Source organism: Hemitrygon akajei, chromosome 4, assembly GCF_048418815.1.
Source record: "Hemitrygon akajei chromosome 4, sHemAka1.3, whole genome shotgun sequence".
NCBI classification, from domain to species: domain Eukaryota; kingdom Metazoa; phylum Chordata; class Chondrichthyes; order Myliobatiformes; family Dasyatidae; genus Hemitrygon; species Hemitrygon akajei.
In genome coordinates, this window is record NC_133127.1 from 11,590,676 (window position 1) to 11,660,394 (window position 69,719).

A 69,719-nucleotide genomic window follows, 5' to 3' on the forward strand; every position below is an offset into this window, starting at 1 on the left:
TAGCAGGTAGGTCATTGTAAATTGTCCTATGATTAGGTTAGGGTTAATCAGGGTTGTGGGGTTGAAGGGCCTTCTCTGCACTGTACTGTCTAATGTTGCCAGGTTAGACTTTATAAAGCATAAGAGCAGAATTAGACTGTTTGGCCAATCGAGTCTTCTCTGTCATGGCTGATTTACTATCCCTTTCAACTTCAGTCTCCTGCCTTCTCTCAATAACCTTTAATGCCCTGACTATCAACCCCCACTTTAAATACACCCAGTGACTTGGCTTCCACAGCCATCTGTGGCAATGAATTCCACAGGTCAAATTCCTCTGGTTAAAGAAGTTTCTCATCTCTGTTCTTTATTCCATGGAGCATGGGAAATTGAGGGGAGATTTGATAGAGGTGAACAAAATTATGAGAAGTATATAGGGTAAACGCAAGCAGGCTCTTCCCCCTCAGATTGGGTGAGACTAGAACTGGAGATCATCAGTTTAGGGTGAACGGTGAAATATTTAAGTGGAACTTGGCAGGAAGCTTCTTCACTCAAAGGGTGGTGAGAATGTGGAACGAGGTGCCAGTGGAAGTGGTGAAACAGTCAAGAGAAGTTTGGATGTACACATGGGTGGGAGGGGTACGGAGGGCTATGGTTCAGGTGCAGGTTGGTGAGATTAGACAGAAAACCAGGCTGGCACAGACTAGATGGGCTGAAGTGCCTGTTTCTGTGGTGGAGTGTTCTAAGACACAATGAACCTACGACACAGAACTTTGAACAATACTACACAGAAACGGGCCCTTTTGTCCTCTTTGCAACAACACACACACGAGAGATTCTGCAGATGCGGGAAATCCAAAGAGAGAGAGAGAGAGAGAGAGAGAGAGAGAGACACACACACACACACACACACACACACACACACACACACACACACACACACACACACACACACACACACACACACACACACACACACACACACACACACACACACACACAAAGCTGGAGGAAATCAGCAGGTTAGGCAGCATCCATGGAAATAAATAAACAGTCAATGTTTCAGGCCAAGACTCTTCATCAGGACTGGAGAAGAAGGGGGCAGAAGTTAAGATAAGGAGGAGGGGGGAGAGGAAGGAGTACAAGCTGGCAGGCGATAGGTGAAACCGGGTGAGTGGGTGCGGGAGAAAGATGAAGTAAAAAGGTTGGATCTGATAGGTGGGAGAGATAGAGGTGGTTTGGAAAGATAAAGGGTTGGAAAGGATCTGATAAAGGGATCTGATAGGAGAGGAGAGTGGACCATGGGAGCGAGGGAAGGAGGAGAGGACCCAGAAAGAAGTGATAGGCTGGTGAGGAGAAGGAGTAAGAGGGGAGCCAGAAAGTGGAATGGAAAAAGAAAGGATGTGGGGATAAATTACTGGAAGTCAGAGGAATCAGCGTTCATGCCATCAACTTGGAGACTATCCAGGTGGAATACCAGGTGTTGTACCTCCAACCTGAGAGTTGGAATTGGAAGGAGACTGGAATTAAAATGGTTGGACACCGGTATTCAACAACAATTAAGGTTTCTCAAACACCAGCAATCCCACTGACCTCCCCAACCTCCTAAGTCAATAATATTCATAACATCACTAATTGGATCCAGTTCTTGAAAGGAGATGCTTTGGAGACAGAGTTATTACCTTCTGATTGTTCCAATAACAAGAATCACTTCCTCTCACTACATGAAGATTGTCTTCTAAAAATGGTTTTGTCAATTTTACCATGAGTATGACTGTTTATAAATGAGTGCATGCGTATACAGGTGTGTGTGTGTGTGTGTGTGTGCACGTGTGCGTGTGTATGCAGATATGTGGAGATGAACAGCAATGTTACATTGTATTAAATGAGAAATATAATTAATTATGATGTCACTCCCCTCCACTCCTGTGACATCATTGCACCTTCCCCAGTTGATGATTCCTCCCCTCTCTCAGGACAAGAAAGCTCACCAGCACCTCCTTGTCCTCAAGAGGCAAAAGAAATTTAGCCTCATTTTTTTTTTTGATCACACAGTGCCCCCTGTCTGGATGCTTTCAGTAAATTGAAGGCAGAGAGTCAGAAAAAGCTGCAGAGAGTTGTAAACTCAGCCAGCTTCATCATGGGCATTAGCCTCCCCAGCATCCAGAACATCTTCAAAAGACAAACACAAAGTACACTGCAGATGCTGTGGTCAGATCAACACGTACAAACAAGCTGGATGAACTCAGCAGGTCGGGCAGCATCCGTTGAAACGTTGACTGCTCATTTCAGCTTGTTCGTACGTGTTGATCTTGAAAAGGCGATGCCTCAAAAAGACAGCATCCATCATTAAGGACAACTATTACCCAGATGGGTGGCAGGAAGGAGATGCGTCTCTACCAAAGGAAGTGTAAGGCACTTGGACAAGGGGTAGTACCTGCTTAGTCCCTCGATCAGTCATGTGAAGCCATGGGAGCAGGTGGTGGATGGTCGTATGAGCAGCTGGTGCATACCACAAGCCCTGGTTATGGACCACTGACACCAGGCAGACAATCTCTCAAGCTGGGGTCACCCACCTTGTAGGGACACCGTATAGAAGACAATGGCAATACACTTCTGCAGAAAAATCTGCCACTAACTGGCAGATGGAGTTCAACCCAGATAAGTGTGAGGTGGTTCATTTTGGTAGGTCAAATATGACAACAGAATATAGCATCGATGGTAAGACTCTTGGCAGTGTGGAGGATCAGAGGGATCTTGGGGTCCGAGTCCATAGGACACTCAAAGCTGCTGCGCAGGTTGACTCTGTGGTTAAGAAGGTATACAGTACATTGGCCTTCATAAATTGTGGGAATGAGTTTAGGAGCAGAGAGGTAATGTTACAGTTATATAGGACCCTGGTCAGACCCCACTGGGAGTACTGTGTTCAGTTCTGGTCACCTCACTACAGGAAAGATGTGGAAACCATAGAAAGGGTGCACAGGAGATTTACAAGGATGTTGCCTGGATTGGGGAGCATGCCTTATGAGACTAGGTTGAGTGAACTCAACCTTTTTCCTTGGAGCGACGGAGGATGAGAGGTGACCTGATAGAAGTGTATAAGATGATGAGAGGCATTGATCATGTGGATAGTCAGAGGCTTTTTCCCAGGGCTGAAATGGCTCACACAAGAGGGCACAGTTTTAAGGTGCTTGGAAGTAGGTACAGAGGAGATGTCAGGGGTAAGTTTTTTTACTCAGAGTGGTGAATGCGTGGAATGGGCTGCCAGCGATGGTGGTGGAGGCAGGTACAATAGGATCTTTTAAGAGACTCCTGGACAGGTACGTGGAGCTCAGAAAATAGAGGGCTATGGGTAAGCCTAGGTAATTTCTAAGGTAAGGACATGTTCAGCACAGCTTTGTGGGCTGAAGGGCCTGTATTGTGCTGTAGGTTTTCTATGTTTCTAACTCATGGTCATGGAAGGACTGTGATCACCCACATCTTATGACAAGGCACACGATGAACAAACATGTCCTCTTCTCATTGTTACCATCAAGGAGGAAGTATAGGAGCCTGTAGACACACTCAACACTTTAGGAACAGTTTCTTCCCCTCTGCCATCAAATTTCTCTTTGGACAATGAACTGAAAAGAGGATGCTGTCCAAGTTGCATGCCATCTTGGACAATGACTCCCACCCACTCCATAATGTACTGGTTAGGCACAGGAGTACATTCAGCCAGAGACTCATTCCACCGAGATGTAACACTGAGCGTCATAGGAAGTCATTCCTGCCTGAGGCCATCAAACTTTACAACTCCTCCCTTGGAGTGTCAGACACTCTGAGCCAATAGGCTGGTCCTGGACTTATTTCCACTTGGCATAATTTACTTATTATCATTTAATTATTTTTGGTTTTATTTTGCTATATTTCTACACTATTCTTGGTTGGTGCAACTGTAATGAAACCCAATTTCCCTCGGGATCAATAAAGTATGTCTGTCTGAACCCATGTACACTTCTTTTTGCTCCCTATTTGCATTACTTACTTTATTTTATATAATAGTATTTCTTATTGTAATTTATAGTTTTATCTGTGTTGCACTGTACTGCTGCTACAAAACAAATTTCATGACATATGCCAGTGATTTAAAACCTGATTCTGATTGTGACTACAAGGTTAGTGGACAGATTCTTAACAGTGTGGAAGAACACTGGGACCCTTGAGATCCCTCAAAGTTGCTGCACAGGTTGATGGTTAAGGGTGGTTAAGAAGGCATATCGTGCATTGACCTTCTTTGGTCGGGGGACTGAGCTCAAAAACCACACGGTAATGTTGAAGCTCAATAAAATTCTGGTTAGACCACACTTGGAATATTGTATTCAGTTCTGGTCACCTCATTATAGGAAGGGTGTGCAGAGGAGATTTACCAGGATGATGTCAGTATCAGGGAGCACATCTTATCAGGAAAGGCTGAGTGAACAAACACATTTTTCTTTGGCATAAAGAAGGATGAGACGTGATTTGAAAGAGGTGTACAAGATGATAATAGGCATAGAATGAGTTGATAGCCAGAGACCTTTTCCCCAGGGCATAAATGGTTAAGATCAGGGGCATAACTTTAAGGTGATTTGAAGAAGGTATGGGCAGGGGATGTCGGAGGAAAGTTTTTTATTTACACAGGAAGTGGTGGGTTTGTGGAATGCCCTGCCAGGAGTGGTGTCAGATGCAGGTACATTAGGGAATTTATGAGACTCTTACATAAGCACACAGATGACAGAAAAATTGAATTATTTCTTATATCCTTCACATACATGAGAAGTAAAATTCTTTGTTATGTCTCCATCTGAAAGTGCAATTTATAGTAATTTATAATAGATATTATGTACAACAGGACAGTCAATATAGCTTACAATTAGCCCCCATAATCAGTCAATATAGCTGATACGATTGTATCAGCGTGAATTATTCAGTCTGATGGCCTGGTGAAAGAAGCTGTCCCGGAGCCTGTTGGTCCTGGCTTTTATGCTGTGGCACCGTTTCCCAGATGGTAGCAACTGAAACAGTTTGTGGTTGGGGTGGCTCAGGTCCCCAATGATCCTTCAGGCCCTTTTTACGCACCTGTCTCTGTAAATGTCCTGTATAGTGGGAAGTTCAACTACAGATGCGTTGGGCTGTCCACAGCACTCTCTGCAGAGTCCTGTGATTGAGGGAAGTTCAGTTCCCATACCAGGCAGTGATGCAGCCAGTCAGGTCCTCTCAATGGAGAAAATTGGACGGCTATGTAAGAGGGAAGGGGTAGATTGGTCATGGAGTAGGTTTGAAGAGTTGGTATAACTTTGTGGGCTGAAGGGCCTGTATTGTGCTGTACTGTTCTATGTTCTGCAAGGGATGAGACTCAGAATATTCCATTCCATTTCAGCTAGCAGGACCTTAAAAAAACTTAGAAGAGGCACATTTGTAAGCGTGTTCAGGAAAGTTTCCTTAATCAATTAGAGGTTCCAATTAGAGAGTGCGATACTGGATGCAGTTTGGGAGTGTTGGCCAAAAACTCTACAAGTTAGTGGATATGAATGAATCAAGGACAGGGAAAGCAGACAAACCAGTTGTCTTTGTCACCTTACCCCCACCATTTTGTGGACCCTGAACTGATACTGAGCAATTCAATGTGGACACAAGGAGCTTCAGGTAAACCTGAGACCCTTCTCAGATGAGCTGCTATTTATTATGTAAAGTGACAGATTTCAGATTTACTGGACAAGCAATCTGTAATCACATTAGAATCAGTATCTGGGTCACATAGTTTAACTGGTCTGAACTAGTCAGAGTTGAAAGGAACAAAGGCTTGGGGCAGAAACCATAGAACAATCTTGGTTCTAGCCCTACACTCAAGCCAGTAAGAAGGTGACCAAGATGAGTCAGGTGACCTTGAGCCAATGGGATGGAGAGCCATCAGTTCAACTGATGAGGAACACTTTAAGAATCAGGAGCTCTATATATGTAACAGTAATGACCCTTCAGCAACTAGAGAACAGCCATTGTGAATGAGGAAGATCCCACAGACACCTGGGGATTGGGACCACGAGGAATGCCTGGCCAGCAGAGACTCCTTTCCTGGGTAATAACTTTTCTCTTCATTGACTTTTCATGGAGGGTTAGGGAATTCTAGTGCACGTGCACACAGGTAGTTAGTTCGTAACTCACATGCTCTTTAGTTGAGACAATAAATACCGATTCTTTCTGTGCCTGTCCGATCATTATTTATCAAACAAATAAATAGAGGGTTACCTCAAGCGGAGCGGCCAGTGAGTGAGTGAGCCAGTGAAGGAGTGGAGATTTGAGGCTTTGGTTCGAGAGATTCTGGCAGCTTTGGCAGTTGGACTGTGCAATCAAGTCAATCAAGATTTGAATAGCTCAGCAGAAAGCCGTTGATTAGACAATCAAGATTTGAATAGCTCAGACTCAGCAGAAAGCAGCTGATTGGGCAATCGAGGCTTCGACGACAAGAGGCTGAGGACGAGCTTCACTCCAAGTGAGGTAAGGCCGGGTAAGTTCCTTTCAAAGGAGAAAGTTTCAAAAGTTGAGGCAAGTATTGGGTAGGTCATGGCAGCTGAGATCGGCCCCGTGGTTTGTTCATCCTGCAGCATGTGGGAAATCAGGGGTACTTCCAGTGTCCCTGACGACTATGTGTGCAGGAAGTGTGTCCAACTGCAGCTTCTGGCAGACCGCATTGAGCGTCTGGAGCTGCGACTGGATTCATACTGGAGCATCCGCAATGCTGAGAAAGTCGTGAATAGCACGTTCAGTGAGTTGGCCACACCGCAGGTAAAGGCTACGCAGGCAGAAAGGGAAGGGGTGGCCACTAGACAGCATAGCAGCAGGCAGGTAATGCAGGTGTCCCCTGAGGTCATCTCCCTCCTAAACAGATATACTGTTTTGGATACTGTTGGGGGAGATGTCTCATCAGGGGAAGGCAGCAGCAGCTGAGTTCATTGCACCATGGGTGGCTCTGCGGCACAGGAGGGAAGGAAAAGGAGTGGGAGAGCTATAGTGATAGGGGATTTGATTGTAAGGGGAATAGATAGGCGTTTCTGCGGCCGCAAACAAGACTCCAGGATGGTATGTTGCCTTCCTGGTGCAAGGGTCAAGGATGTCTCTGAGCGGCTGCAGGACATTCTGGAATGGGAGGGTGAACAGCCAGTGTTTGTGGTACACATAGGTACCAACGATATAGGTAAAAAACGGGATGAGGTCCTACAAGGTGAATTTAGGGAGTAAGGAGATAAACTAAAAAGTAGGACCACAAAGGTAATAATCTCTGGATTACTACCAGTGCCACGTGCTAGTCAGAGTAGAAATAGGAGGATATTTCAGATGAATACATGGCTTGAAAAATGGTGCAAGGGGGAGGGATTCAAATTTCTGGGGCATTGGAACCAGTTCTGGGGGAGGTGGGACCAGTATAAACAGGACGGTTTGGGCTGGACTGGAACCAATGTCCTAGGGGAAGCGTTTGCTACTGCTGTTCAGGAGGCTTTAAACTAATGTGGCAGGGGGATGGGAACAAGTGCAGAGAGACAGAGGGGTGTAAAATGAGGGTAGAAGCAAAAAGTAGTAAGGTGAAAAGTAAAAATGGCAGGCAGGCAAATCCAGGGCAAAAAGCAAAAACAGCCACTTTTCAACATAATTGTATAGGGGCTAAGAGTGCTGTAAAAACAAGCCTGAAGGCTTTGTGTGTCAATGCGAGGAGCATTCGTAACAAGGTGGATGAATTGAATGTGCAGATAGTTATTAATGAATATAATATAGTTGGCATCACAGAGACATGGCTCCAGGGTGACCAAGGATGGGAGCTCAACATCCAGGGATATTCAATATTCAGGAGGGAAAAGGAGGTGGGGTAGCATTGCTGGTTAGAGAGGAGATTAACGCAATATAAAGGAAGGACATTAGCCTGGAGGATGTGGAATCGATATGGGTAGAGCTGCATAACAGTAAGGGGCAGAAAACGCTGGTAGGAGTTGTGTACAGGCCACCTAACAGTAGAGTGAGGTTGGGGATGGCATTAAACAGGAAATTAGAAATGCGTGCAATAAAGGAACAGTAGTTATAATGGGTGACTTCAATCTACATATAGATTGGGTGAACCAAATTGGTAAGGGTGCTGAGGAAGAGGATTTCTTGGAATGTATGCGGGATGGTTTTTTGAACCAACATGTCGAGGAACCAACTAGAGAGCAGGCCATTCTAGATTGGGTATTGAACAATGAGGAGGGGTTAGTTAGTAATCTTGTTGTGTGAGGCCTTACTTGGTTAGCACTCTTACTTGGGTAAGAGTGACCATAATATGGTGGAATTCTTCATTAAGATGGAGAGTGACATAGTTAACTCAGAAACAAAGGTTCTGAACTTAAAGAAGGGTAACTTTGAAGGTATGAGACGTGAATTAGCTAAGATAGACTGGCAAATGATACTTAAAGGGTTGACGGTGGACATGCAATGGCAAGCATTTAAAGATCGCATGGATGAACTACAACAATTGTTCATCCCAGTTTGGCAAAAGAATAAACCAGGGAAGGTAGTGCACCCGTGGCTGACAAGGGAAATTAGGGATAGTATCAAGTCCAAAGAAGAAACATATAAATTAGCAAAAAAAAGCAGCACACCTGAGGACTGGGAGAAATTCAGAGACCAGCAGAGGAGGACAAAGGGCTTAATTAGGAAAGGGGAAAAAGATTATGAGAGAAAGCTGGCAGGGAACATAAAAACTGACTGTAAAAGCTTTTATAGATATGTGAAAAGAAAAAGATTGGTCAAGACAAATGTAGGTCCCTTACAGTCAGAAACAGGTGAATTGATCATGGGGAACAAAGACATGGCAGACCAATTGAATAACTACTTTGGTTCTGTCTTCACTAAGGAGGACATAAATAATCTTCCGGAAATAGTAAGGGACCGAGGGTCTAGTGAGATGGGGGAACTGAGGGAAATACATGTTAGTAAGGAAGTGGTGTTAGGTAAATTGAAGGGATTAAAGGCAGATAAATCCCCAGGGCCAGATGGTCTGCATCCCAGAGTGCTTAAGGAAGTAGCCCAAGAAATAGTGGATGCATTAGTGATAATTTTTCAAAATTCCTTAGATTCTGGATTAGGTCCTGGGGATGGAGGGTGGCTAATGTAACCCCACTTTTTAAAAAAGGAGGGAGAGAGAAACCAGGGAATTATAGACCGGTTAGTTTGACATCGGTGGTGGGGAAAATGCTAGAGTCGGTTATCAAAGATGTGATAACAGCACATTTGGAAAGAGGTGACATCATCGGACAAAGTCAGCATGGATTTGTGAAAGAAAAATCATGTCTGACAAATCTTATAGAATTTTTTGAAGATGTAACTAGTAGAGTGGATAGGGGAGAGCCAGTGGATGTGGTATATTTAGATTTTCAAAAGGCTTTTGACAAGGTCCCACACAGGAGATTAGTGTGCGAACTTAAAGCACACGGTATTAAGGGTATGGTATTGATGTGGATAGAGAATTGGTTGGCAAACAGGAAGCAAAGAGTGGGAGTAAACGGGACCTTTCAAGAATGGCAGGCAGTGACTAGTGGGGTACCGCAAGGCTCAGTGCTGGGACCCCAGTTGTTTACAATATATATTAATGATTTAGACGAGGGAATTAAATGCAGCATCTCCAAGTTTGCGGATGACACGAAGCTGGGTGGCGGTGTTAGCTGTGAGGAGGATGCTAAGAGGATGCAGGGTGACTTGGTTAGGTTAGGTGAGTGGGCAAATTCATGGCAGATGTAATTTAATGTGGATAAATGTGAGGTTATCCACTTTGGTTGCAAGAACAGGAAAACAGATTATTATCTGAACAGTGGCTGATTAGGAAAAGGGGAGATGCAACAAGACCTGGGTGTCATTGTACACCAGTCATTGAAGGTGGGCATGCAGGTACAGCAGGTGGTGAAAAAGGCAAATGGTATGTTGGCATTCATAGCAAGAGGATTCGAGTACAGGAACAGGGAGGTTCTACTGCAGTTGTACAAAGCCTTGGTGAGACCACAGCTGGAGTATTGTGTGCAGTTTTGGTCCCCTAATCTGAGGAGAGACATTCTTGCCATAGAGGGAGTACAAAGAAGGTTCACCAGATTGATTGCTGGGATGGCAGGACTTTCATATGAAGAAAGACTGGATCGACTAGGCTTATACTCACTGGAATTTAGAAGATTGAGGGGGATCTTATTGAAACGTATAAAATTCTAAAGGGATTGAACAGGCTAGATGCAGGAAGATTGTTTCCGATGTTGGGGAAGTCCAGAACGAGGGGTCACAGTTTAAGGATAAAGGGGAAGCCTTTTAGGACCGAGATGAGGAAAAACTTCTTCACACAGAGAGTGGTGAATCTGTGGAATTCTCTGCCACAGGAAACAGTTGAGGCCGGTTCATTGGCTATATTTAAGAGGAAGTTAGATATGGCCCTTGTGGCTAAAGGGATCGGGGGTATGGAGAGAAAGCAGGTACAGGGTTCTGAGTTGGATGATCAGTCATGATCAGACTGAATGGCGGTGCAGGCTTGAAGGGCCGAATGGCCTACTCCTGCACCTATTTTCTATGTTTCTATGCTTCTACTAAGGATTAAATCCTTATAACAAGAGGGAGAAGATAAAATCAGATGTAACAGTATTACAATGGAGTAGAGGCATGAGAGCCAAAGTTGATTGGAAGGGGACACCAGCAGGGGTGATGGCAGACTGGCTGGAGTTTCGGAAAGCACAGGAAAGATACACGCCAAAGCTGAAGAAGTATTCTAAAGGGGACTGTGAATGACAAAGGAAGTTAAAGACACAATAAAAGCAACAAAAAAAAAACAATAGGGGATATAATATAGCAAAAAATTGTGGGAAGTTGGAGGATTGGGAAGCTTTTAAAAACCAACAGAAGATATCTAAAAAATGAGGGGAAAGATTTAATAGAAGGTAAGTTAGCCAAAAATATCAAAGAGGGTTTCAGGCTGAAATGTTGACTGTACTTTTTTCAATAGATGCTGTCTGACCTGCTGAGTTCCTCCAGCATTTTGTGTGTTGTAAGGAGGCTAACAAAAATTGTTTCAGATATATAGAGTAAAAGAAGGATGAGAGTGGATATTGAACCAGTGGAAAATGACGCTGTAGAGGTAATAATAGGGAAGAAAAATGGTGGTAAGTTTATTAAGCATTTGCATCAGTCTTCATTGTGGAAGACACTAGCAGTTTGCTGGGAATTCAAGAGTATCAGGGGGCAGAAGTGAGTGTAGTTACTATTAGTGAGGAAAAGGTGCTTGGGAAGCTGAAAGGTCTGAAGGCGGATAAGTCACCTGGACCAGATGGACTACATCCTAGAGTCCTGAAAGAGGTGGCTGAAGAAACTGTGGAGGCATTAGTAATGGTCTTTCAAGAATCACTCAATGTTGGAATGGTTCAAGGGGAATGGAAAATTGCAAATGTCACTTCATTCTTTAAGAAGTATTGCAAGGCCCAGAGCATTGAATGCCTCGATAGAGTAGATGAAGAGACGGTGTTTCCTATAGTGAGAGAGTCTAGGACTAGAGGGCACAGACTCAGAATAGGGAGACGTTCATTTAGAATAGAGATAAGGAGGAATTTCTTTGGCCAGTGAGTGGTGAATCTGTGGAATTCTTTGCCACAGGCAGCTGTGGAGGCCAAGGTTGATATATTATTGATTGGTCAGGGCATGAAGGGATACAGGGAGAAAGCAGGAGATTGGGACTGAGTGGAAATTTGGATCAGCCATGATGAAATAGCGGAGCAGACTCAATGGGCCAGATGGTCTAATTCTGCTTCTGTATCTTATGGTCTTAAAGAATAGAAGTCCAGTTCTCTCACAATAGCTGTGCTGATGCCCGCCTTGTTCAGACCAGTGACACAGTACCATGGACTTTGTGCAATCCTTTTACAGTGTCAGCTTTAAGATTGAGTTACAATTCATGCCACTTCCTCCCAGTGGCTGCTTGTTTTCCTCCCGGTGCTCCAGTTTCCTTCCACATTCCAAAGACATACATGTTAAGACCATAAGACATAGGAGCAGATGTAGGCCATTCAGCCCATCAATCATGGGCTGATCCAATTCTTCCAGTCATCCCCACTCCCCTGCCTTCTCCCCATATCTTAAGATGCCCTGGCTAATCAAGAACCTATCTATCTCTGCCTTAAATGCACCCAATGACTTGGCCTCCACAGCCGCTCATGGCAACAAATTCCACAGATTTACCACCCTCCGACCAAGGTCATTGATCCGCATCTCTGTTCTAAATGGACGTCCTTCAATCCTGAATTCGTGCCCTCTTTACCTGGACTCCCCTACCATGGGAAATAACTTTGCCATATCTAATCTGTTCAGGCCTTTTAACATTCAGAATGTTTCTGAGATTCCTCCTTCATTCTCCTGAACTCCAGGGAATACAGCCAAGAGCTGCCTCACACTGTAACCCTTTCATTCCTGGAATCATTCTCGTGAATCTTCTCTGAACCCTCTCTGACGTCAGTATATCTTTTCTAAAATAAGGAGCCCAAAACTGCGCACAATACTTCAAGTGTGGTCTCACGAGTGCCTTATAGAGCCTCAGCATCACATCCCTGCTCTAATGTTCTATACCTCTAGAAATGAATGCCAACATTGCATTCGCCTTCTTCACCACCGGCTCAGCCTGGAGGTTAACCTTTAGGGTGCATTATCTTGCACAATGACTCCCAAGTCCCTTTGCATCTCTGCATTTTGAATTCTCTCCCCATCTAAATAATAGTCTGCCTGTTTATTTCTTCCACCAAAGTGCATGACCATACACTTTCTAACATTGTATTTCATTTGCCACTTCTTTGCCCCTCAACTATCTAAGTCTCTCTGCAGGCTCTCTGTTTCCTCAATACCACCCACTTCTCCACCTATCTTTGTATCATCGGCAAATTTAGCCACAAATCCATTAACCCCATAGTCCAAATCATTGACATACATTGTAAAAAGCAGCGGTCCCAACACCGATCCCTGTGGAATTCCGCTGCTAACCAGCAGCCAGCCTTTATTCCCACTCTGTTTTCTAGCAACTAGCCAATGGTCCACCCATGCTTGCAACTTCCCTGTAATTCCATGGGCTCTTATCTTGCTAAGCAGTCTCATGTGCAGCACCTTGTCAAAGGCCTTCTGAAAATTCAAGTACACCATGTCTATTGCATATCCTTTGTCTACCCTGCTTGTAAATTCCTCAAAGAATTGCAGTAGGTTTGTCAGGCAGGATTCTCCTTTCAGGAAACTATGTTGGCTTTGTCCTATCTTGTCATGTACCTCCCAGTACTCCATAATTTCATCCCTAACAATCAATTCCAACAACTTCCCAGCCACTGATGTCAGGCTAACAGGTTTATATAGTTTCCTTTCTGCCGCCTCCCACCTTTCTTAAATAGCAGAGTAACATTTGCAATTTTCCGGTCATCTGGTACAATGCCAGAATCTATCGATTCTTGAAAGATCATTGTTTATGCCTCTGCAATCTCTCCAGCTACTTCCTTCAGAACCCAAGAGTGCATTCCATCAGGTCTAGGAGATTTATCCACCCTCAGACCATTAAGCTTCCTGAGCACCTTCTCAGTCGTAATTTTCACTGTACATACTTCACTTCCCTGACACTCTTGAATGTCCGGTATACTGCAGATGTCTTCCAATGTGAAGATTGATGCAAAATGTGCATTCAGTTCCTCTGCCATCTCTGCGTCTCTCATTACAATATCTCCAGCATCATTTTCTATTGGTCCTATATCTATCCTCAACTCTCTTTTATCCTTTATATACTCAAAAAAGCTTTTAGTATCCTCTTTGATATTAGTCACCAGATTCCTTTCATAATTCATCTTTTCCTTCCTAATGACCTTCTTAGTTTCCTTCTGTAAGTTTTAAAAAGCTTCCCAATCCTCTATCTTCCCACTAGCTTTGGCTTCCTTGTATGCCCTCTCTTTTGCTTTTACTTTGGCTCTGATTTCACTTGTCAGTCACAGTAGTGTCCTTCTTCCCTTCGAAAATTTTTTCTTATTTGGAACATATCTGTCTTGCATTTACCTCATTTTTCGCAGAAATTCTGCTGTCTTTCCTGCCTGTGTCCCTTTCCAGTCAACTTTGGCCAGTTCCCCTCTCATGTCATTGTAGTTTCCTTTATTCCACTGAAATACCAACACATTGGAATTTAGCTTCTCCCTCTCAAATTTCAAAGTGAACTCGATCATATTGTGATCACTGTTCCCCAAGGGTTCCTTAACACCTCTGGATCATTGCACAACAGCCAATCTAGCACAGCCAATCCTCTAGTGGGCTCAAGCTGTTCTTAAAAGCCACCCCCTTAGACATTCTATACATTCTCTCTCTTGAGGTCCAGTACTGGCCTAGTTTTCCCAATCCACTTTCATGTTAAAATCCCCAACGATTATCATGACATTGCCCTTCTGACACACCTTTTCTATCTCCTGCTGTAATTTGTAATCCACAATCCGGCTGCCATTGGGGTCCTTTTACCCTTGCCATTTCTTAACTCACCCCATAGAGACGCTACACCTTACAATCCTATGTCATCCCTTTCTAAAGATTTTATATTATTTCTTATACACAGGAGCACTCCACCCCCTCTGCCTACTAACCTATCTTTCCGATACACCATATATCCTTGGACATTCAACTCCCAATGGCAGCCATCCTTTAGTCAAGTTTTAGAGATGGCCACGTTATATATGCCAATCTGTAGCTGAATTTCAAGATCGTCCATTTTATTTCTTACGCTGTGTGCATTCAAATATAACATTTTCAGTCCAGTATTTGTTGCTTTCTGCTTTAACTGCACCACGCTTCTATTGCCCTGTAAATTTTCCCACTGGCTGTGACTATGCCTCATCTCCTGCCTGTCCTTTCTATCATCTCTGTTACACACTATCTTTGATTTATTTCTGTAGTCCCCTTCCTCAGCCCTATCACTCCTGTTCCCACCCCCCTCCCAAATTAGTTTAAACCCTCCCTAACAGCTCTTTTAAACCTGCCTGCTAGGATATTGGACTCCCTTGGGTTCAAGTGTAACCCGTCCTTTTTGTACAGGTCGTACCTCCCTCAGAAGAGGCCCCAGTGATCCTGGAACCCAAAACCCTGCCTGCTACAGCAGTTTCTCAGCCACGCATTAATATGTCTGATCATACTATTTTTGCGCTCGTTAGCATGTGGCACAGTCAGCAATTCTGAGATTACTACCCTGGAGGTCCTGCTTTTCATCTTCCTACCCAACTCTCTGAATTTTCTCTTCAGGACCTCACTCCTTTTTCTACCTATGTCATTGGTACCGATGTGTACCATGACTTCTGGCTGTTCACCCTCTCCCTTCAGAATACTCTGCACCCAATCTGAGACATCCCGTACCCTGGCACCTGGGAAGCAACACACCATGTGGGTACCTCTTATCAAGCTTATCCAAGATGGCGGCGCAACACAGCTTGCAGCGGCCACTCCAGAGCTGATTATCTGTTATTTGTGAAGCGGGGTGCCATGCGCAATCATAATTGGATGAAAAACGGATGTGGGAGCACAAAGGAACATCCGAAAATCTCCAGGAAGACCTTCTTGGCTGCTGCTGCGAGGTCCGGGTCTCTGCTGGGAAGAACAGGACCCCAGTCCTTGGGGTCGCGTTGCCGATTGCCGTTGGCAGGGCCGTCTTAATACGCTCGGCAGAGGATGGTGCTCGGAGAAGCTGTGCCGGAGGGATGGTCAGAGGCTCGGAGGTTCGACGGATTCGGGAGTCCGCTGCAGTCAGGTCGCTTTCACTGTGTGCTGTGTCTGCGAGGCTGAGTCAGGTGGCGCCGTGTAAGTCCAAGGCGGAGGTATTCCCTTCTGCCGCCTGCCTGGGATGACGAGTCAATCGGGGACCCTGAGGACTTGTGGGAACTGTGTGGTGGTTTCTTTCAAACTTATAGTCTTTTAACATCTTTGGACTATTTTTACTGTGCCCATGGTCTGTTTTTTTAAAAAATCAATTATACTATTGTTTGCACTGTTGTAACTATATGTTGTAAATATATGGTTTTGTGCAGGTCTTGTAGCTTTAATTTTTGGTCTTGTTTGTCTGGTGGGTTTGGAGCTCCTTTCCAGGGAACGCACTAAGATGGTAGCGCGATATTAATACGCAGCAGCCTCTCCGGACTCTGGATTGGGGATTGCCAAACATTATGTGGATTTTCTGGTGGTCTGTTTTGTCATGTGTTTTTGTGATATCATTCTGGAGGAACGTTGTCTCATTTTTTAACTGCATTGCATTTGTGGTTTCTGAATGACAATAAACTGAATCTGAAGCTGACAGAACCTCCTACCTGTTCCCCTCACTATGGAATCCCCAATGACCACTGCATTCCTCATCTTCTGCTCTCCCTTCTTTACCACAAAAGCAGGCTCAGCGCCAGAGACCCGATTGTCATGGTCGTCCTCTGTCGGGTCACCCCCCTCAACAGCATCCAAAATGAGATAACGATTACTGAGGGGGGTGGCCACAGGGATGCTCTCTGCTGTCTGAGCTCTTCCCTTCCCTGACAACCACCCACTTGTCTCTTGTCACTCACACTAATCTGAAGTCTGAACAGAAAACTGCTGTTTTTATACAGAATTGGCTTATTGGTTTATGTATATTGATGGTTGTAAATTCGGTATGTTCGAATTCCTTACTCACAAGATCAATCACCATTCACAATTGAGGTATTAAAGTCGGTTGAAAGCTTGAGAGGACAGCTGATGATATTTTGAAGTGAGTAAAGAAAATAGAGCCTTAGTTGTTGGATACGTTTCACATCCTTATCTCATCTGTCTCCAGCACCCCTTATTGTGTAAAGGGACACGATGTTTTGAGTCCTGGTGAAGGGTCTCGGCTGAAATTTCGCCTGTTTATTTTCCGTGGATGCTGCCTGACCCGCTGAATTCCTCCAGCATTTTGTGTGTGGTCCTTTGTTTTAGGAAGACCTTTCTGGAAAAGTCTCAGTACAGAGGCCTCACTGCTCTGGCTTGAGTACACACTGCTGTGCTCAATCCAGACTATCCTATCTGTAGAAAGCAGACATGTCTCCAGCAGTCTGACCTCAAAGGTCTCAACTGGCCTGGACTATCCTTGCCTTGCCATGACTTCTGCACATCACCACTGTAACCAGAGCAGACAGTAACTGATGCCTGGGATCTCCATTCTTTAGGATGTCTGTGGACTTTGCTGTTACTTTGCTTAACTGCGGAAGTGGTCCTCTCATCTGCCATCAAGTCCTTCAACCACCTGTGATCATTCCTCACTCTCCTAGCATCTCTCAACATTTATCTTTATTCGAAATCGGTGTCACAGGTAGATATGGTGGTGAGAAAAGATGCTACCATCCATGTAAGCTTGCATTCAAGACTTGCGCTGGCAGCTCATTCCACTCTCACAACCTGCTGTGTGAATAAGTTTCCTCATGTTCCCATTAAATTTTTCACCTTTCACCCCTAATTCATGGCCTTTGGTTGTCATCCCATCCAACCTCAGTGGAAAAAACCTGCTTGCATTAATCCTATCTCTACCCCTCATCGTTTTGTATACCTCTATTAAATTTCCTCTCAATCTTCTACATTCTAAGGAATAAAGTTCTAATCTAATCGATCCTTCTTTAAAAAAATCAGGTCATCCAGAACTGGCAACGTGCTTGTAAATTTTCTTCGTAATCTTTCAACATTCAATCATCCTTTAGTTCCATTTAATATCAGAGAAATTATACAATATGCAATCTGAAATTCTTGTTCTTCACAGACATCCACGAAAACAGAAGTGTGCCCCCAAGAGTTAAAACGTTGGAACACCAAAGCCCCCCTACTCCCCCATGCAAAAGCAGCAGCAAAGCAACGATCCCCCCACCCGCTTCAGCAAAAAAAGCATCAGCACCCTCCACCTACCGAGTAACAATAGCAAAGCCCCCAATAAAGACCATGATCTGCAGTACAACAAAAATCAACCATTCACCTGACAATTCGACATACCACAGGCTCTCTCTCCCTAATAAAGGGAAAAAGAGGTGTTCCCTTTCACAGCGAGAGGGGAGACATAATACTCACTGATTTACAATGACAGAAGTTATTTACATCTTTCCTGTAGATAGGTGACAGGATATTGAATTAGTTTGATGAGGGATCTTGGCCTGTAACATCGACTCTTTATTCCTTTCCATAGATGCTGCCCGACCTGCTGAGTTCCTCCAGCATTTTGTGTGTGTGTTGCTCTGAATTTCCAGTATCTACAGAATTCCTTGCGCTGTTGAGTTTAGGAGTTAGTTTGCAAGTTGTCCAAGTTATTGGTGAGGCTGCCCTTGGAGTACTGAGAGTACGGTCACCCTGTTACCGTAAAGATGTGGTATGGCAGCGTAGCAGTTATCACCTGTGATCACTGCCTGGAGTTCAATTCCCGCCGCCGTCTTTAAGGTGTTTGTGACCACGTGGGTTTCCTCTGGGTGCTCTGGTTTCCTCCCACATGTAAAGCCGTCCAGGTTAGGATTAGTGAGTTGTGGGCATGTTATCATGGTGATGCTTGCAGGCTGCCCCAGCATATCTTCAGAGAGTGTTGGTTGTTGACACAAAATGATGCATTTCACTGTTTTCATGCACACGGGACAAATAAAACTAATCTTCATCTTTTAAAACTTGAAAGAGTGCAAAAAAGCTTTACAAAGAGATTACTAGGACTAGAGCATCTGAGAGCTTAGGTTTTTTATTCCTTGGAACATAGGAAGCTGGGAGGTAACCTTAAAGAAACATTTAAGAAAGGCATAGATAAGGATGGTAACAGACTTTTCCCCAGGGTAGGGGAGTCCAAATCTAGGGGACACAGCTTTAGGGTGAGATAGGAAAGATTTAAAAGGGGCCTGAAGGGCAACTTTTTCATTCCGAGTCTGGTGAGAACGTGGAACGAGCTGCCAGAGGAAGTGGTTGAAACAGGTACAATATTTGGAAATGTTCATGGAGGTATGAGGCTTAGAGGGATATGTGTAGGAAATTGGGACTAGCTGGGTGGGCACAGTGGTCGACATGACCTGGCTAAGCTGAAGAGACTGTATCTATGCTGCATTGCTCTATGACATATCATATGTCTTCTCCACGGGTCGTTACCTTGTCATGATGGAGGGGCTTGTCCGTTCCTGAGATCCTGAGAGTGATGCCGTCTGGAGCTTAGCTCCTGGTAGGGTCACCCATGGTGGTAAGGTCGAGGGGGAGATTCCAGAGAAAGAGCGATCCAACCAAGACCTCAGTGGTGGAGCTGGCAGAAGACAATGACATATCACAACGGCAGTGAAGGTGGAGGAAGGCTGCAGCAGTGAATTCCATGCCACTGGACCCTGACTGACCCTGATCTGTCAAGGACCATGTGGTGGCTGCCTGTGCATCAGACTCCCCTCGTTAAACAAAGCCATGCACAGGCATTCTCCATTAAGAGAACAACATACTCGACGTGAGTGATCCACTACAATACGATTATAATGACTTATCTTTGGTCACTGAAACCAGTTCAATGGGTCAATTTAATATCAAGAGAACATACACAGTATACAACTGGCAATCCTTACTCTTTGCGGATATCCTCGAAACAGAGGGAAAAAACCCAAAGAATGAACATTAGAACCTCAAAGCCCTCCTCCCACACACAAGCATGAGCAAAGCGTCAACCCTCCCCCCCACCCCCGTTGTTCCAACAGAAAGCAACGGGAACCCACCACCCACCCCAGAGACCACGTTCTGTAGACCATCAAAAACTAGTGTCCCTCCTAACCCTTCGACAGCTCAACAGGCCCTCCCTCTCACTAACGGTCACCTTCCATCCTTCTGCCTAGTTGCAGATCGAACAAATGAACAGTGAGTTAAAGAAAACACAGACAACCATTTTCATGTTTCACAACATTATCCATCATGGAAGTGCAAATATATTCTGACAATCACCAATAAAACACAGTTCTCTTCAGGAATGTTATAAGGGTGCACGTCACTATTTTGTTTTCGCTGACCCATTCTGTAGACCCATGAGCCGACTGGGTCAGTCAGTAATTGTTACATGTCCCTCAGACACCCTCCATCAGGGGGTGGTGCTGCTGCCCCACAGCTCCAGGTTCGATTCCGACATCAGGTGCTGTCAACGTTCTCTCGGAGACCATATGAGTTTCCCCTGGGTGTTCCGCTTCCCTCCCACCTCGCAATTGTGGGAGTCGAGGAGCGGGGCAGGGGGTGTTGGCAGACTAATCACCTGCTGTAAAATACACTTTGCGTGTTAGGGGATAGCAGGAAGATCAATGGAGACAGACAGAAAATAAGGGGAAGAATGAGACTGAGCTGACATGGGCTTGAAGGACCAAATGGCCTCTTTCTACCAATCAGAAAACACAGACAAAGTGCAAAAGATGGAAAACGCTCCACAAACACATCTCCCACCACTTGCCACACCTTCATACAGACCAAGACAGTACATGGGTTGTGGGTGTGAATGGTGGCCCATTCACCTCCCCTTCCCACACCTGGTTCGGCACTTAATAGTAACCCCGCGCAGCCAGTGCCTAATGGTGACCTCACCCCCCCACATGCCTGTCACCTAAAGGTGATCCCCCCACACCTCTCATCTGATGCTGACCCCCTCGCCTGGTACCTGAAGATCAGATCGCAGTTGTGCAGGACTGAAACTTGTGCGCATTAATTCCCACCCCTGTTTAAGTGTTGCCCTGAGAGTGGGGCAGAAAGTGAATGATATTGTTTTCCAGGACTGTGTAACTGATAAGGACGTGATTGATCAGTTTGCAATTAAATTTTTGGTTGGTAAACATCCAAAGTACGGGCATGGAAAGGAATCACTGAGTGTCCGTAATTACGTCATATTTACATCTCTGATTAAGCAGGCTCCCTGGTCAAGGCCACATGACCCCTGTGCCCCCACGACGGCAGGTTCACTGGGGTTGGTAGCAGTGCGTGTAGAAGACTGTCACATTATTGGTGTACCGCACTGGTAAATCGTAACCAGTTTGCTTGGCGCCAAGACTGGCCGCTCCAACCGCCGATGGCTGCTTCAGCTTCATCAGGGAGAACTTGGACAGCAGTCTCCCCTCCGGCTTCTGCCTCGCTTCCGCCAGCACCTCGAGAAACCCTGAGGAGAAAACAGAAAGGACTTCGGTTCTGCAGCAACGGATGCAAGGAAGCAGAGCTAAAGATGGAAAGATAAATATTTGCTTTATCTTGTCACATGTACAGCGAAGCATACAGTGAAAGGTGTCACTTTGCACCAACAACCAACACCGTTCGAGATGGTCAGTTGAGTGTGCCAGTGTTTGGAGCGGATTTGACTCACCAGGCTTAGGTGAGGTAAAGTATCTGGTGAGTTTCTCTCTCTGTTCTTACTTGTTCAACCCTCATCCTTTAGGGCAGAGTAGCGTAGTGAGAATAGTGTTTTGTACTCTGTGTGGGATGTGGGAAGTTGGGAGATCTCCGGTCTCCCGGATGAACACATCCGCATTGGGTGCACCAAGCTGCAGCTCCTGGGAGAACGCGTTAAGGAAATGGAGATGTAGCTTGGTGACCTTCGACTCATTCGGGAGAATGAGGAGGTAACAGATAGGAGCTACAGGGAGGTAGTTACCCTTAGGTTGCAGGAGACAAGTAAACTGGGTGACTATCAGGGGAAGGAAGGGAATTTATATAACTTTACACACAGTTGCGGGGGAATGACCTACCAGGGGAGCCACAGTGACCAGGTCTCTGGCATTGAGTTTAGTGCTGAGGCTCAGAAGAGCAGAGAGGTGAAGAGGACTGCAGAGTTGATAGGAGATTCCACAGTCAGAGAAACAGATGAGATTCTGTGGGCACAATAGAGACACCCAGGTGGTATCTTGCCTCCCAGATGCCAGGATCAGGGATGTCTCAGACTGGGTCCATGGTGTTCTCAAGGTCAAAGGTGAGCTGCCAGAAGTCTTGGTACATATTTGCACCAATGACATCGGTAGAAAACATAGGGAGAGAGATTTTAGAAAGCTGAGAAACAGAACCCCCAGGATATTAATCACTGGATTGCTGCCTGTGCCATGAGCCAGTGAGGGTAAAGAAGTTGAAGAAGAATGCCCCTAACTCTGACTGGAGTCATTGGGACTTTCTTATTTTTACGAGGCCGAGTTGCTAGCTCGATGCTCAACCCAGCATGGATGGAAAGTGGGCAAGGGAGCCGGCTGGATTCGAACTCGGGAGCCTTTGCTCTGAAGTCCGGCGCTGATGCCACTATGCCACCAGCCGGCTAGTGAGGGTAAGAATAGGATGGCTTGGCAGGTGAATGTGTGGCTGACTAACTGGTGTAGAGGGCAAGGGTTCAAATTTAGGGATCATTGGGATCTGTTCTGGGGAAGATACAACTTGTACAAAAGGGACGGGCTACACCTGAACCCAAGGGGAACCAATATCCTTTCGGTCGGGGCTGCCAGAGTTGCTTGAGAGGGTTTAAACTAATTTGGCAGAGTGATAGTGCTGAAGATGAGGTAGCTGGTTTACAAACAGAAGCAATGTGTAATGGGGAGAGGCTGTTGTTAGGGCAAAACTGCAGTCAACAGGATAAGCTGCAATGTAAAAGACGGACAAAATCAAAAAGGGTGAATACAGGACTGAAGACGTTATATTTGAATGTGTGCAGTGTGCAGAATAAGGTAGATGAACCAGAAGCACGGTTACAGATTGGCATGTATGGCATTGTGGGCATCACTGAATCAATCCTGAAAGATTATAGTGGGAGCTTAATGTCCAAAAGGACAGGCAGGTAGGCAGAGGGGGTGGTGTGGTTCTGTTGGTAAGAAAATGAAATCAAATCATTAGAAAGAGGTGTTGAATCATTGTGGGTAGAGATAAGGGTAAGAAGACCCTGATGGGAGTTATATACAGACCCCTGAACAGTGTTAAGGATGCAGTCTGCAAATTACAACGGGAGACAGAAAATGCATGCCAAAAGGGAATGTTACAATAGTCATTGGGGATTTCAATACGCAGGTAGATTGGGAATATCAGGTTGGTGCTGGATACCAGGAAAGGGAATTTCTAGAATGCCTACAAGACTGTTTTTTAGAACGGCTCACGGTTGAGCCCACTAGGGGATCAGCTGTTCTGGATTGGATGTTGCACAATGAATCAGAATTGATCAGAGAGTTTAAGGTAAAAGAACCCTTAGGAGTAAGAGGTCATAATATGATCAAATTCATCCTGAAATTTGAGAAGGAGAGGCTAAAGTCAGATGTATCAGTATTACACTGGAGTAAAGGGAATTACAGAGGCATGAGAAGAGAGTAGGCCAAAATTGATTGCAAAAGAACACTGGCAGGGATGATGGCAGAACAACAACGGCTGGAATTTCTGGAAGCAATTTGAAAGGAAGAGGAAGATGTTTTCTCAAGGCAAAATGACATAACCATGGCTAACAAGAGAAGACAAAGCCAATATAAAAGTCAAAGAGCGGGCATATAATAGAGCAAAAATTAGTGTGAAGTTAGAGGATTCGGAAGCTTTTAAAAACCAACTGAAGGCAACTAAAAATTTCAGAAAGAAAAAAATGGAATACTAAAGTAAGCTAGAAGTAATATTAAAGAGGATACCAAAAGTTTCTTCAGATACATTAAGTGTAAAAGAGAGGTGAGAGTGGATATTGGCCCACTGGAAAATGATGCTGGAAACGTACAGTAGTAAAGGAGCATGGAAATGGCTGATGAACTGAAGAAGTATTTTGCATCAGTCTTCACTGTGTAAGACACTAGCAGTGTGGTGGAAATTCCAGGTGTCAGGGAACATGAAGTTACCATCACCAGGGAGAAGGTTCTTGGGAATCTGAAAGGTCTGAAGATAGGTCACCTGCACTAGATTGTCTACACCCCAGGGTTCTGAAAGAGCTGGCTGAGGAGATTGTGGAGGCATTAGTAGTGATCTTTCAAGAATCACTGGATTCTGAAATGGTTCAGGAAGACTGGAAAATTGCAAATGTCACACCACTCTTCAATAAGAGAGAGAGGCAGAAGAAAGGAACCCAGAGGCCAGTTAGTCTGACCTCAGTGGCTGAGAAGATGAAGAGTGTTTGGGAAGATGAAAGAGTCGATTCTTAAGGATGTGATTTCGGGGTACTTGGAGGCACGTCATAAAGTAGGCCATAGTTAGCATGGTTTCCTTAAGGAAAATCTTGCCTAACAAATCTGTTGGAATTCTTTGAAGAAATAACAAGTAGACAAAGGAGAATTAATTGATGTTGTGTACTTGGATTTACAGAAGGCCTTTGACAAGGTGCCACACATGAGGCTGCTTAACAAGTTAAGAGTCCATGGTATTACAGGAAGGAGACCAGCATAGATAAAGCAGTGGCTGAATGGCAGGAGGAGAAGAGAGGGAATAAAGGGAACCTTTTCTTATTGGCTGCTGGAGACTTGTAGCGTTCCACAGGAGTCTGTGTTGGGACTGATTCTTTCTATGTTGTACATCAGTGATTTGGATGATGGAATTGATGGTTTTGTTGCAAAGTTTACAACCGATATGAAGATAGGTGGAGGACAGGTAGTTTTGAGGAAGTAGAGAAGTAGAGATTAAGTGAAAGGGCAAAGAAATGGCAGTTGAAATATAGTGTTGGGAAGTGTTTGGTCATGCACTTTGGTAAAAGAAGGGTTGACTATTTTCTAAATGGAGAGAAAATTCAAAAATCTGAGGTGCAAAGGGACTTGGGAGTCCTTGTACAGGATTCCCTAAAGGTTAATTTGCAGGTTGAGTCAGTGGTAAAGAAGGCATTTATTCCTACAGAATTTTAACATTCATTCTAAAGGACTAGAATATAAAAGCAAGGATGTAATATTGAGTCCTTAAAAAGCACTGGTAAGGCCTCACTTGGAGTATTATGAGCAGATTTAAGATCCTTATGTGCTGATACTGGAGAGGGTTCCAAGGAGGATTATGAAAATGATTCCAGTATTAAACAGCTTGTCATATGAAGTGTTTGATGGCTCTGGGCCTGTATTCACTGGAATTCAGAAGAATGAGGGGTGACCTCATTGAAACCTAGGGGTGAAAGGCCTTGATAGAGTGGAGGTGGAGAGGATGTTTCCTATGGTGGGAAAATCCAGGACCAGAGGATACAGCCTCAGAATAGAAGGGCATCCTTTTAGAACAGAGATGAGGAGGATTTTCTTTAGCCAGAGAGTGGGGAGTCTGTGAAATACTTGGCCACAGGCACTTGAGGAGGCCAAGTCTTTATGTATACTTACAGCAGAGCCTGACAGATTCTAGATTGGTCAGGGCATGAAGGGACACAGGGAGATTGGAGCTGGGAGATAAAATGGACCAGACGTGTTGAAAAGGTGGAGCAGACTCAATGGACTGGATCTGTTGCCAGAGCAGCTTGTAAGTATGTCCACAATGTAATTACCCTAACCTGTGCGTTTTTGGAATGTGGGAGTAAACTGGAGCGCCAGAGGAAACCCACGTGTTTACGGGGAGAATATGCACCTCACAGACTGCGGCGGAATTGAATCCAGATCTCACAACGGGCACTGTAAAGCATTACACTAACCACTACGCCTAAAATGGCCATCCATCAGGAGACCACTGCTACTGAGACCCCGACCCCTTCCCATTCCCACAGCGACAGGTCTGTCCATAACCACCTCTACTGCCAAGGAGCAGCACTTCATATACAGCCTTGGTACGGTAGCATCAGACTTTACAGCGTCAGTGATTCGAGTTCAATTTCCGCTACTGTCCATATTGTACGTTCTCCCCATGACCCCCGTTTGGAATTGGTCTTACTAACCCATATGTCTTTGGAATATTCCAAAAGGTACATGGGTTAGTAAGTCCAATTCCAAAGAGGGATTGATTCCCAAGGCAGTGTTCTGAGAGCGCTCTTCATAACTCTCCTCTCCCTCCCCATCCCAAGAACTTACCATCTTTGAGCAGGTCCCAGCTGTTCCAAACAGATCCCACGCAGACTATCGGTAGACCAAGCTCCCCCTCAAAAAGTATCTGGAACAGGGAAAAACCTCAATTAAGCCTAAACCCTGTAAGTCCATAACACAAAGGAGCAGAACCAGGCCATTCAGCCCATCATGTCTGCTGCACCATTCAATCTTGGCTGACTTATTTTCCCTCTCAACCTCATTTTCCTGGCTTCTACCCAAAAGCTCCGCTTTAAATATATCCAATGGTTTGGCCTCCACAGCCTTCTGTGGCAATGAATTCCACAGATTGACTAACCTCTGGTTAAGAAATTCCTTCTCATCTCTGTTCAAAGGCGATGTCCTTCTCTCCTGGGTCCTAAACATCCTCTCTATGTCCACTCCATCTAGGCCTCTAATCTTGCCTGTAATCTGGAGTCGGCACTAACACTTGTCACCCAGCTCAGGCAGTGAAGCATCAGTAACAACCGGTCCCTCCAGTTACCACCCAACTCACTCACAGAGTTAAACAGCACAGAAACAGGCCCTTTGGCCCATCTGACCAGTTAATTCTCTGTGTCTAGCCCATACCCCTTCTGATCCATCTACTTGTCCAACCGTGTTTTGAATGTTGTCACCACTGTTCCCGCTCAGCTGTGCGGGTGCACGGCCGCGCAGTGACTGAAATGCTCCCGCGCACACAGCCTTTTTTGCTACTCAGCTGGAATAAAGACATATGAGAAGAAGTTTACAAAATGTGGAAGTTTTCCATTGTACTATATTTCAATTTACCCTTCAATTAATAAATAAAATCTAAAATATGTTGAAAAATCACATGGATCTCAGTGCATTTATTCCTCTGCATAGACACTACCTGACCTGATTAGTTCCTCCAGCATTTTGTGTACGTCCCTCAAGAATACCCATCTACTTTATTTTGTTCTTGACAATAAAAACGTCTGATTTCAGGAGTTATCCGAGCACAAATCCATGCAATGTTCGATTTTATTTTACCTTGTCTGCAGCCGGTATCACAGCCACGACGTGCTGAGCTAATTCCTGTCCTGCTCTTCTGAACACACTGCAGCTCAACGCATCTCCATCTTTTGCCACTGAAATCAATGTTTAAAAAACAACAGTTTTAATTGTTGTCCTCTTCTCTCCCACCACCATCAGGATCAAATCTCCTGAAGGATCTCCAGCTACTAAGATGGCCTAAAACTGGGGTTCACCCACAGACCCTTTGGTTCAAGCCATAAAAAAGGTTCAGAGCCCCTGGTTTAAACAGTTGATGTCAAGTTCATCGTGAGATGCCCAAGTACATTCACAGATGCAATGAATACTTGTAGCAGCAGCAGAGACACAACTTTCACAAGAAGAATAAAATTATACAAGAAAGAACACATATGGTCATAGTGCTGTTGTACTGAGGTAGTGATCAGGGTTGTCCCGACTGGTTCAAGAACCAAACGGTGGAAGGGAAGTAGCTGTTCCTGAACCTGGTGGTGTGGGACTTCAGGCTTCTGCACCTCCTGCCCAGTGGCAGCTGTGAGAAGATGGCCTGGCCTGGATGGTGGGGATCTTTGACGACAGATGCTGCATGAGACCACCCTCAAGGTGGAGGAGGTACATCTTATATTCCAACTGGGTAGCCTCCAACCTGATGACATGAATATCGATATCTCCTTCCAGTAATATTTTTTCCCTCCCCCTCCCCTCTTCTTCTATTCCCCACTCTGCCTTTTACCTCTTTTCACCTGCCTATCATTTCCCCGAGTCCCCTCCTCCTTCCCTTTCTCCTATGGTCTACGCTCCTTTCCTATCAGATTCCTTCGTCTCCAGCCCTTTAACCTTTCCTACTCACATGGCTTCACCTATCACCTTCCAGCTATCCTCCTTCCTCTCCCCCCACCATTTTATTCTGCTGTCTTCCCCCTTCCTTTCCAGCCATGAAGAAGGGTCTCAAACCAAAAAGTTGACTGTTTATTCATTCCCATCGATTCTGCCTGACCTGCTGAGCTCCTCCAGCATTTTGTACGTGTTACTCTGGATTTCTAGCATCTGCAGAATCTCTTGTACATGGACAGGAATTGTTCAGAAAGCTGTGGACCCAACACTGACAAATGGGACAACCTTGCTCACCACAGACCAGTTGGTTGGAAGGATCTGTTTCTGTGCTATCCAGCTCAATGTGACATTCTTGAGGCAGCGTCTCAGAGATGCTGTCAAAAGTTGGGAGGGAGGTGCCCAAGTCCACTGCTCTCTGCAGCTTATGTTCCTACACAATCTAATCGTCATACCAGACCATTCAAAAGCTTACTGTACCATTTATCAATCATGGATCTGGTCACATGAAGGATGTAGAGGCTCTGGAGAGGGTGCAGAACAGTTCCCTCTAATTTCTTTTGAAAGCTGCGTGGACCAACCGTTGTTCTAAACAGGAATTTTTTTTTTTTTACACAGCCTAAAAACTGCGCAGCATTTTGAATGTTTTGTTTGCAATATGTATGCTATGAATAATTAGAATAAAAATTGAAAATATAATTTTGCCATTTGTGCAATTTGTTCTGTTTTTCATGCGTTGGGTGTTTGATGTTTTCTTGAATGGGTTCCATGGTGTTAAATCTTTGTTTTGTGGCTGCTATGGGAGGCCAAATCTGAGTTGTATTCTGTATAGATACTTTAATAATAAATGTACATTGAATCTTTGGAAAATTCCTCTGTTAAAAATTTTTATTTGTTAATTAAAGGGTATAACGAAATACAGTAGAACAAAGGAAATATTTCACGTTTCGTAAACTTCTTCTCGTCTGTCTTTATTGCAGCCACACAGCAGCAAAGGTGATGTGCGCGGGAGCGTTTGTTACCGCGCGGCCGTACACACACGCAGCTGAGAGGGAACAGTGTTCACTGTAAGGAGAGATTGGACAAACTTGGTTTGATTTCACTGGAGCGTTTGGAGGCTGATGGGGGGACCTGATAGATGTTGATAAAATAATGAGGCATATTTTAAACACATAACGACAACAAATTACGAGGCTGGCAGAGAGTCAGAATCTTGTACCCAAGGTAAAAATATCAAATACTAGAGGGCATAGCTTTAAGGTGAGAAGAGACAAAGTTTGAAGGGGATATTTTACAGGCAAGTTGTTTTCTATTACAGAGTGGAAATGATAGGCAAGACTGGGCTGCCAGAGGTGGGTGGTAGAAGTAGATATGATCGTGACTGTTAGACAATCACATGAATATGTCAATATGAAGCTGCCAGAAGGAATGACTGTGGCTATATTTCATTAGGAGTTTGAGGAGACTTGATATATCACCAAAGACACTGACAGATTTCTACAGATGGACCGTGGAGAGCATTCTAACTGGCTGCATCACCACCTGGTATGGAGGGGGCCACTGCACAGGACAGAAAGTTGTAAACTCACTCAGCCCCATCATGGGCACAAGCCTCCATAGTATCCAGGACAACTTCAGGGAGCGATGCCTCAGAAAGGCGGCGTCCATCATTAAGGATCCCCGTCACCCAGGACACGTCCCAAAGAATGTCCCAAAGTTTGGAACAAATAAAGGACTTTTCAAACTACTCTTCAATGTTATCATATGGAAACAAGTCAGCTAAGCTGTGTACAACAAGATTCCACAAGTAGCAATGCGATACAACTAGATAATCTGAACTATCCTGATGTTGGTTGGTGACACATACCCAGAACATTGTGGGGAACTCCTCCTATCTTCTCTGAAAAGTGATCCTATCTTTTACACCTTTCTGAGTGACCATGTGAAGTTGACCTCATCCCACTGACTGCAATTTTGTCCGACCACCTGCCTGTCCTTCCTCACAACGCACTGCATCTACTTGTATACCAACTGCCCCATCCTCACCCTGATTACTCTGGTTCCCATCTCCCTGCCAAATAAGTTTAAACTCTTCTCAACAGCTCTAGCAAACCTGCCCCCCCCCCAAGGATATTAGTCCTCCTTGGGTTCAGGTGTAACCTGTCCTTTTTATACAGATCATTCCGTCCGCAGAAGAGATCCCAATGATCCAGAAATCTGAAACATTACCCCTTGCACCAATTCCTCCGCCCCGCATTTATCTGCCTAATCATCTTATTCTTACCTTCACTGGTGCATGGCACAGCCAGCAATCCAGAGATTACTACCCCTGAGGTCCCGCTTTACAGCTTTCTACACAACTTCTTCTATGCTCTCTTCAATATGCACCAGAACTTCCGGCTGCTTATGCTGTGGACCTGACCTGAGACATCCCTGACCCAGACACCGTCCAGGAGTCTCTTTCACATCCACACAATCTCATGTCTGACTAAGCCACACAATCTCCTTTAGCTATGGATCTCGGTTGTGGAAGAAGTGATGTTGTGTCAGGAGAAAGTGAGAGGGATCTGGATGTTTTCAGTATGCTACATTTGAGGGGCTGTGCGTTAATGAGCCGTACGAGAAGCTAGGTTAAGATGGAATTCGGTAATGAGTCTGGGAAGAGGAGATGCTGTCAATTTGAAGGCGTTTAGCTGGGCAGAAAGAGAAGCAATGTTCCCGCAACCCAGCAACCAACAATCCAGAGAAGAAGATTACGCCCTCAGGCGATTTTACCTTTGGCTAATACTTGACAAAGTCCAGCAATTTTAGATTTCTCAAAGCTCCGATAGAAGTGAGTAAGGAGGTCCATCCGATTGGATATCTGCATATTTTGGAGAGAGGAGAGTTTGAGGGCCAGATCTGTCGTCTTTCACAGGAGCCAAGGCTCTATCTCTCTGCTTGGGCTAACACAAAATCCAGTTCTATGTTGAAGACAGCTGCATCTACTGTGCCTCAGATATCGTCACTAAAGCATCATGTGCTCCCTTTTCCAAATATGAGGAGGATTTCAGTCTCTGTCACCTACTGGGAGGTGCGCTCCACCGTGCTCTACTGTGAGATTTCTCTCTTCTATTCCTCTAACGCTACCAATAAAACACACTTGCTTTCTCACTGTTCCAGTTCTGATGAATGGCTCTGGAGTTTACAGAGAATGGTGCAAAGAAACAAAAAAAACATCAGGTGAACGGCAGTTCTGTGGGCAAAAATACCTCGTTAATGAGAGGGGTCAGAGGAGATTGGCCAGACTGGTTCAAGCTGACAGTAACTCAACCATGTGTTACAACAGTGGTGTGCAGAAGAGCATCTCTGGCTACACAACACGTCAAAACTTAGATGAATGGGCTACAGCAGAAGACCACACTAGATTCCACTGAGCGTGCACATACTTTGATAATAAACTTTTGCTTTAACCTCCTAAATCTTTATTTGCAATCTGTCTTTTCCTATTCTTTCTAATAGCATGGAGTGTAGAAAGACAGAGCACCAAATGGCATTCTATGGGCACCATGGGAGTGTGGCGGGTTAGCATGATATCATTACAGTTCAAAGTTCAGTTCTGGTGCTATCTTCAAGGAACTTGCATGTTTTCCCCACAACTGTCCTGGTGCTTCGGTTTCCTCCCGCAATCCAACGGTGTACAGGTTAGTAGGCTAATTGGCCATTGTAAATTGTCCTGTGATTAGGATAGGGTCAAATGGGCGGGGGGGGGGGGGGTTGCTGGGCAGCACGGCTCGTTAGGACAGAAGGGCCTGTTCTGCCTTGTTTCTCTAAATATTCCTTCATGAAAGAATTCACAAACCGGCACTTCTGACCTGGAAGTAATTGTACATGGCCTTCTGTACCAGCGAGATGTCATAGGGTGCGTGCTTGAAGTTATCTGTGACGTCAAACACAGTCTTGATAGCCAAGTGGGATATCCAATAAGCTGCAAGGAGATAACAGAGGGTTTTACTGAGGCTGGTCCATCCACCACCATCCAAACCTCATTCCTCCAAGGACCCCAACCGCCCAGGGCATGCCCTCGTCACATTACCACAACCAGGGAGCAGGAAGTACAGAAGACGCACACTCAACAAGCTTCTTCTCCTCCACCAACAGATTTCTCAACGGTTCATAAACACCACCTCACTATTTGGCTCTCTTTTTGCTTATTTATATTTCTTATTATGACTTATAGTAATATATTGCACTGTACTGTTGTCACAAGTTTCACTGCTAGAAAACAACAAATTTCACAACACATGCCAGTGATAATAGACCTCATTTGGAAGTGCAGTTTAACTTTACTAAGAAAGAGGGACAGAGAGGACAAAGGGATTGTTGAGCATCGAGGACACCTTCAAAAGGCGATGCCTCAAAAAGGAAGTTTCGATCATTAAGGACCCCCATCATCCAGGACATACCCTCTTCCCACTGCTGCCGTCAAGGTGGTGGTATGGGAGCCTGAAGACCCAACATCTCAGGAACAGTTTCTTCCCCTTGGCCGTCAGATTTCTGAACAGACCCTACCTCGCTACCTTTGTTCACTTTTTGCACTTCTAATAAACAGTAAGATAGTTCAGAACGGTGCCGTTCACTGTGGTTTCCTGCATTCAGGCTTGGAGATGCCACAAACAGCGGGAGTAGAAATGAAACAGTTTCACTACTTCAACAAGTTAGGAACAGCGAAGGAGAGAAAATCTGCAGATGCTGGAAATCCAAGCAACACACACAAAACGCTGGAGGAACTCAGCAGGCCAGGCAGCATCTATGGAAAAAAAGTACAGTCAGCAATTCGGGCCAAGATGTTGACTGTTTACTCTTTTCCATAGACGCTGTCTGGTCTGCTGAGTTCCTCCAGCGTTTTGTGTGAGGAACTGCGAAGAATTTGAAGGTATCGACAATTACCTTGAATGTTACAATGAAAATGAAGCTTTGGAGGTTGGGATTCTTGAAGGCACTGTACCAAAGGTAGCCAATTATCTACGCTAGGTGTCTGTACTGATTTTGTTCATTTACACTTAATCAAAAGAACACAGCAACATACACTAAATGAATTTCTCCGGTGATAACTATTAGGAACTAGTACAGTTTTATAGTACAGCATTGGTAATGTTCTAATTTGTTCAGTATTTCATTAAAATATAACTTATCACTCAATTAAACAGCAGTTTGTCTTTTTTTAATACATTTTTAACTATTTCCATGAAACATGGGTTAATTGGGGTAGTCGCTTAATTGGACCAAAATATACTGGTCCTGATGTGTCCCAATTAGCTGGAATCCACTGTACTTACAAAGGACCTGTAGTGTGCTGTACTCTTCTCTATCCTAAAAACAGCTTCTTCCCTTCCACCATCAGATTTCCGAACAGTCCATAAACCCGTGTGAAGTATGATTTTCTCCTAAGGCAGGGATTCCCAACCTGGGGTTCCCAGACCCCTCGATTACTGGTATTGGTCCATGACATAAAAAAATGTTGGGAACCCCTGTCCCAACCGGTTCTTCTAAATTTTTTAATGATTCTTTTTTTTTTTTGGAACATTTTTCCTTTCTTTTTTTGAAAAGCAAATCGATTCTTCTGAACCACTTTTCATTCCTCAGAACCCCAGGAAGTTACACGGTCACAGAGCAGACATGGAAACAATGGGCCGAATGGCCCCATTCCTTTCTATAAGCATTCTATAATGGGGCTTGTAGGTAAAGCTTCAATCACTCTTCACAGAAAAGCCCCTAAACCAGGAATCAAACTTATAACTCTTGGTCAGTGCTTTTCAAATGATATGAAATTCACAGCTTAGAAAATGCTTTCTGACATTCTTCCTATGCATCTGATGTTGTTCTGAGATGCTGAAATAGATCAGTTGGGAGATCGTGACACTCCAGACCTAAACATCCCTGGTTCAGTTCCTAGTCACAGCAATGACACTTTGAATCCTTACTCTCAGGAATGCAGGCACAGCACCTTGAAGCGGACAAAGGTCGGCCATTGCTGGGGCAGGCTTCAAGCCAGATGAAAATGTCGAGGCCCAAGAGCAGAAAATGATCTGGTGATCAGCCCCACTGCTCCGTGACAGCCAAAATCCCCCTCCTGAGTCCTCCTGTCCGCCTGCGTTTGACCTGGCTCCCTCTCTTCTCGCTACTGCCACGGGGCAGGAGGTGCAGGAGTCTTGGGTCCCACACCACCAGGTTCATGAACGGTTGTCTTCCTACAACCAGCAGGCTTCCCTCATCTCTGTGCTGAACTGACTATATAACCTGCAGCAACACAGACAAAACACTGGAGGAACTCAGCAGGCTAGGCAGCATCTATGGAAAAAATTACGGTTGACATCCGGGCTGAAACCCTTCGGCCTGTAGACACACTCTCAGGGACTCTACCTTTTTTCATGGATTCTATTGTACTTCTTTATTTTCCTGTGGCTGCAAGGTTGTATATGGTATACATAGTCTGATAAAAATTTACTTCAAACCCACTCTGGATGAGTCCAGAATTGCAAACTCTCCAGAAAGAATCAAAGCAGCCAAGAAGTCAGAAACAAAAGTACTAAGATCCACGGAAGCCTGGCCCGCTCACGAGTACTCCCAATTTTCTACCCCACTCACCGGATCCCTCGTCTCCCAGCATGTGACCCCAGCCTCCACAGCCGATCTCAGACCCGTCAGGATTGACGAGCTTGCAGTTGGAGCCCGTTCCCGAGATCAGCACGATTCCGCCTGGGAGCAAAGATGACAAGACTTGACTAAGACGGGGTTGTTTAGTTCGAAGAGCGCACCTTGCAAACTGGTCAGCACCGAAAGGACAACAGGAGAGTACAGCGCTAGGTAGGAAGGACGTCAAGAGAGATAACGGGAAAGTTCAGGCTGTGGACCTGAACTCCACTGGAGTTTAGAAGTATCAGGTTAGATTTTACTGAAACTTATTGAATATTGAAAGGCCTAGATAGAGTGGTGGTGGAGAGAATGTTTCCTACAGAGGGTGAGTCTAGGTCTAGAGGGTACAGCCTCAGAATAAAATGACGTACCTTTAGAACGAGATGAGAAAGAATTTCTTTAGCCAGAGAGCTGAGAAACTGTGGAATTTATTGCCACTGATGGCTCTGGAGGCCAAGTGATTGGATATATTTAAAGCAGAGGTTGCTAACTTCTCGATTAATCAGGGTGTCAAAGGTTACGGGGAGAAGCCAGGAGAATGGGGTTGAGACAGATAATAAATCAGCCATGATGGAGCAGCGGAGCAGACTTGAGGGACCAAAAGGCCTAATTTTGCTCCTATGTTGTGTGGTCTAAAGAGCTTCCCGACGTAGAGACTGGGGCTGACTGCCAGCACCCAGCCCTGCGGTTTCTCCACAGAAGCCAGCAGGAAATCCACAAAACCATGAGGCGTAGAAGCTGACCTAGGGCATTTGGCCCAACGAATCTGCTCTACAATTCCAGCACAGACATGACGCCAGTCCATCTTGAGTGAGTTATTAGGAGTAGGAGGTGGCAGGGGTGTAGCTGGTCTTTCAGCAATAGAGACCCCGGCTCAATACTGACATTGTGTGCTGTCCATGTGGAGTTTGCATCTTCTCCCTAATATCTTCTCCGTGTAAAATTATCTATCCCGATATCCCACCTATATTTTCCTCCAATTGCATTAACTATTTCCACTCTGGGAAAAAGTCTAACCTTTCTATGATTTTTATCATCTTATACATCTCTAGCAAGTCACCTTCACTCCTAAGAGAAAATCTCTAGCTTACTCAACCTATCCTCATAAGACATGCTCTGTAACCCAGACTCTCCTCTGCACGCTCTTTAAAGCTTCCACACCCTTCCTGTAAGGAGGCAACCAGAACTTAACACAATATTCTAAGTGAAGGTCTAATCAGAGTTTAATAACACTGCAACATTACCTCACAGCTCTTGAACTCCATCCCCTGACTACTGAAGTATGCCTTCATATGCCTTCTTAACCACTCTATCCATCATCAGGAACCCCCACCATCCAGGACATGCTCTCAACTCACTGCTGCCATCAGGAAGGTGGTACAGGAGCCTCAGAACTCACACCACCAGGTTCAGGAACAGTTATTACCCCTCAACCAGCAAGCTCTTGAACAGAGAGAATAACTTCACTCACCCTGTCACTGAACTGTTCCCACAACTCATGGACTCCCTTTCAAAAATTCTTCTTGTTCTTGATTATTTATTGCTTATTTATTTATTCTGATAATTATTTTTCCCTCTTTTTGAACTTACACATTTTATTTTTGTTTTTCACAATAGTCATTTATCCTGTGGTGTGCGGTCTTTCATTGATTCTATTGCGTTTTTTGGATTTACTGTGTGTGCCTACAAAAAAAATTAATCTCAAGGTGGTATATGGTGACATACTGTATACGTACTTTGATAATAAATTTACTGTGAACTTGTGCAGCAACTTCGACAGATCCATGGACATTTATCCTGAAGACCTGCCTGTTCCTTAACGCTAATAAGAATCCTGCGATTAACCCTGCGCTGCGCCTTCATGTTCGAGAATCTGTGCTGTGAGTGACAACAGACAATAGGTGCAGGAGTAGGCCATTTGGCCCTTTGAGCCAGCACCGCCATTCAATGTGATCACGGCTGATCATCCACAATCAGTACCCCGTTCCTGCCTTCTCCCCATATCCCTTGAGTGGAAGGGTGAGGACTCCCTGAATGTGAAATACGCGTCGGGGTGAAGGAAGAAGACCCCGACACCAAACGCATAAGCAACCCCATTAAGCCTTACCCCTATTGGTGGCAGTGGCTATCCCTCCTATCGCATCCGTGGTGATGTAGTACATCTCACTCAGGTTTGGGTACCTGTCCCTCAGGAGCTGAACCAGTTTGCTGATGGCTTCTTTCTGCTCCCCACCGCTCAGCGACATTCCCTGAGAAAGCAGCAAGCACTGAAATAAGAGGTAGCTGAAACTGGTTAATAACGACCCACATCAGTGCAACGGAGAGGAAATTGCCCACTGAACTAAAAGCAAAGGACATGGAAGCTTTAGAGAGGGTGTAGAGGAGATTTACTAGGATGCTGCCTGGAATAAAAAGCATGTCTTAAGAGGGTAAGTTGAGTGAGCTATCACTTCAGATCAGGAGCTCCCAACATTTTTATGCCATGGACTGATACCATTAATCAAGGGGTCCATGGGCCCCAGGTTGGAAATCTTTGCTTAAGAGCAAAGAGGGATGAGAAGCTACTTGACAGAGGTGTACAAGACGATAAGAGGCGTAGATTGAGTAGACATCCAGAGACCTTTTGCCCAGGAAGGAAATGGCTAATACTAGGGGGCATAATTTTAAGGTGATTGCAGTGAAGTATAGGGGGGATGTTGGAGGCAAGTTCTTTACACAGAGGGTGGTGGGTGTGTGAATGTGCTGTCAGGGGTGGTGGTAGAGGCAGATACATCAGGGACATTTAAGAGACTCTTAGACAGGCACATGGATGATAGAAAAATAGGGGGCCATGGTTAGATTAATCTCCCCGTGACCACCTGGGTTTCCTCCCAGAGTCCAAAGACATACTGGTTGGTAGGTTAATTGGTCATTATAAATTGCCCCAAGATTAGGCGAGGATTAAAGTGGGGGGTGCTGGGCGGCACTGCTCGAAGGGCTGGATAGGCCTACTCCACGGTGTATGTCAATAAATTTAAAAATAGGTTGGCACAACATCCCTGCACTGTACAGGGATGCACAGAAGGGCCTATACTGTTAGTTAGTTAGTTGTGTGTATCGCAGCAACATCTTTGCACTCAACACCATTGAGACTGAACTGATTGTGGGCTTCAGAAAGGGTAAGACGAGGGAACACACACTAGTCCTCATCGAAGGATCAGAAGTGGAGAGAGTGAGCAATTTCAAGTTCCTGGGTGTCAACATCTCTGAGGATCTATCCTGGGCCCAACATATCGAAGCAGCTACAAAGGAGGCACAACAGTGGCTGCATTTCATTAGGAGTTTAAAGATTTTGCTATATCAACAAAGACACTCACAGATTTCTACAGAGAGCATTCTAACTGGCTGCATCACCGTCTGTTATGGGGGGGGGGGGGGGTCACTGCACAGGATCAAAATAAGCTGTAGGAAGTTGCAAACTCAGTCAGGTCCATCAAGGGCACTAGTCTCCCCAACATCCAGATCTTCAAGGAGCGACGCCTCAAAAAAGTGGTATCCATCATTAAGGACCCCCACCACCCAGGACATGCCCTCCTCTCATTGTTACCATCAGGGAGGAGGTACAGGAGCCTGAAGGCACACACTCAATGATTCAGGAACAGCTTCATCCCCTCTGCCATCTGATTTCTGAATGGACATTAAACTCATGAACACTACTTTTTGGTTCTCTTTTTGCACTACTTAGTAACTTTAAATATATAAATACATACACACACACTGCATGACATAATAAAAAGAGTAAATAATTGCAAAGTACTACTGCTGCATAATAACAAATTTCACAACTTAAGACCATAAGACAGAGGAGCCATTCAGCCTATCAAGTCCACTCCGCCATTCCATCATGGTTGATCCTGGATCCCACTCAACTCCATACACCTGCCTTCTTGCCATAACCTTTGATACCCTAACCAATCAGAAAACTATCGATTTTTGCATTAAACATACCCACGGATTTGGCCTCCACCGCAGTCTGTGGCAGAGCAGTCCACAGGTTCACAACTCTGGTTAAAAAAAAATTCTTCCTTACCTCTGTTCTAAAGGATCGTCTTTCAATCTTAAAGCCGTCCCTGTAGTTCTAGACACCCCCACTACAGAAAACATCCTCTCCACATCCACCCTATCTACTCCTTTCAATATTCGGTAGGTTTTAATGAGATCCCCACACAGTCTTCTAAATTCCAGTAAGTACAGGCCCAAAGCTGCCAAACCCTCCCCATATGTTAACTCCTTCATTCCCGGAATCATCCTCATGAACCTCCTCTGGACTCTCTCCAATGACAACACATCCTTTCTGAGATATGGGGCCCAAAACTGTTGACAAAACTCTGTGTGGCCTGACTAGTGCCTCAGCATTATCTCCTTATTTCATATTCTATTCCCCTTGAAATGAATGTCAACATTACATTTGCCTTCTTTACCACAGACTCAATCTGTAAATCAACCTCTGGGAGTCTTTCACGAGGACTCCTAAATCCCTCTGCACCTCTGATGTCTGAACCTTCTCCCCATTTAGATAATAGTCTACACTTTTGTTCCTTTTACTAAAATGCATGATCATACATTTCCCATCACTGTATTCCATCTGCCACTTTTTTGCCCATTCTTCCAATTTGTCTAAGCCCTGCTGCAATCGCATTGCTTCCTCAGCAATACACACCCCTCCACCTATCTTCATATCATCCATAAACTTTGCCACAAGGTATATGCCAGGGATATTAAACCTGATTTTGGGCTGTAGCATTCTATGTTCAAAGTTAAGATTCGTGTCAAAGGTTGGCATTATGAAGCATTTTAAAACAGTTTCCAATTAATTTGTTGTATATGGGCATTGATGCCAAGGTCAGAATCTGACATCTACACATAAGAGACTGCAGATGCTGGAATCTGGAACACACAAACTGCAGGAAGAACTCAAAGGATGAGGCAGCCTGTGTGGAAGGAAATGGACAGACTTCACCTGGCCAGGAAAGGGAGAATACCCCGTATAAAATGGTGGGAGGTAAGGGGCAGAACAAGAGTTAGCAGGTGAAAGGGTTGATCGGCAGGTGAGGGCGGGAACAATGTCAACGTCAATTTACTATCAAATTACCTGTATGTCACTCTGTACAACCCTGAGATTCATTTTCTTGTTGGCATTTACAGGAAAATAGAGAAATATATTCAAATTTATGAAAATTTGAAAATAACCACTGACAAACAGCTAATGTGCAAAAGAATGCAAATGATGCCAATAACAAAAATAAATAAATAACACCAAGAACATGAGTTGTGGAGACCTTGAAAGTGAGCCCATAGGTTGTGGAATGTTGAGGTGAGTGAAGTTATCCACACTGGCTCAGGAGCCTGATGGTTGAAGGATATTAAATGCACCTGAACTTAGTGGTGTGGGACTTGAGGCTCCTGCACCTCCTGCCCGATGGTTGTAAAGAGTCAATGGTAGTAAGGAGATCATGGCCTGAAAGTCTACTCCTAGTGTCGAGATGTGATGAGCGCCCCAAACTTGTACAGACGCCCGCAGCAGGAGTCCAAGATGAAATGATTAAGATCAGCACAACAATCTGAACTTAGGGTGGGCTGCATTGATATAACACCTCAGCACGAAGGTAAAGTCTTACTCGCCTTCTCAGAACGTAGAAGAACGCAGCAGTGGACAGGCCATTCAGCCCGCAATGTTGTGCTGCTTCTGATGTCAGTTTAGACTGTCCTCCCCTGTGTATCACCTCTCCGTGCCCTTCATAATCAAACATCTATCTATAGACCTCTTAAACTCCACCTCACTACCTATTCCAAGATCCTATGTAAAATACTTAACTCATCTTTAATTTTAAAAACCCATATCAGGTCTCTGTGCAGTTTTGGTCACCTATCTACAGGAAAGTTATCAATAGGAAGTGATCTGCCATTACTTTCTTCTGGGCAGTGTCTTTACAAATTGGGTGACCCCAGCCAGCCATTATCAACACTCTTCAGAGATTGTCTGCCTGGCGCCAGTGGTCACATAACCAGGACTTGTAATCTGCACCGGCTGCTCATACGACCATCCACCGCCTGCTCCCATGGCCTCACGTGACCCTGATTGGGTGGGGGGGGGGGGGGAGAAAGCTAAGCAGGTGTTACACTAGTCGAGGGAAGGAACACCTTACAATCGCCTTTGGTAGAGACGCATCTCCACCCCACCACCTTAATTGAAAAGAGCGCGGAGAAAATTTACAAGGATGTTGCCGGGACTTAAGGAACTGAGTTACAGGGAAAGGTTGAATAGGGTAGGCTTTTATTCCCTGGAGCTGAGGGGATGAGGGGAGTATGGAGGGCTAAGGTCCCGGTGCAGGGAGATGGGAGATGTCGGTGTAAATGGCTCGGAATGCACTAGCTGGGCCTGTTTCTGTGTTGGACTTTTCTATGGTTCTATTTGATAAAGGTATACAAAATTATGTATTGATAGGGCAAATGCAAGCAGGCTTTTCTGCTGAGGTTGGGTGGGTCTACAGCAAGAGGTCATGGGTTAAGGGTGAAAGGTGAGAAGTTACAGGGGAACATGACGGGTATAGATAGGGTAAATGCAAACACGCTTTTTCCACTGAGGTTGGGTGGGTCTACAGCAAGAGGTCATGGGTTAAGGGTGAAAGATGAAAAGTTTAAAGGGACCATGAGGGGAGATATGAGGGGTACAGATGGGATAAATGCAGGCAGGCTTTTTCCACTGAGGTTGCTCTGGATTCCCAGCGTCTGCAGAATCTCTTGAGTTTATGATGTGCTGGGGGAAACTGTTTAAGCTGTTTAAAAGGCTCCTAAATATGCAGAGAATGGGGGGATACTGACATAGAGTTGACAGAAGGGACTAGCTTAAAAGGGGATTTAATTACTAGTTTAAACAGTTTGGCACAACATGGTGGGCTAAAGGACCTACTCCCATGTTCTGTGCGTCCTGACGTAGGTGTCAGCTCAAATCTTCGACAGTTCCTTCCCTCCTGCTGATTCTGCTCGACCCACTGAACTCCTGCAGCAGATGTTTGCAGTACAACACAGATAACACGCTCCTCTCCTCCTCTGCAAACTCCTGATAACCGTTCTCCACCTCCACCCTCTGGAACATCACCAGCTCTTGTACCTCGTGCCCTCTTAAATCCGATTACCAACAGACCCCCGCATCTTCCTGTAAAGTCTTCCACATAACCGCTCTCCTTAATGAAGTAATAAAATCACTACTGGCGTTGCCATTAACCTCCACCAGGGTTAAATGATAGCCAGTGTTACAGGATTTACAAATAAATCATTAAATTAAAAGTTCAAAGTACTAGATGTTGCAGTTTGGCAATTAGCTTGCAGATGTTTCATCCCCAGTCGAGGAGACAGCCCCAGTACGCAGTTGTTGGTGCTTCTCTCTGGGAGAGCTCGTGTTTATGTAGGCCCCCGTTTGCTTGCTATCCCTTCAGTTCACCTTTGAATTCTCCTGGCCCATGTTGCTTTGGCTCTTAGGGGTTCGATGATATGTTTGTTTATGGAGTTATCAGAAGAGAACCACACTTCTAAAAATTCTCGTGCTTGCTTCACGTTTGACTGCACCAGAATCTCCACGGTGTCCCAGTTAAAGTGGCGTCCTTCTCGGTCTACATGCAACGAGATCAGCCACAGTGGTCATGTCTCCATGCTACCAGTCTGTGTTCCCGTAAACAAGCTGCAAGCTTACGTCCTGTCTAGCCAGCATAGCTCTGGTTGCAGTCTCCACGGGTGATCCTGTACACCACATTGCCTTTGTCGGTTGTCTTTACTGGTACCTTGGTTCTTTGGACAAGCTCCCCTAAAGTCACACTGTCAGTCTACAAGTGATTGTGATGCCATGAGGTTCGAGCAGTTGAGCTGTCATTTCCTTGGGCCTCTACCCTTCCTTTCCAATCTGGCCCGGTGCTTAAATCAGCCGAACAGCAGGTCACTCTGCACTCTCACTCGCATGTTTTATTCAATTACTTTCACAGATTTGTTAAGCAGACTCCAAGTAACTGAAAGTAGCAGTCACAACAAGAGTTAGACACTCCCAAGTGTAAATATCACCAATAATTTGACCTGGTCCAATCACAATAAGACCACAAGACCTAAGAGCAGCATTAGGCCATTTGGCCCATTGAATCTGCTCCGCCTTCCAATCAGGGCTGATCCTTTTTTTTCCCTCCTCCTCAACCTCAGTTCCCAGGCTTCTCCCGGTAACCTTTGTTGCCATGTCCATTCAAGAACCTATCAATCTCTGCCTTAAATACACCCAGTGACCTGGTCTCCACAGCTGCACATGGCAACAAATTCCACAAATTTACCACCCTCTGGCTAAAGAAATTTCTCCGCATCTGTTTTGAATGGACGTGCCTCTATCCTGAAGCTGTGACCGATTGTCCTAGACTCTCCCACCATGGGAAACATCCTTTCCAAATCGACTCCATCTAGGCAGTGGGCAATGTAGACAGAGGCCCTGGAGAGGAGGCGAGTTTAGTCAGCTCCATCTTGGGTACTAGCCAACAAAGTACCCAGGACATCTTTAGGGAGCAGTGTCTCAGAATGACAGCGTCCATTATTAAGGATCTCCAGTACACAGGGCATGTCCTTTTCTCACTATTGCCATCAGTGGGGGGACGTCACGTGATAACGTAGGATCGAGATGCTGGAACCCAGCTCTCCCGTAAAAAATCAATAAATTAATGTTTAAGTGAAGAAAAGTTAGTCAATACTTTCTAAAAGTTACTTATAAACTACTCCGGACTGTTTCAAGTTATGCCTCACAAACAGAAGATGAAGAAAACTACTACCGTGAAGACAACGCAAGTTGGAACAGAATCAAGGCCCACTTCTGCCAAAGAACCGCGGGCTCAGGTACATTTCACCTCCGGCGATACAGAATAGGAAACTGCGGCAACATCGACCATTTCTAAAGAAAAAGACCAACGAGAACTGCGCAAACGTGAAGGAAGGAGCATGCGCAAACGAGAGCAACCAGAACTACAAATCCCAGTTGCGACTGAAACCGATAGTGAAAGTGAATCTGAGGGAGAGTCAGAATCTCTGGAAAAATCAGACGAAGATGGAGGTAAAAGTTTTTCTGGAAATATAGAAAAGACTTTGATGCAAATAATGCGTAAATTAGGCGCATTAAAAGTAATCAAAAGAAAAATGACAAATATGAAGATTATGTTTGATAAAATGACAAAAAGACAGGAAAAAATGAAAAAGAGAATTATAGATTTGGAAACTACAACGGAAGACATGGTTGAAAGAATGAATAAAATGGAAGATGATATTACTGCCTGGACATCAGAAAGAAAACAATTTATGGAAAAAATTGATAAGCTTGAAAATTTTAGTAGACGAAACAATATTAAAATTGTTGGACTCAAAGAAGATATAGAAGGAGAAGATCCAATAAATTTTTTTCAAAAATGGATCCCTGAGAACTTGGAAATGGAAGAAGGAACTCTAATTGAGATTGAAAGGGCTCATAGAGCCTTAAGGTCAAGACCTCAAGCTGATCAAAATCCACGATCAATTTTGATAAAATGCTTAAGATACCAAGATAAAGATCCTGAAGGCGGCTGCCCAATGTGCCAAAAAGAGAAACGGGCCATTGATGATAGCAGGGAAGGCAGTTCTTTTTAATCCTGACATAAGTTATAACCTTTTGAAGAGAAAGAAGGAATTTAACCCAGCGAAAAAAGTCTTATGGGAAAAGGGTTATAAATTTATAATGCGTCACCCAGCAACATTGATAATTTTTTTGGAGGAGGGAAAAAGAAGATTTTTTACCGATTATCGAGAAGCGGAGGAGTCAGCACAAAAACTTCCATTTATTCGCTAATTACACAGAGACTTCCAAGCGTAATGGATTAAAGATAAAGATAGAGACAGTGAATGGAAGTGATGGACATTTAAGGATGATACAAGGGAGAAAAGCAAAATTTCAGAAATACTAATTGAGAATAATATTTTTGTTTCTTCTTATATATATACTTTTTTTATGTTGCGGGGGGGCTGGGGAGCTTTGGATCGGTTACTGCGGGATTCACGTGTGTAATCATGGTGATCGCCATGACCCGTACAACAGAGGGGGGTAATGTTGTGTTCTTTTTTTTTCCACAACATTAGTAGGGGGGGGGGTATTTTGTTTTTTTTCTTTATACTCTATTTTTCTTCCATCTTTCTGCCTGGATGATCGGTGGGGACACACATAGCAACATGGAGAATTTTAAAAAGATTTCCCAAGATACCACAAAAGTTGAAAGATTAGGTATTATTATAGATTAGAGTAACATAATTAAAAATAATGACTAATTTACTGAATCTTTTAAGTTTTAATGTTAATGGGCTTAATGGACCGGTAAAAAGAAAAAGAATTTTAACATACATTAAAAAAAATGAAAACAGATATAGCTTTTTTACAAGAAACACATTTAACAGACATAGAACATCAGAAATTAAAAAGAGACTGGGTTGGAAATGTTATTGCAGCTTCATTTAATTCAAAGGCGAGAGGAGTTGCAATTTTGGTTAATAAAAATTTACCAATTAAAATACAAAACGTATTAATTGATTTGGCGGGGAGATATGTAATTATACATTGTCAAATTTTTTCAGAACTATGGACTCTTATGAATATTTATGCACCAAATGAAAATGATGTAAAATTTATACAAGAGGTCTTTTTGAATTTGGCTAACGCACATGACAAAATATTAATAGGTGGAGATTTTAACTTTTGTCTAGATCCAGTTTTAGATAGATCAACAAAGGTTGTCACAAAATCAGAAGTAGTAAAATTAACTCTATTATTGATAAAAGACTTAAATTTGATTGCTATATGGAGAAGAATTAATCCAAAAGAAAGAGATTATTCATTTTATTCAAAGACATAAAACATATTCAAGGATAGATATCAACGAATTATTCCTATTATCAACGAATATTCAAGATAGAGTGAAAAATATGGAATATAAAGCGAGAATATTGTCAGATCATTCTCCTTTGATAATGACAATGATTATGATAGATAAAGAGGAATCAATTTATAGATGGAGATTTAATTCAATATTACTAAAACGTCAAGATTTTTGTGATTTTATGAAAAAGCAGATTCAGTTCTTTTTAGATACAAATTCACATTCAGTTGATGATAAATTTATATTGTGGGAAGCGATGAAGGCATATTTGAGAGGTCAGATAATAAGTTATACTTCTAAAATTAAGAAGGAATATATGATAGAAATAGATCAATTGGAAAAAGAGATTACAAAATTAGAAAAAGAATCTCAAAGAAATATGACAGAAGAAAAACAAAGACAACTTATTAATAAGTTACAATATAATACACTCCAGACATATCGAACAGAAAAAGCAATTATGAGAACTAAACAGAGATATTATGAACTAGGTGAAAGATCACATAAGGTCCTTGCATGGCAGTTAAAAACAGACCAGACTTCTAAAACAATAATTGCAATTCGAACAAGAGTAAATAAAATTACTTATAAACCTTTAGAAATTAATGAAACTTCTAAGAATTTTTATTCTGAGTTGTATAAATCAGAATCACAAAATGATCATGTCAAGATAGAAAGGTTTTTATCACAAATAACTCTTCTAAAATTAAATATGGAAGAACAGAAGGGATTAGATATGTCTTTTACATTGAAAGAGGTCGAAGAAGCCCTAGGATCACTTCAAAGTGATAAATCTCCAGGAGAAGATGGTTTTCCACCTGAATTTTATAAAAGGTTTAAAGATTTATTAATTCCTCCTTTTATGGAGTTAATACATCAAGCGGAAACGCATAAACTTCCTGAATATAGGAGATTGTTTTGAAGGAGGTATATTAATGTCATTTGATCAATTAAAGAATAAATATAAAGTATCAAACAACACTCTTTTTTGTTACTTCCAACTAATACATAAGTATACATAAGAGATAGGAGCAGGAGTAGGCCAATCGGCCCCTCAAGCCTGCTCCGCCATTCAACAAGATCATGGCTGATCCAATCTTAACTCTAGTTTTCACCGAATCCCACAAGGCAACAGTGCCAACCAACAGGGCACCATGCCGCCCATTTTATTTTATTCTTCATCCCGCCCAAACCCATGTGATCACCCGGGGAAAAAAAACCGAGTTGCCAATTGAGGAGAAAAAATCTGGAAAATTCCTCTCCGACCCATCCAGGCTATCGAAAACTGGTCCAGGAGATCACATGGCTGATCTAAACGTAGCCTCATGTCCACTTACCTGCTCGCTCACCGTATCCCCTAATGCCATTTTTATCCAGGAAAATGTCTATCTCCGTTTTATTTATTGAGTGTAGTAGCTTCCACAGCTCTCTGGGGCAGTAAATTCCACAGCCCCACTACCCTCTGAGTGAAGAAATTTCTCCGCATCTCAGTACTGGAACGGCATCCCCTTATTTTAAGATTATGCCCCCTAGTCCTAGTTTCACCCATCATTGGGAACATTCTCCCCGCATCCACCCGATCAAGCCCCTTCACAATCTTATATGTTTCAATAAGATCGCCTCTCATTCTTCGGAACTCCAATGAGTAGAGTCCCAATCTACTCAACCTCTCATCATACATCAACCCACCCATCCCCGGAATTAACCTAGTGAACCTTCTCTGCACTGCCTCGAGAGCCAGTATGTCCTTTCTTAAATATGGACACCAGAACTGCATGCAGTACTCCAGGTGTGGTCTCACCAATACCCGGTACAACTGCAGTAAGACCTCCCTGTTCTTATACTCCATCCCCCTAGCAATAAAAGCCAGCATTCCATTGGCCTTCTTGACCACCTGCTGCACTTGCATACTAACTTTTTGTGTTTCCTGCACCAGGACCCCCAGATCCCTTTGCATAGAAGCACTTTCCAGTTTCTCTCCATTTAGATAATAACTTGCTCTATTATTTTTCCTGCCAAAGTGCAAGACCTCACACTTGTCAGTATTATATTTCATCTGCCAAATGTCTGCCCAATCACTCAGCCTATCTATGTCCCCCTGCAGGGTTTCAATGTCCTCCGCACTCATTACACTCCCTCCCATCTTTGTGTCATCAGCAAACTTCGATACGCTGCACTTAGTCCCTTTCTCCAAATCATTAATATAGATTGTAAAGAGTTGGGGTTCCAACACCGATCACTGCGGAACACCACTAGTCACCAACTGCCAGTCTGAGAATAAACCATTTATCCCAACTCTCTGTTTTCTGTTAGAAAGCCAATCCTCCCACCCATGCCAGAATATTATCCCCAATCCCATGATTTTTTACTTTAAGTAATAATCTTTGGTGTGGCACCTTGTCAAATGCCTTTTGGAAGTCCAAATACACCACATCCACTGGTTCCCCTTTATCTACCCCATATGTTATGTCCTCAAAGAACTCCAACAAATTTGTCAAACATGACTTCCCTTTTGTAAAGCCATGCTGACTTTGTCCTATTAAGCTATGTTTATCCAAATGTCCTGTTACTGTTTCCTTAATTATCAATTCCAACATTTTGCCAACCACAGATGTTAGGCTAACTGGCCTATAATTCCCAGCCTTCTGTCTATTGCCCTTTTTAAATAAAGGAGTTACATTAGCATTTTTCCAATCTGCCGGGACCATTGCCGAGTCCAGTGAGTTTTGAAAAATTATCACTAATGCATCCACAATCCCGACCGCCACTTCTCTTAAGACCCTAGGATGCAAGCAATCCGGTCCAGGGGATTTATCCACCTTCAGTCCCATTAATTTATCAAGTACCATTTCCTTGGTGATTTGAATCGTAGTTAGCTTCTCTCCCCCCTAGAGCCCCCTGTTTATCCAGTGTTGGGATATTTTGAGTGTCCTCTACTGTAAAAACTGATACAAAATATTTGTTCAGCATTTCCGCCATCTCCATGTCCCCTATCATTAATTTCCCGGTCTCATCTTCTAGGGGGCCAACATTTACTTTAGCCACCCTTTTTCTTTTTATGTAACTATAAAAACTCTTACTATCTACTTTTATGTTTTTCGCCAATTTACTTTCATAATCTATCTTCCCCTTCTTAATCAATCTTTTTGTTATTTGCTGCTGATCTTTAAAAGCTTCTCGATCTTCAATCTTCCCACTAGATTTAGCTACCTTATATAACTTTCTTTTTAGTCGTATACTTTGCTTCATTTCTTTACTTAGCCACGGATAACTATTTTTTCTTTTACACCCTTTTTTCTTCAGTGGAATATATTTTTCTTGATAGTTGTAAAATAACTCCTTAAATATACACCACTGATCAAGTACCGATCTACCCTTTAATCTATTTTCCCAATCCATCTTAAACAATTCCGCTCTCATACCATCATAGTCTCCTTTATTTAAGCTCAGTACGTTTGTTTGAGTTCCAACCCTCTCATCCTCTAATTGAATATGGAATTCGACCATGTTATGGTCACTCATTCCAAGGGGATCCTTTACTAGGACATTTTTTTATTAGTCCTGTCTCATTACACAGGACCAGATCTAAGACTGCTTGCCCCCTTGTCGGCTCAGTAACGTATTGTTCAAGGAACCCATCCCGAATACACTCAATAAACTCTTCTTCAAGGCTGCCGTGTCCGACTTGATTAGTCCAGTCAATATGAAAGTTAAAATCCCCCATAATTATAGCTGTTCCCTTATTACAAGCCCCAACTATTTCCTGATTTATGCTCCGACCAACTGAGTTACAGCTGTTTGGAGGCCTATAGACTACTCCCACCACTGCTTTTTTCCCTTTACTATTTCTTATTTCTACCCAAATTGTTTTGTTATCCTGATCCTTTGAGCCAATATCATTTCGCTTTATTGCAGTGATTTCTTGCTTTATTAACATAGCCACCCCACCTCCTTTTCCTTCTTGCCTGTCTCTCCTAATTGTCGAATACCCTTGTATGTTTAATTCCCAGTCCTGGTCACCCTGCAGTCATGTTTCCGTAATTGCCACAATATCATAACCATACGTAATTATTTGTACCGTCAACTCATCAATTTTATTCCTAATACTACATGCATTCAAATAAAGGACTTTCAAATATGTTTGACACTTATTTCCTACCTTTTCCTTTTGTACAACTTTACGCTTATCTCCGTACATTCCTCCGCTTTTACCTACATCCATTACCTTCTCCATTGTCTTTTTAATTATTTGCTCTCTAGAATCCTCCCCCCCCCCATTAATTAGTTTAAAGGCCTCTCTTAACTAAGGGCTTATTTAAGAGAAAAATTAGGTCAAACAATGTTATTGCCGAAATCTAATGAAATAGAAACTTTAATTCAAAAAGGAAAGATTAAAAAATTTATTTCTTGTATGTATAACTTGATTCAAAAACAGGCAATTAAACAAGGAGTCCATAAGTCAAGACAAAAATGGGAAAGTGACTTGAATATTAAAATTGAAGAAACAAATTGGTCAAGACTATGTCTTGATAGTATGACAAATACAATAAATGTCCAGTTAAGATTAGTGCAATATAATTTTTTACATCAATTATATATTACACCACAAAAAATAAATAAATTAAACCCAAATTTATCCGATCAGTGTTTCCGATGTAACCAAGAAATTGGTACTTTTTTACATTCTACTTGGTCTTGTTCTAAAATTCAACCTTTTTGGACAAATTTAAGAGTTTTATTGGAACAAATTATTGGAACACAACTTCCACATAATCCAATATTATTTTTACTAGGCGATATTGAAGGGATAAAACCAAAACCCAAATTGAATAAATATCAGAAAGAATTTATAAAAATTGCACTGGCAGTAGCCAAAAAGGCTATTGCAGTTACTTGGAAATTGGATACATATTTAAGTATAGATCGTTGGAAGAAGGAAATTTATAGCTGTATTCCATTTGAAAAAATTACTTATAATTTGAGATAAATATGAAACATATTTGAAAATTTGGCGCCCTTATTTACAAAAGACAGGATTAAATATATAGGTGCTCTGAAGATGAAATAATTGGTTATTTGGGGAAAGAAATATATATACTAAAGTTATTACGAACTCCATGGAGCATGTGGGGATCTTCTGATATCCAGGCACTCTTTTTCTTTCTCTCTTTCTTTTTTCTATAGGGATGTTAGAGGGGAGGAGGGAAGGGTACATATATATATTTTTTTTTCATATATTTTCTTTTATTTCTGCAATTATTTGAAAACTCAATAAAAAAAAGTTTATTAAAAAAAAAACTATTGCCATCAGTTAGGAGGTACAGAAGCCTGAAGGCACACACTCAGCGATTCAGGAACAGCTTCTTCCCCTCTGTCATCCGATTCCTAAATGGACATTGAACCCATGAACACTTCCTAACTTTTTAAATATATATTATTTCTGTTTTTTGCACTATTTAAAATCTATTCAATATACGTATAGTGTAATTGATATACTCATGATTTTTATTTATTATTTTTTTCTCTGCTAGATTATGTATTGCATTGAACTGCTGCTGCTAAGTTAACAAATTCCATGACACATGCCAGTGACAATAAACCCAATTCTGATTCTGTTCAGCCAAGGTGGCATGCAGAGGGTGAGAAACCTTGTCCAGAATTGCCAGGATTTTCCGTAGGGTCCTTTGTTCTACCACAGCCTCCATCCAGTGTGACCAGTTTGACTTCTATAACAGAACCAGTCTTTCTAATCAGTTTATTGAGCCTGTTGGCATCACCTGTGTTGATGACATTGCCCCAGCACATCACCACACAGGAGATTGTACTGGCAACAACAGACTGGTAGAACATGTGAAGGAGAGGCCTGCATACTCCAAAGGCCCTCAGTCTCCTCAGGAAGTAGAGGCGACTTTGGCCATTCTTGTACACAGCCTCTGTGTTGGTGCTCCACTCAAGTCTGTCATCCAGGTGCAGCCCAGGTGCTTGTAGGTCCTCACCATCAATAGGGAGCAATGCAGGCTTAGTCTTCCTAAAGTCCATCACCATCTCCCTTGCTTTACTGCTATTGAGCTGCAGATGATTCAGCTTGCAACATTTTACAACATTATAAACGTCTGGTCAGAGTTAATAATAAATGATCAATTATCAGAACTGGATGATAAAGGTTTCAAATCTGTTAAAGCAGCAACTTGGCACTTTACCAGTTTCTATTTAAATATATTTCCCTCCGCCCCTCTATAACAATCCACACAAACTACCACTGATTACTTGAAGCGTTATGAATGAATGCCCACCCCGCAGGTACAACTCCACACTCTGTAAGCTGATCCATTGTTTCACTGTGATGTCATAAACAGATTTGTCTAATAAATCTCATTGAGTCCCTCATTCATTGGTTGTTATGGTTATTATTCTGTAGATTTATTGAGAATGCCCACAAAAAATGAATCTCAGGGTTGTATATGGTGACACATACAGTATGTACTTCGATAATAAATTTACTTTGAACTTTGAAGCTGACTTTGATTGAGTAACAGAGTATCAATTTCCTGTTCCACAATAAAACCCAATGAAAATACATACCCTGTTAAATTCTCTGGAAATTCTTTGGTAACAGCTTCTTTCCCCAGGCTGTTAGATCTCTGAATACCGTGCTGCCATCCAGCACACATGTACACCCCGTCTGAATGCCCTTCCCTTCCCTTCCCTTCCCACTCCCCAACTTGGCAACACACTCTCATCCAGCGCCGGTCACTGTTGTATCTTATATTGCTGCCGTTTCACGTATTTATACAACTGCTTGTTTTACTATAATAGTGTCAGTAACATTATACTGTCTCACACGAACATGTACCTCGCGCTGTATGTCAGCCTGTCAATCTTCGGGCCAATACACACAAAATGCTTGAGCAACACAGCAGGTCAGGAGGCATCTATGGAAATGAATAAACAGTTGATGCTTTGGGTTGAAACTCCAGCATTTTGTGTGTGTTGTAATGTTAACAAAGTCACCAGAGACATACTGAAGCTGGCAGATATAGAAGTGTTTTATTTAACCAAAATGAACAGCAAGCATCATATGGAGACACTTTTAGAGGAAGAGGCCTCCCGACCCGACACTACCTGACATTTTTATGCGCCAAAGATCAAAAGTAACAGCAGGACAATTCTATAGTTACAACGTGCACACCAGGCACCCAAACCGAATGTTAATCAGCATTGGCTGCTTTGCAATCAACTCTAGCTCACGGCTCCAGGAAAACCATGTTTAGGGCTGCATTTTAAATTCGATCTACAATCCACATTCATATCTGAAGATCAGTTGCTGATGAAGTTAATATTTGCTATAGACCCTAACATGCGTTACTCTGGATTTCCAGAATCTCTTGTGTACATAATCTTGAGACCATGCCAATCAGGAGCTTGAGCTAATGTCATTGTGACTGCATGTGCTAGGTCATAACTACTGCATATGTGCTCTTTGTGACTGTATGGACTTTATTTTGCACCTTGGACTGCAAATGAATGATGATCATTTAACTAAGGTTATTAATTTCAGTCGCCAGCTCTCCTATCCGTTAAGCTTGAATTTAGTGATTTCTGTGGTTTGAACCCTGTTCCAATAATCCAGAAGTACTTCCCTACAGTATGACCAGTGATCCAGGAACACAAGTTCAAAGCTCCAATGGAATTTAAGGTTAAGCAGCTGACTAAACCAATGGAATTAAACGAGCTTCCATCAGAAATTACCCCTTCCCCTCACCCAGCCGTAATTTGACTTCTACCCTCTTCCTTTCAAACCCAACAAAGTGTTTCAGCCTAAAATGTCAACTGATTATTCCCCTCCAAAGTCAAAGTAAAATTCATTATCAATGTGTATATGCTGTCATATACTACCTTGTGATTCATTTACAGGCAAATAGAGAAATCTAATATATTATATATATATAATTATATATAAAGACTAATAGACAACTAATATGCAAAAGACAAATCACGCAAATAAAAAAAAAATTGAGAACATGATTTGTAAAGGACCCTGTCGGTTGTGGAATCAGTTCAGCGTTGTGGTGAGTGAAGTTATCCACACCGTTCAGGAGCCTGATGGTTGAAGGGTAATAACTGTTCCTGAACCTGGTGGTGTGGGACCTCAGGCTCCTGTACTTCCTGCCCGATGGTAGATTCGAGAAGAGAGTATGGCCTGGTTGACCGGTGGGCAGGGGATGCTGCTTACTTGAGGCAGTGCTCCTTGTAAATGAACTGAAAGGTGTGGAAAAATTTTCCTGCAATGGACTGGGGTGTATCTGGCACCTTCTGTTGACTTCTCCATTCCTGGGCATGGGTGCTTCCATAGCAGGCCACGATGTAACCAGTCAGGATACTCCCCATAGTGCATCTACAGAAGTTTGTCATGCTGGGGGTGCCGAGAGTCCGGGGCCAAGGACTGAAGACCCAGGGACAGCCTGCCTATCACTGTGTGTGCATGTGTTGAACATTCTGGGCTTGCTTTGTTGGCACTGGAACGTGTGCTGATACTTGTGGGCTGTCTCCAGCACATCCTTGGGTGCTGCTTGCTGACGCAGATGCCACATTTCGCTGTACGTTTCAATGTGATGAATAAATAAACGGGCAAACACTGGAACAGGCTGAATGCTGGACGGGCGCCCTCCCTCTGGTTACAGACCTGGATCAGAAGCCAGTCTCGGGACAGGTTACGTTGGGGCAGGATTTCCTTCCTTAGAGGACTCCATCTGTAGAGGTTGTGGACGGCGAGACACCAAACATACACTCAGTGGCCACTTAATTAGGCAGAGCTGTACACTCATTAAAGCAAATATCTAATCAGCCAATCAGGTGACAGCAACTCAATGCATAAAAGCATGCAGACATGGTCAAGAGGTTCGGGTACTGTTCTGAGCAAACATCAGAATGAGGAAGAAATGTGATCTAAGTGACTTTGACTGTGGAGTGATTGTTGATCCTAGACGGGATGGTCTGAGTATTTCAGAAGCTGCTGGTCTCCTGGGGTTTACATGCACAACAGTGTCTGGAGTTTACAGAGGATGGCACGAGAAAAAAAAACATCCAGTGAGTGGCAGTTCCGTGGGTGAAAACACCCCGTTAATGAGAGGGGTCAGAGGAGAATGGTCAGGCTGGTTCAAACTGACAGGAAGGCGACAGTAACTCAGTAACACATTCAGTGATTCAGAAACAGCTTCTTCCCCTCTGCCTCTGATTTCTGCATGGACATTGAACCTGGAACACTACCTCACTACTTCTTTATTTTTTATTTATTGCACTATTGATTTAATTTAACTATTTTATACATAGTAACTGTCACCTTCTTTTCTATTATTTTGTACTGCTTCCGCAAAGACAACAAACTTCACAACATATACCAGTGATACAAAACGTGATTCTGAACCACGCGTTACAACAGTGGTGTGCAGAAGAGCATCTCTGAACACACAACACATTGAACCTTGAAGTGGACGGGCTACAGCAGCAGGAGACCATGAACATACAGAAATACACACATTTAAGGCTGAGACTGAGACAGTTATACACTGTAGATACGGCGATAAGACAAGCATCCGTAAGGAATGACAGAACCATCTCCAACGATCATGTACTGACCTACTCGTTAAGATTTAGCAATACAGCGCAGTAACAGGCCCTTCTGGCCCAACGAGCCCACACTGCCCAATTACACCCACAAGATCAATTACAGTCAGGTAGCATCTGCGGAGGGAAATGAGCAATCATCATTTCTGGTCACGACCTTTCACCTGCACTGGTCTCCACACAAAATGGCAACTGTCTGCTTCCCCTCACAGATGATGCCTGACCCAATGAGTTCTTCTAGCAGTTTCTACTTTCTTAAAAAGTTTATTTAGAGCTCTGGCATGGTAACAAGTCCTGACAGACTCACCCTGCCCACTTACCCCCATGTGACTAATTAACCTTCCAACCAGTACGTCTTTGGAATGTGGGAGGAAACCGGAGCACCCAAAGGAAGTCCGGGGGGGGGTCACGGGGAGAACGTACAAACTCCTTACAGACAGTGATGGAATTGAACTCAGGTTGCTGGTGCTGTAATAGTGTTAACAGGTTACCCAAATATTCTTCCAATATTCATTAAGGTTGTTGGATGTTTTGAGCAAGTTCTGGTTTCCTTACCAAGGACTTGAGTGGTACTCCTGGGTCACTGCCAGCATGCATCTTGGCTTCCTCGACCATTTGATTGATGGCTGACAAACACTGGTCCACCCCAACCAGCTGCGGAGAAAAAGAAATTAAACCGATAGAGATCAGACGACCACAAATACCAACTTATCTCAACCAAACTGAGATAATGTGGACACAAGAGATTCTGCAGATGTTGCAAGTCCAGAGTAACACCCACAAAAGGCTGGAGGAGCTCAGCAGGTCAGGCAGCAGCTATGGAAAGGAATAAAGAGCTGACGTTCTGGGCTGAGACCCTTCATCAGGAGATACCGTGGAAGATGCAGCAAGATAAGAGTTAAGACAATGTCCAGGCAAGGATTGTTGAGAGAGAGGGTGCAAACAGCCCAAGCAAGAAAGGTCTTTGAAGAGCACAGCTCCCTTTTGCATCGCAAGAGAATTGATTTGATGGGCAGATTTTTTTTTAAAAAACTCAGAGAGGGGTGGGTGCCTGGAATGTGCTCCCTAAAGTAGTGGATACATTAGGAACTTTTAAGAGACATTTAGCTAAGCATATGAATATGAGGAAAATGGAAGGATATGGACAGAAGAGATGAGTTAGCTATCTGATTACTAATTTAATTGGTTCAGCACAACACTTTTTTTACTCTAATTGTTCCCATGTTCCTTTGTCATCCCTCTCCCTCTGCACACAGTAATAAAGCATTAACATTTTCTGCATTTTTTTAAAAAAGAGATACAACATGATAACAGGTCCTTGCAGCTCAAAGAGCCCGCACCACCCAATTAAACCCACGTGGCCAATTAACCTACTAAGCCAAACACCTTTGGACTGCGGGAGGAAACCGGAGAGCCTGGAGAAAACCCACACAGTCACGGCGAGCGCGTACAAACTCCTTACGGACAGCGGCAGGGATTCAACCCAGTTCGCCAGCGCTGGAAAGCGTTACGGTACCGCAGCATGTTGCACACTGTGAAGAGATTAGCGGCCTCATCTCGTGTTCTATTTCACAACACTCGTTACTTTGAAACCATCCTCACATGGACGCACAAGCACACACATTAATCTGTGTGCCCCCTATCCACAATTTCCTCCTTTACACAACTTTAAACTTCAACTGTCAAAATAAAATTTATTACGCTTGTATGATGAACTTGAACTCCTGATCACTCACCCTCATGGCCCCTTGCACGCTGCCTGCCTGCACTTTCCCCGCAACTGTAACACATTCTCCCTTCTGTATTTTACATCATATTACTGGCCAGATTTTTTTTACATCCTATTTTTTTCTCTCCAGTACTTTCCTCCTGTACTATCTCGATATACTAATGTGTGATGAAGTTATCTGCATGGATGGCATACATAAAAAGCTTTTCACTGTACCTCAGTGCATAGAACAGTAACACACAACGTTGTTGTGCTGACCTACTCCATGAAGCAGGAGCAGACCTTACAGGCAACACTGCTTATATTTCACCGGGAGTTTGAGGAGACTCGATATGTCACCAAAGACCCAGCAAAGTTCAACAGAAGTACAGCGGAGAGCATTCTAACTGATGGCATCACCGTCAGTTAGAATGGTTTGGTGGGGCCATGGCAAAGGATTGGAAAAACCTGCAGCAGAAAGTTGCAAACTCGGCCGGCTCCATCATGGGCTCTAGCCTCCCCGACATCAAGGACACCTTCAAAAGGTAATGCATCAAAAAAGGTGGCATCCTTCATTAACGATCTCCATCATCCGGGACATGGCCTCTTCTCATTGCTGCCATCAGGGAGGAGGTCCAGGAGTCTGACGATACACACACTCAACGTTTCAGGCACAGCTTCTTCCGCTCCACCATCAGATTTCAGAATGGACAACGAACCCATGTACACTACATCACTACCTTTTGCAAACACCAGGAAATCTGCAGATGCTGGAAATTCAAGCAACACACACAAAATGCCGGTGGAACGCAGCAGGCCAGGCAGCATCGAAGGGTCTCGGCCCGAAACATCGACAGTGCTCCTCCCTATAGATGCTGCCTGGCCTGCTGTGTTCCACCAGCATTTTGTGTGTATCACTATCTTTTGCTCTCTTTTTGCACAACCTATTTAATTTAACTTTTATAGATATTTCTTATTGCAATTTATTGCTTTATTATATAATTGCACAGTACTGCTGCTGCAAAACAACAAATTTGATGACATAAGGGGGGTGATATTGAACTGATACAAATTACTCCACGCAACGGGAAGAAACCGATGACCATGAAAGGTACAGAATTGACCAGATAGACACCGTGTGCCCCGCAATCCCAATGTTCCCCAGTGGACAAAGAAACCAGCCCATACCCAGTGGTTGGTAGAAGGTCCATCTGCCTTGGCCACAATGGTTCCATCTTCAGCAATCAACACAACATTCGAGCTGGTCCCTCCTCTAGGATCAGAACTAAAATTAACTTTTGCTACCAAAGCCCAGAGAACAGTTTTCCATAAGGGATAGCAGGAGAGGTAGGCGATTTAGCCTATCAAGTCTGCTCCGCCATTTCATCATGGCTGATTTATAATCCCTCTCAACCTGCCTTCTCCCCATAACCTTTGACACCCTGACTGATCAAGAACCCATTAACCACAGCCTTAAATATACTCAAAGACTTGGCGTCCACTATCTAGTCGGAGCTGTTAATGTTTCCACGGCGCAAGGGAAGAGTCATTGTCGTGAAGTGGGACACCAGATCTAGTCCACTCTCTGGGGTGGTGCAAATGGGGCGGTGCGGCGGGCGAAGGACTGGGGGGCTGGGGTGGGGGGGTTAGGCACCCTTCCTCCCTCCAGCCCCTTCCTTCCCTCTATCCCTTCCTCCTTCCCTTCTCCCACCTACCCTCCCTTCTCCCACCTACCCTCCCTCCCTCCCTCTTACCCTCCCCCTCACTCTTCCCTTCGTCTTTTTTCCCCTTTCCCTCCCCCTTCCTTCCTTTTCCTACCCTCCCAGTCGCTTTCCCACCCTCCCTCCCTCTATTTCCCTTCCCTTTCACTCACTCACCCCTCTACCCCACCGTACAGCGGCTTCATTTCGCGGAGACGGATGTCTCTCATGTGACCCAGGACCGGCAATAAGCGTTCGCTGGTCACGTGATGCGGAAACGCGGTCCGAGCCGGCAGAAGGCGGAAGGTGGTTGGTTGCTTGGAATAGTACAAAGAAGAATCCGCATGAGAGAAAGGAGAATCAAACATTGACTCTAGCATGTTTTTAAATTCAAAGTAAAATTTATTATCAGCCTACATATATGTTACTTCGTATAACCCCGAGATTCATTTTCCTGCGGGCACACTCAGCAAATCTATAGAATGTTAACTGTAAACAGGATCAACGAAAGAGCAAGAGCGTAAAAACACATCAAACGGCAAATGCAAATACAAATGAATAGCGATAAATAACATGAAATAGCAAGATAAAGAGTCCTTAAAGTGAGATAATTGGTTGCGGGAACATCTCAATAGTTGAAAAAAGTTTTGTACAAGAGCCTGATTGATGGTTGAGGGGTAGTAACTGTTATTGAACCTGGTGGTTCGAGTCCTGAGGCACTTGTACCTTCTACCTGATGGCAGAGTGGTGGAGATCTTTAATGACAGATGCTGCTTTTCTCCGGCAACGTTTCATGTAGACGTGCTCGGTGGTTGGGAGGGCTTTACCCGTGATGTACTAGGTCAAATCATCTACTACTTGTAGGAATTTCGGCTCAAAATCATCGGTGTTCCCATACCAGACCGTAATGCTACAAATCTATGAAGTTTGCCAAGGTTTTTGATGCCGTGCTGAATCTCCGCTGACTCCTGGAGGCGCTGTCGTGCTTTATTTCCAATTACATTCATAAATTTGCGCATGTTGCAAAATATATTTTTAGAAGTCAATGAAATCGCCTGTAATTGACTATCTGCCTGGATTCTGCATGTAAACAAAAAATAAACTACAAAATCTGCTTTTTTTTTTAGCCTAAACGATATTTGCAAGAGTGGTCGATGGGGTTCTTCGGCGTGAAGCAACGGGAAGAAAATACTTTGAAATAAAGTGCCGGATGAAAGAAAAGAATGGCATTATCTGCATTGTTATTTCAGGCCTATAGTTTAAAAGTCCGGTAGCTTTACCTCCGCTTCAACCGAACTCTACTGCTTTACTTCGGTGAGACGCAAACAAAGATTTTTCTTTTTACGAGTGTGAGACAGGTAAATGTTACTATTGGAAGGAATTTATGGTCCTGATAACACAAACACAAGGCATTCTGCTGGGAATCTTAAGCAACACACACGAAATGCTGGAGGAACTCAGCAGGTCAGATGACATCTATGGAGGGGAATAAATAGTTGGCATTTTGGGCTGAGACCCTTCATAGATCCTTCTCTACCCTGTCTCCCACGGTCCACTCTCCTCTCCTATCATAGAAACATAGAAAATAAGTGCAGGAGTAGGCTATTCGGCCCTTCGAGCCTGCACCGCCATTCTGTATGATCATGACTGATCATCCAACTCAGAACCCTGTACCTGCTTTCTCTCCATACCCCCTGATCCCTTTAGCCACAAGGGTCAAATCTAACTTCCTCTTAAATATAGCCAATGAACCGGCCTCAACTGTTTCCAGTGGCAGAGAATTCCACAGATTCACCACTCTCTGTGTGAAGAAGTTTTTCCTCATCTCGGTCCTAAAAGGCTTCCCCTTTATCCTTAAACTGTGACCCCTCGTTTTGGACTTCCCCAACATCGGAAACAATCTTCCTGCATCTAGCCTGTCCAATCCCTTTAGATTTTTATACGTTTCAATAAGATCCCCCCTCAATCTTCTAAATTCCAGTGAGTATAAGCCTAGTCGATCCAGTCTTTCTTCATATGAAAGTCCTGCCATCCCAGGAATCAATCTGGTGAACCTTCTCTGTACTCCCTCTATGGCAAGAATGTCTTTCCTCAGATTAGGGGACCAAAACTGCACACAATACTCCAGGTGTGGTCTCACCAAGGCCTTGTACAACTGAAGTAGAACCTCCCTGCTCCTGTACTCGAATCCTCTTGCTATGAATGCCAACATACCATTTGCCTTTTTCACCGCCTGCTGTACCTGCATGCCCACCTTCAATGACTGGTGTACAATGACACCCAGGTCTCGTTGCATCTCCCCTTTTCCTAATCGGCCACTGTTCAGATAATAATCTGTTTTCCTGTTCTTGCAACCAAAGTGGATAACCTCACATTTATCCACATTAAATTGCTTCTGCCATGAATTTGCCCACTCACCTAACCTAACCAAGTCACCCTGCATCCTCTTAGCATCCTCCTCACAGCTAACACCGCCACCCAGCTTCGTGTCATCCGCAAACTTGGAGATGCTGCATTTAATTCCCTCGTCTAAATCATTAATATATATTGTAAACAACTGGGGTCCCAGCACTGAGCCTTGCGGTACCCCACTAGTTACTGCCTGCCATTCTGAAAAGGTCCCGTTTACTCCCACTCTTTGCTTCCTGTCTGCCAACCAATTCTCTATCCACATCAATACCATACCCCCAATACCGTGTGCTTTAAGTTTGCACACTAATCTCCTGTGTGGGACCTTGTCAAAAGCCTTTTGAAAATCTAAATATACCACATCTACTGGCTCTCCCCTATCCACTCTACTAGATACATCTTCAAAAAATTCTGTAAGATTCATCAGACATGATTTTCCTTTCACAAAGGAACTGACTTTGTCTGATGATTTCACCGCTTTCCAAATGTGCTGTTATCACATCTTTGATAACCGACTCTAGCATTTTCCCCACCACTGATGTCAGACTAACCGGTCTATAATTCCCTGGTTTCTCTCTCCCTCCTTTTTTAAAAAGTGGGGTTACATTAGCCATCCACCAATCCTCAGGAACTAATCCAGAATCTAAGGAGTTTTGAAAAATTATCACGAATGCATCCACTATTTCTTGGGCTACTTCCTTAAGCACTCTGGGATGCAGACCATCTGGCCCTGGGGATTTATCTGCCTTTAATCCCTTCAATTTACCTAACACCACTTCCCTACTAACATATATTTCCCTCAGTTCCTCCATCTCACTAGACCCTCGGTCCCTTACTATTTCCGAAAGATTATTTATGTCCTCCTTAGTGAAGACAGAACCAAAGTAGTTATTCAATTGGTCTGCCATGTCTTTGTTCCCTATGATCAATTCACCTGTTTCTGACTGTAAAGGACCTACATTTGTCTTGACCAATCTTTTTCTTTTCACGTATCTATAAAAGCTTTTACAGTCAGTTTTTATGTTCCCTGCCAGCTTTCTCTCATAATCTTTTTTCCCTTTCCTAATTAAGTCCTTTGTCCTCCTCTGCTGGTCTCTGAATTTCTCCCAGTCCTCAGGTGTGTCGCTTTTTTTTGCTAATTTGTATGTTTCTTCTTTGGACTTGATACTATCCCTAATTTCCCTTGTCAGCCACGGGTGCACTACCTTCCCTGGTTTATTCTTTTGCCAAACTGGGATGAACAATTGTTGTAGTTCATCCATGCGATCTTTAAATGCTTGCCATTGCATATCCACCGTCAACCCTTTAAGTATCGTTTGCCAGTCTATCTTAGCTAATTCACATCTCATACTTTCAAAGTTACCCTTCTTTAAGTTCAGAACCTTTGTTTCTGAATTAACTATGTCACTCTCCATCTTAATGAAGAATTCCACCATATTATGGTCACTCTTACTCAAGGGGCCTCGCATGACAAGATTGCTAACTAACCCTTCCTCATTGCTCAATACCCAATCTAGAATGGCCTGCTCTCTAGTTGGTTCCTCGACATGTTGGTTCAGAAAACCATCTTGCATACATTCCAAGAAATCCTCTTCCTCAGCACCCTTACCAATTTGGTTCACCCAATCTATATGTAGATTGAAGTCACCCATTATAACTATTGTTCCTTTATTGCACGCATTTCTAATTTCCTGTTTAATGCCATCCCCAACCTCACTACTACTGTTAGGTGGCCTGTACACAACTCCTACCAGCGTTTTCTGCCCCTTAGTGTTATGCAGCTCTACCCATATCGATTCCACATCCTCCAGGCTAATGTCCTTCCTTTCTATTGCGTTAATCTCCTCTCTAACCAGCAATGCTACCCCACCTCCTTTTCCCTCCTGAATATTGAATATCCCTGGATGTTGAGCTCCCATCCTTGGTCACCCTGGAGCCATGTCTCTGTGATGCCAACTATATCATATTCATTAATAACTATCTGCACATTCAATTCATCCACCTTGTTACGAATGCTCCTCGCATTGACACACAAAGCCTTCAGGCTTTTTTTACAACACTCTTAGCCCTTATACAATTATGTTGAAAAGTGGCTCTTTTTGCTTTTTGCCCTGGATTTGCCTGCCTGCCACTTTTACTTTTCACCTTACTACTTTTTGCTTCTACCCTCATTTTACACCCCCCTGTCTCTCTGCACTTGTTCCCATCCCCCTGCCACATTAGTTTAAAGCCTCCTGAACAGCAGTAGCAAACGCTCCCCCTAGGACATTGGTTCCAGTCCAGCTCAGGTGCAGACCGTCCTGTTTATACCGGTCCCACCTCCCCCAGAACTGGTTCCAATGCCCCAGAAATTTGAATCCCTCTCCCTTGCACCATTTTTCAAGCCACGTATTCATCTGAAATATCCTCCTATTTCTACTCTGACTAGCACGTGGCACTGGTAGTAATCCTGAGATTATTACCTTTGTGGTCCTACTTTTTAGTTTATCTCCTAACTCCCTAAATTCATCTTGTAGGACCTCAACCCGTTTTTTCCCTATATCGTTGGTACTTACGTGCACCACGACCACTGGCTGTTCACCCTCCCACACCAGAATGCCCTGCAGCTGCTCAGAGACATCCTTGACCCTTGCACCAGGGAGGCAACATACCAGCCATCAGATACCATACTATCAGATTCTTTCCTCTCCAGCCCTTTCCCTTTCCCACCCATCACCTCCCCCTGGTGTCCCTCCTTCCCTTTCTCCCATGGTCCACTCTCCTCTCCTAACAGATTCTTTGCTCTCCAGCCCTTTCCCCTTCCCACCCATCACCTTCCCCTGGTGTCCGTCCTCCTTCCCTTTCTCCCACCGTCCACTCTCCTCTCCTATCAGATTCCTTCCTCTCCAGACCTTTCCCTTCCCTGGCCACTTGGCTTCACCTGTCACCTCCCCCTCCCCTCCGCCTTTTTATTCTGGCATCTCCTCCTTCCTCTCCAGTCCTGATGAAGGGTCACCACTCATAAAGTTGACCGCTTATTCTTTTTCTGACCCTACCAGTTCCTCCAGCATTTTGTGTGTGTATTACACTGGGAGATAATGCACTGGTACATCAGTTCTGGTCAGGAAGGATGTGGATACTATAGAGAGGGAGCAGAGGAGATTTACGAGGATGTTGCCTGGCTTAGGGAGCATGCCTTATGAGAATAGGTTGAGTAAACACCTTGGAGCGACAGAGGATGAGAGGTGACCTGATAGAGGTGTATAAGATGATGAGGGGCATTGATCATGTGGATAACCAGAGGCTTTTTCCCAGGGCTGGAATGGCAACTGGTGAAGCACCCGGGGAACAGTCTCTCCTATCTCAGCCACTGAAGCTTGTAACTCCTCCAGAGTTGTCATAGGTGAATAGATGACCTCCCTCATGAGTCCCCTTCCAGCACGGTCCTCTGCTTTTGAGGACAGCCTGTCCTGGCAGATTTACAACTGTGCCATATTCTTTCCATTGCTTGATGATTAAATTAACTGTACCCCAAGGGATATTCCGTGACTTAGAAATTTTCTTGTATCCATTTCTTGACTTGTGCTTCTCAATAACAGAGTTGCTTGGAGTTTTCGTTTGTCTTTACAGTGTAGTTTTTGCTAGAATACTGACTCACCAGCAGTTGGACCTTCCAGATACAGGCGTATTTTTACTACAATCCATTGAAACACCTTGACTGCACACGGTGGATCTCCATTTACCTAATCATGTCACTTCTAAAACCAACTGGCTGCACCAGCGATGGTTTGGTGTGTCAAATTAAAGAGGATGAATACTTAGACAATCAGTTATTTTATGTTTTATATTTGTAATTAATTTAGATCACTTTGTAGAGATCTGTGTTCACTTTTTTATGAAAGAGTCTTTTTCTGTTGATTGGTGTCAAAAAAGCCAAATTAAATCCATTGTGATTCAATGTGGCAAAACAATAAAACATGGACTCTTCCAAAGGGGTTGAATACTTTTTATAGGTACTGTGCTCTGATAATAAATTTTACTTTGAACTTTGTACTTCTTGCTGCCTCGGTATATAATCACAGACCCCACCCACCCCAGACAACCTCTATTCTTCTTTCTCCCATCAGAAATAGAATCAGTTTAATATCATCAGCATATGTGGTGAAATTTGTTCTTTTGTGGCAGCAGTACATTGCAATACGTAGTAATAATAAAATCTGTAAATTCCAGTAAGAAGTGCGTATATTTACACTCAAACTTCTTACTTCTTATTTTACTTAAAATACTTATCTTTTTAAGCTTAATTAAATAAGTAGTGCAAAAAGAAATAAAAATAAAGTGAGGAAGTGTTCATGGGTTCAATGTCCGTTTAGAAATCTGATGACAGAGGGAAAGAAACTATTCCTGAAATGTTGAGCATGTGTGTAACACCCTGGTTAAGATTCTTACTGCTATGCTGTAGGTATTTCATTTTAGCAGATCTGTAAGACCAGTCCGTTCTGCTCTCTGATTGTTTGGGTTTGAGCTGAGATAAGAGGCTTTGCTGTTCAATTTAGGAATGTGGTGTCGGCCAATTAGGATGGTGGAATGGGGGGAGGGGGTTTTCTTTGGCGGGAGCTGGGAGAAGACAGGAGGGTGGCTGAGGAGGCCGTCCCTGTTGCACAAGGTGCTTTGTGCAGATGAGTGGCTTTGAGGAGGAAGGACCGATGCTCCCGAGAGAGAGCCCAATTGTTCAAGATGGACTTTGAGTGACATTGGGAGGGTGGTTTGTGCTTTCACACATTGAGGGTCCAGCATGTGGGTTACAGACAACATCAAGCTTTGAACTCCACCGTTCACATGTGACAGCTTAAGTATAATGGGTTCTTTTTGTTTTTTTTCTTTCCTTAAATAACTGTTTGCTTAAGTTAACATTCTTAAATATACTTCTTTATAATTATTTGCAGTTTGCAATCTGTTATTTCTTGTCGGGGTATTAAATCACACAGCATTCACACAAACCAGAGCTTTGGTGGACGAGACATCCCAATCTCACGGGTTTGGCCATACACACCCTCGACGTACAAAGCCTGAGAAGGGTGGAATCCAGTGGCTGTTAGCGAGGGGCTAACGAGCCGCATTTCCAGAGATGCCCAGTAAGAGGGGGTTTCATGTGTCTTTGGGCTGCTGTACCTCCCTTCTGATGGTAACAATGAGAAGAGGGCACGTCCTGGGTGATGGGGGTCCTTAATGATGGATGCCAAAGCATTACTCCTTGAAGGTGTCCTGGATGCTGGTGGGGTTTGTGCCCACGATGGAGCAGACTGAGTTTACACCTTTCTGTGGCTTCTTTCAATCCTGTGCAGTGGCCCTCCTCCTCATACCAGATGGTGATGCAGCCAGTTAGAATGCTCTCCATGGTGAGCATTGGGCAGAAGATAGAGAGGTCTGAAAACACCTCCCCTCCAAGGACTTCTCACTGCCTGGTTCATAATCAAAGATCCACTCACCCCAGACATTCTCTCTTCTGTCCCATCCCACAGGCAGAAGATACAAAAGACTGAAGGTACATACCACCAGGTTCAAGGTCAGCTTCTAAACAAGTGTTATAAAACTACTGAACTGTCCTCTAGTGCACTAAGATGGACTCTTGGCCTGACAGTCTACTTTTGTCATGGCCTTGCTCCTTACTGTCTGCCTCCACTGTACTTTCTCTGTAACTAGCACTTTAGAGCAGGGGTCCCAACCTGGGGTCCACGGACACCTTGCATAATAGTACTCATCCATGGCATAACAAAGTTGGGAACCCCTCCTTGGTTTACTGTCATGGAGAAACACAGCACAGAAACAGCCCTAAGACCATCCAGTCCATTCTGAACTATTATTCTGGATTCTAGCATTCCTCAGATCCTCCCAGATTACTTGGCTCTGATCCGACCTCTCCCCTTAGTCCCGTCCCTGCAGTGTTCTCACTATCTTCCCCTCTCTGATTCAGAGCAATTAGTCTGTACTCATTGTGTTCATTTTCATATCAACAGGACACACGCGAAAGCTACAGTTGCTGGAATCTGGAGCAAAGATTCCGTATTCTAGGTCCACCAGCATTTTGTGTGTGTTGTTTGAATTTCCAGCATCTGCAGATTTCCTCGTGTTTATTCCGTATTCTCGTACTGTTTCCCCTCAAACTGCTTCAACGCACTGTTGTAGTGAAATGAGCTGTATAGTTGACATGCAAAGCGAAGTTTTCACTGTGCCTCAATACACATGCCAATTTAAACCATTTTACCAATGAGATTCCTATTGGCTTGGTAGAACAACACAGAACACAACGGACTGGTTTCAACACACACTAGTGAAGAAGTTTCCCCTCAGCTTCCCCTTAACCCATGACCTCTAGTTCTAGTCTGACTCAGTGTCAGTGGAAAAAGCCTGCTTCCATTCAGCCTATCTTTATGCCTCATAATCGTGTACACTGCCTTTGAATATTCCCTCATTCTTCTATACTCCAATCCCATGTTCAATTGCCTTGGCTGTAGACTCACTTTCAGCTTAGGTTTAATGTTTAATGTCGTCAGCACTCAACACTCAGCTTCCCTATTTGCGTGATTTGCTCGAGACGCTTCAGCGCAGAACAGTATCTGCGGCAGTGGCCTGTGGCCATTGACACGGTGCTGAACTGACTGACTTGGAGGCTGTGGCATGTGGCCATCAGCTCCTAGACTGGCTTTATTCACCTCAACAGCTCGAGGCTGTGGACTCTCTTTTGGGAATTCCGCACTTTTATGTTTAATGTTCTTTGTTTAATGTATGGATCTATTTCTTTTAGCGCAATGACTCCTCTTAGCACACTTATTGACTGATAATTTACCCATGCGTATTGATCTCTTGTTCTCTGTCTGCAAAATGAATATACCAGTTAACCTCGCCTCCTCCTGCGTGCTGTTATTTAATTGGTATGTAACTGTATACTTTGTGTTATTTGTTCGCCTTTTGCTGTTTGTGTGATTTGCTTTTTCTTGTACGTTTGATGATCTTGTTGTGTGGGGTTTTTCTTCAAACGGGTTCCATGGTGTTTCTTTGTTTAGTAGCTGCCTGCAGGAAGGCGAATCTCAGGGTTGTGTACTGCATACAAACTTGCATAATAAATATACTCAGAACTTTGAAATTTGAGTAAAGTCATAACCTTTCCCTATATCTCAGCTTCTCAGGTCCTGGCGACGTCCTTGTAAATTTTCTCTGTGCTCTTCCAATCTTATTTACGTCTTTCCTGTCGGTAGGTGACCAAAAGTGCACACAATACTCCAGATTAGGCTTCACCAACATCTTATACAACTTTAACATAACACTCCAACTCCTGTACTCACTATTTTGATTTATGAAGGCCACTGTCCCAAAAGCTCTCTTTACAACCCTATCTAGCAGTGATGCCACTTACAAGGAATTAGGGATCTGTATAAAGTTTACAAGGATACTGCTGGGACTTCAGTTATAGAGAAACATTGAATAGGTAAAGGCTTTATTCCCTGGACTGTAAGAGAATGAGGCGAGTTTTATAGAGGTATACATGGAGGATTTTTCCTCTGAGGTTGGGTGAGACCAGAATTAGAGGCCACAGGTTAAGGATAAAAGGTCGAACTTCTTCACTCAGAGAGAGGTGCAAGTGTGGAACAAGCAGCCAGTGGAAGTGGTGGACTTGAGATCAACTGAGACATTTAAGAGAGGTTTGGATAGGTACATGGATGGGAGGGGAATGGAGGGCTATGGTCCAGGTGCAGGCCAATGGGACTAGGCAGAAAAACAAGTTAGCATAGACTAGATGGGCGAAAGGACCGGTGTCATGCTCTATTGCTGTTTGGGTCCCCGGATGGTGGGAAGGTGAGAGGTGATGGGACAAGCGTTGCATGATCTTTGTTTGAAAGAGAATGTGCCAGAAGAAGGTGGGGGTGCGGTGGATGACAAGTGAATAGATTAGGATATGAGTTTTTAGTTTGATACTTTCTTTTATCTCCTTAGTTATCCAAGGCTGGCTCTCCCCACCCCTACTGTCCTTGCTTTTAACTGGAATATACTTTTATTGAGCGCAGTGAAAAATCTCTTTGAAGGTATTCCACTGTTCCTCAACCATCCCACCATATAGTCTGTGTTCCCAGTCTAGACTATCCAAATCCTCCCTCATCCTGTTGTAGTCTCCATTGTTTAGGCATGTTTTAGATCAAACTCTCTATTTGTATGAGAAACTCAATCATACTGTGATCACTCTTTCCAAGGGGATCCCTGACTACAAGATCACTAATCTTACCTGTCTCACTGCACAGGACCAGATCGAAGACAACACGTTCCCTTCTAGGCTCAGTAATGTGCTCTTTATAAGGAGTTTGTACATCCGCCCCGTGACCGCACGGGTATCCTCTGGTTGGTCCGGTTTCCCCCCACATTCCAAAGGTGTATGGGGGTGATAGGTTAGTTGTTCACATGGGGGTAATTGGGTGGCACCAGCTGGTTGGAGCACAAGGGTTTATTAACTACCATGCTGTATCTCTAAATCGGGGTTCCCAACCGCTTTATGCCTTGAACCCCTACCATTAACCAAGGAGTTAGTAGACCCCAGGTTAGGAATCCCTGCTCTAAATTAATATAAAGAATTACTGTAAAAAATAAAATTTACGTTGAACATAGGAATGGAACTGGAATTGGTTTATTATTGTCACGTGTACCAAGATACAATAAAAATCTTGTCTGGCATGTTCCTCATACAGATCATTACACAGAGCACTGAGGTAGAACAAGGTAAAACAATCACAGATGCAGAATCAAGTGTTAAATTCACAGAGAAAGATACGGGCCAAATGCGGGCAAGTGAAACCGGCTCAGTCTGAATCAGAATCAAGTTTAATATCACTGGTGTATA

The 69,719-nt window shown here is 43.7% G+C and overlaps 1 protein-coding gene across 4 annotated transcripts; it reads right to left on the reverse strand.

Annotated features, from left to right (window-relative positions):
* Positions 1-19,526: 19,526 nt before the first annotated feature.
* nagk (N-acetylglucosamine kinase) lies at positions 19,527-58,703 on the reverse strand. Of its 4 annotated transcripts, XM_073042083.1 has the most exons (10): positions 58,622-58,703; positions 57,933-58,017; positions 55,592-55,690; positions 36,565-36,706; positions 34,410-34,520; positions 31,637-31,749; positions 30,558-30,645; positions 26,952-27,049; positions 25,947-26,025; positions 19,527-21,148 (listed from the first exon to the last, which is right to left on the reverse strand). In XM_073042083.1, the coding sequence occupies exons 1-10, from the start codon at positions 58,672-58,674 to the stop codon at positions 20,952-20,954; spliced, it is 1,065 nt and encodes a 354-aa protein (XP_072898184.1). In that variant the 5' UTR covers positions 58,675-58,703; the 3' UTR covers positions 19,527-20,951. The 4 variants fall into 4 exon arrangements, with proteins under 4 accessions (XP_072898184.1, XP_072898185.1, XP_072898186.1 ...); XM_073042084.1 differs by lacking the exon at positions 55,592-55,690; XM_073042085.1 differs by lacking the exon at positions 57,933-58,017 and having other exon boundaries at positions 58,622-58,677.
* Between the last annotated feature and the right edge of the window lie 11,016 nt (positions 58,704-69,719).

What these genes read in the sequence shown, in the direction of transcription:
- nagk (XM_073042083.1), bottom strand. Translation starts at nt 58,674, where the DNA reads ATGAGAGACATCCGTCTCCGCGAAATGAAGCCGCTGTACGGTGGGGTA. An exon ending in CTGTACGGTGGGGTAGAGGG is followed by an intron (nt 58,018 to 58,621) that starts GTGAGTGAGTGA and finishes TTCTGATCCTAG; the next exon opens with AGGAGGGACCAGCTCGAATG. An exon ending in CTGGGACCTGCTCAAAGATG is followed by an intron (nt 21,149 to 25,946) that starts GTAAGTTCTTGG and finishes TTTTCTCCTCAG; the next exon opens with GGTTTCTCGAGGTGCTGGCG.